We start from the raw sequence: 72,089 nt of genomic DNA, 5'->3' as shown, positions 1-72,089 counted from the left end.
GAATTCAGGGGGGTCGGGTTTCCATGGGAAAAAATTTCCCATTTGTATTTGTTTTAATTTATTCATTTTTTAAAATTTCATTCTCAATCTTATAAATTTTTATGTTAAATTGGTCATTTTCAATACATTTAAATAAACACTATAAAATTTCTTAATAAAATAATAATATTTTATATGCAAAGCTATGATTAAAATATCTAATCCTATACTTTAAAAAATATATATATTATAAGTTTAAACTTTTCACTTAAATATTACAATGTTTAGGTCTTAAGAGTAATAAAGTCTTGAGTATTAAAAAATATATACATGAAGTATAAAAATATTGAGATAAAAATTTAAAAATAATTGTTGAAGCATTTTAAAACAAACTGATTAAAACTAATTAAAATAAATTCACAATGAGTTTATATAAACTCACTGTGAACTCACATAAATGTGAGTTCATATATATATATCTGTCTCTTATACACATCTAGATGTGTATAAGAGACAGCATATATACGTACGTATGTACATACATACATACATATATACATAAACACATACATTCACATGCATACATATATACGTACGTATGTACATACATACATACATATATACATAAACACATACATTCACATGCATACATATATACGTACGTATGTACATACATACATACATATATACATAAACACATACATTCACATGCATATATATATATATATATATATATATATATATTGTGTGTGTGGCTAAGGTTTAAATTGTAAATAGTCACTGACGTTAGTAGAAAAATAAAGTCCAATCAACCTTTTTTGTATAAAAAAAAAGTGAATGTTCAAGACATTAATGTAATATAGCCTAAGGCCTTTTATGTAGAAAGCCCTATAAATAGTATTAGAAAGAGTAGAGAGAGATAATCTCCCTAGTTTGACTTGAGGTGTACATGGGTTGGGGTGGGTTGATTTTTTGGACCAACAAAAAAATTCGTATTGGTTGGGTTGGCTAATCGAATGACCCAAATAAGGTCCCCAATTCAACCACTAAAATTCATGTTGGATTGAGTTGTCGGGTTATTTTTTTTATTTTTTTTATTACATTTTTTTTATTGACATAAAATACTTAATGTTGTGTAAACATATACTCATAATTAAAATTTCATAAAACTTAAATATTAAATATCAAAATCTAAGATATCTATTAAAACTTTATACAAACATCATAAAAATATACGATTTATAATATCTATAAGTTATATATATATATACATACATACATACATACATACATACATATACATACATACATACATGTATCTATTTAATAATATTAGATTGAACACCCCCTAAGTTTGACAATGGTTATGGCAGCCCAATATAAAATGACATCATCATACAGAAACGATTCGTTGCTTACCAGGCCCAATAAGCCCATAATTTGCTCTCCTCTCTCTTTTGAAGAGACTTTTCTCTGCCTTTTTTTATTTATTTATTTATTTAACAACTTTTCTCTACTTCTTTTTCTTACTTGTAAATATATATAATGTCTTAATTTGATATTTTTCATAAACTTTCTTTATCTTTTTCACTTTCGTTCATTCATTTTCAAATATTGTACATTAATTCCTAAATTTTACACTTTTTATATATATATATATATTTTTTTTTTTTCTTTAGAACTTTTACATGTTATGTTTTGATATCTAAATTTTACATAAAGATCCATTTTTGTATTCAATCTTTGATTAGTCATTTAAGTTGAAAGAGAAAAGGAGAGTGAGACTACTTGAATGAATGTCTGTAATTGAAATGTATTAAATAATTTAGGAAAGAAAAGAACAGATTAGGAACGGGGTAGACGAAATTAAATACATAGACAAAAGGAATAGAGTTTGAAGGCCCCCAAATGCTCAAAGGTCAAAACTTTTGTAGAAGGGAAAAAAACAAAAGAAAAACAAAAACAAAAACAAAAACCTTGGACTCCACACAACAACAAAAGCTACAAAAGCAAACAAAAGGGACAAAAGAGAGGCTATGGTCAAATACAAAGCTTGCCGCTCTTCCCTATTTATTTCTCACTTTTTCAGATTTCCCTTTAGCCCTTAAAAGCAAAATTCCCTCTTTCTCAAATACATATGTTGATATCAATGCGGAAAAAAAGAAAAACCTTAATACTATCACCAAAATACAAATAATAAACCAACTCAACTCAAATGATATAAAATATGTACCATCAACCTTGAAATTAGAAGTTGATTTTATTCTCTTCTTATACCGTAAAAAAACGAACAAGTTAGAAAATGACATATTTCACTAAATATTTCATATCGTCGAGGGTTGTCCTAAGTAGACCTACAATCTGTGAGTGGGACCAAGTTAAGAAAAACTAAGAGGCGACATGGAAAATCGTGCATCCCAAAAGTGAAAAGTCAAACTCTCAAAAGGAATTACACAAATAAAAAAATAATCGAGCCAAAGCACGATTGACACTCTACAACCTCAAGGGTCGCAACTACCCTGACGTCATCGGCATTACACGTAACCACAAACGGGTGTTAGGAGAATGATATTATAAATAGCCCCGTTTGACTACCACAAAAGGGGAAGAATGTAAACACCAAATGGGAACTCTAACTTTACTCTCTATTTTTTTACGTGGAACTATACATTCCATGTACTAACATAAACATCGTTGGTACCACGTTGGTGCGAGTACTCTCATGCAAGTTAGAGCGAAAGACAAGACTAGACCAGAGAAGTATACGGATAGCATATGGAGGCCCGCATGTAATGCAAGTTTCCCACCCCGACAATTATAATAATATCAAGACATTCAAATAAATATAAATGAAAGTTTTAATATGCAATTTTAATCCTGTTCTAATCTTAGTTGCGTTTAGATTTGAGTTTCACTATGAACTTTGAAATTTTAAGTTTATTTTGCTTTATCTTTTAAACATTTTATTTTACATTATTGTAAGCTTTACATACAAAAATATTTTTGTCTTGCCTCCGTTTTTTTAATGAAATATAAACAAGAAAATGTGATGTAGAGTCGTAGACACACCTTTTGATCATTTACCTGATAAACGAAAATATTTGAATAAACAAGTGTATAAAGTCACAACATATTAAGTTATCACATATATTAAGTTAAATGTTAGGTTTCAAGGTAAATTTTGGTTATAGTAAACTATTGAGAAATTTTGGGAACAAGTTAGTGATTAAAAAAAAAACTAAGTTAAAACACCAATTTTCTCTTTGCAGAATAAAATTTTCAATCTTAGCCTTTATGCTCAATTTTAATCAATGTATTTTGAATAAATCTTAAATCTAGTTTCTATTGCTAGTTGATTTCTCCAAAAAGCTTTCGATACAAAATATTATTATTATTTTTTAACATATTTCAATAAAAAATAATAATAATAATTTCAATGGACTAAATTCAAGATTTATTGAAGCTTTCTCTATTAAACTGTTCTCGAAAAGTGATGAGGACACTAAGAATGTGTCAACCTTGTTGAAATGTTCCGATGAGTCTATTGATCCCTCTTTTTGTTAAAAAAAAAAAAAAAAGATTTATTGAAGGTACAATTTTCATAATTGGAAATTTAAAAATAGATAAACAAAATTGAAAAAAATTAAAGTACATAAACCAAATTGATAATTTGACCAAGAAAAAAAATATTTAAAAGTCAGAAAATTTAAAACATAATCTACGAAAATGTCGAGATAGAAATGAACTAAATTAAATGAAACAATCCTAGTCTTAAAAATCAATGAAAACTAATAATAATATTCTATTGACATCACAAAGCACTCAACCGTCTGAAACTCCTTCTCACGCTAGAAACATCTCTTCCATCGCGAAATAGTCAAAAACCCTAATGCGAAGTTCATTTCAATGGATTATTTCAAAATCGCAGCAAGAGTCATTATAATATCGTAGTACTGGAAGGGCACAACACGACATCCATTAGACAATTGTTGACTTTAAAAAACAGCAATTGAAGTGAATATTGCGTCAGAGCTCTAACTATTTTACGATGGAAGGGACGTCCCTAACGTGATAGCCTTCTATGACGTCAACAAAAGATTAATTTTCGTTAGTTTTAAAAAAGTTGGATTCATTCTTTAGTAGCATCTTCTAAATTAAATCATCGCTACAAAAATCACATTAGTAAACGCACTAAAATTAGTTTTTTTTTTTTTTTTTTTTTTTTAAGAATAAAAAACTTTTACCTGCCCTCCTTTCATTATTCATCCATAATCTCAAAGCCTATAATTTCTTTACTAGGCTTTTTTTCACATTCATTTCAAATTCTTTTTTCCTTTTACTCTTTTCTCTCTCTCCTCTTTTTGGAAGTTTCTCTTTTAACAGTTCTCAACGCTTTGGTTTTCAAAGACGTCCCTTTAACTCTATATCAACAACCATATAAGTATAGCTTCAACTTTTTCTTTTTCTTTTTCTTTTTCTTTTTTATTTCTTCTTTTTTTTTTTCTTTTTTTTTTTTCCCTTCCTTTTCACTTTGCCCTCATTCTCTTTCCTTTAAATGCTCTTTTTCTTTTTCTTTTTCTTTTTTCTCCCTCTTTTTCACCACCTTCAAATACTATGCCCACATGTATGCCTTTTTTTTCACTACCTTTGAATATTATACTTTCATTGCATACTTTTTTTAAAAGAAAAAGAAAAAGACAAGGCTTTCTCTATAAATAAATAAAACTTTGTTCTACTTTTGCGTTAATTGAGTTAAGATTTTGAGATAAAAGTGCATTAGAATAATGTCCTTTTGCGTTTACCCTATTTGAAAAATAAGAAAATTTGGTATACGGTTTCTTTCTTAAATCTGACATAATAAATACTAATAAATAATGATTTTGATTGACTCCCATAGTTGGTTAGAATGCGAGAATTTCATATTGACTAAAAAAATAGAAAATTGACTAAGAATCCAAGAACGGAAAAAATGTATGTGTTATAACATTGTGATAATATATATTTTTCCACATAAGGCGATTGAATTAGAATTTATTCACTCAAAAGTGAGAGATAAATTTATTGCTTTTAATTCAAAAATTATAGTTTCAATAAATGATACAATAATTACACATCGTTGTCAATTTAAGATATGTTCCTATTTCAATTTTAATTATTTGAAGTGGTATTAGTTTATATATATTGAAATAAGAATTATTGTTTATTGTTTGTGGTTGTTTTCTAGAAAAAAAATAAAGATATTTTTTTAGTATAATAGTTTTTTTTTAAAAAAAAAAAAATCTTTTTTAGTACAATAATCTAAATATAGAGAAATTGTGGATAAATGAATTATATTAGGTTAAAGGGTAAAAGCGACATAATAAGGAAAAATAGGCCACTGGGCCAAAAGAGCTATAACAAACGGACAAAACGCTATACCCTGGAAAAGAGAGAAGCTGACAAATAAGGGAAAATCAAGTCTAGAGGTAATTAGACTTGGTCGGTCTTGGCCCAATCGAGGTTGAGCCCTCTAGGTGGTGCACTCCGGTCACAGGCTAGGCCCACTAAGCCTTCAAGAGTACAGCCAATGTTGCCCAAAGTCAGCCCGAGCCGCTTGGCCTTAGTTAATGTCTAGCTCACTTTCTTCACTCGAGTCAAAATCCTAAAGAGAAGGAAATCGAAGAAGATTCGGGAGAGAAATCCTAAAGAGAAAAGGGATACACCACAGCCTAAAGAGGAAGGAGACAAGTAAAGCAAGTGAATTATCCGCTTGGAACACTAATTAACTATGAATCTCTAAACCTTCTAATTTAGGCATCAGAATATGTGTAATCTACATCGGAATAGTATGCAGTTTTTTTTTTTTTTTTTTTTTTATACACAAGTGAGCTCTCTTTCTTGAAATACAAATTTATCATTATATCTACGGTGAAGTCAGTCAAATCTTCCTAGCCAAATTTTGGTATCAACCAATCATTTTAGTCAAATAGAGTACATTAGAAGTTGTAAAATTTATATTAAAGAAGGTGGTAAGGTCTAAGCTTTAATTATTCAAAAAGTTTATTTTGTTTCCATCTTTATTTCCTTTTAATTTATTTTCCACTTATCTGGTGCCACATGTCAACTGTATCATCTAGGGTCACGTGAGTAGGGAGCGCGTGAAGGGTTATTTTTACAAATGAAGAAATACGGAATATTGCAAAAAAAGACTTGGGCTAAGTTGGCCAAGTCCTATTTTTGCAGTCTGACCACCAAAGCTTTCCCAGCTTTTGCATTTTTCCCTATGTCCATATGATAGTCAAGTCAAATTCATATCTAAAGAAAAGAAATGTATATTTATTTCCTATTACTTTTATAACATATGTAGGGTGCAAGTACCAATTTAATGTATTTATACAAAGCATACAGAATTATAACTTATGAATGAAAAAAAAAAAAAAAAAAAAAAAAAACTAGAAATTTGGATTGAGCAAAGTTCAATAATCTACTGCCAAAATGACTTATAACTCAACAAACATCAAGCATGTATTATGGATCTCAAGGTCAGATATTCAATCCCTCACTCCACATATTGTATATATATATACATGCAAGTAACAAACACATTGTCATCTCCTGACGATTAAAAGATTTGTGACTCGAATCTACTATCCCAAATTCTAACTTTATTAATAAAAAAAATATATGTTGTCTTCAAAAATATGATAGATGGAGAGTAGATACATGTTTTCTAAATTACTTTTCATATATCAATTTATGTTCCTAAATTTTAGGAGTTGTATCACGATAATGATGATATCAATTTAAACATTCAACTTTTGTAAATATTTCTATTTAGATAAACGTTGTATGAGACTTAAAGAAAACTTTGCTTAGATTAACTTTTTAAGTGTTTAAACACTTTTTTTTTAATTAAAAAATTATTATTTTTAAGTACAGTTAGAAAGCCAATCTAAACACATCTTTAATTTTATAAATTAAATTCTTAAATTTTCATAAACAAATCAATTTAGACGTTCATTTAAAATTCCTTTGAAAATCCAACGTGCATAAACTTTGGTTGTAAATATTGTTACTTCGAAAATTGAAGAAATCAATGTATATGAAATGATGGCTTGACAATTTATAAAGGCAATATAATAAATAGTCTACTAAATTAACTCATCTTTGAGAATTTAAAATTTTGATTGATATAATTATATATCAATCATAATATTTTTCTGAACAAAATGTGAGGAGAGTGTAAATTGATATCTTTGTAAAACTTCAAAATTGAGGCTGCATTTACCAATTCATGATGAAAATTGGCGTAATCGAAATGGAATTCTATTGATAGATCAATGTAATTGATCGTATTCGCAAACGTAATTGAATTATTTTTTATCGCGTTTATCCAAAATTATGGATTTGATTAAATTTACTGTTACTGTTATGGTTACCTTTACTTCTAAGGGTTAAATCGTAACCGTAACGGTAATGGTAATAGTAGATGCGTCAAAATTCATATTTTTTTTTCTTTGAAACAATAACAATAATGTAACCATAATCATAACTATAATGGTAATGAAAGTTGATATGATGTAATTTTCGGACTAATCAGATTGATCATCCTCTGCTCGTCAATCGATTTGCGTTTTTTGTTCAGATTTGGACGTGAGCCCCCTATATAAATACACAAGTAAATAATACCAAATATAATTAAATGGAGCTCATTTTTTAAACTACCAATAATTTATTACCATTCGGGGTAAAGGTGACCTTAAATAAATTAAATTATTAGATGATATTTTAATTGATATAATTTCTAAATTGATGTTAAAACCTCGAAAAAAAAAAAAAAAAAAAAAAAAAACACGTTCTGTCGAGTCAAAAGAGAGGCATGGTGAGGAATCCAAATTCAGCGTTAACAGCTGAGAGAGTCAGAAGTACACTTTCATCGAGGTTTTTCCTTTGTTCTCCTTTTATCATTGAAGCAAAAATAATATGAAATTTCATATTTGTACTTTTCTTGTTATATTTCCATATAAAATTACTTTATATATATATATATATAAATTCTGTACTATTCAGTAGTGAAAAAGTAACCTCTTATGGCTAAACTAAGCATTTTTTTTTCAATAAATCATAAATTTAATCATTCAAATTGGCCATAATAATAGTATTTACTAAAAGTAATTGTAGAAAAAAATTCCAAATTTATATACAGCGGAAATTTGAAAATATGCATCTCAAACAATTATTTGATATAAAATCCACAGCTAAAGTTCTGATTTTTTTTCCAATAATTTTTCGAATAAATGTAATACTTTCATTTAAAAGAAATACGATACCAAAGAATTGTATTGCAATTTACAATTAAATCAAATAGATGAAAATTTGGGGGAAAAAAAAAGAGTTTTGTGTTATGTTATTTTCAGGGTCTGGCACGTGTTGGCCCGGCCCCCCTTCCTCCACACGCAGCAGCTCTATAAAACCCTCTCTAAACCCCAACCTGCTCATTTGTCTTTCTCCCGATCCTCTCTCCGCCATGGAAGCTCTCGACTTCGTGAAGCTCCATAATCTCTACTCTCATTTCTCTTCCATTGTCGAAACTGCATATCCTCTCATTCGTTCTCATTTCTATGGCGACGATCAAGATGAGGATTCATTCTTCGATTTGGATTTCATCTCTCCTCCTCCTTCAGAAACCTGTAAATCTCCCGACGAGAACAATCTCACACACTCAGGCCAAAACGAACTCTGTTTTTCTCAACGGAATCTTCTTCTCTCCCAATCCGATCTAATCTCCAAACTGAAAATCCTTCCGATTGAACTCAGTTCCAAGCCAGAGTCTCCGGTTTCAGTTTCGATTCTCAAATCCGCTCCTAGACTCTCGATTTCATTGTTCAAGAAGCCAAAGTTAATGGCGAAACAGAAGACGGAGGAAAAAGAACCGCCGTCTCTCAAATTACACAGCACAGAAAGCAAACGATTCGCCTTCAAACTGAACAGAGTTAACAGTTCAAGAAATAATAATCGGATTGACGCATCTGAGCGTCAATCGAAGAGATTCTCCGGAGAAGGAATGCAGAAGTATTTAAAATTAATCAAACCTTTGTATGTGAAAGTTTCGAGGAAACAAAACTACAGATCGTCGCCAGTATCTTCGCCGTCGACAACAACGACGGCGACTTCGATTGATGAGAAACAGAGGAATATTGCGATAGGGATTCGAGTGGTTTGTAGGCGTTTAGGGAAGAGTAAATCGTCATCATCAGCAACTGGAATGGCTGTATCACCAACGAATCGACGAGACGATTCGCTTTTGCAGCAAGACGACGGGATTGAGAGCGCCATTTTGCATTGCAAAAGATCGTTCAGCGCAACCAGAGGCAAGATCCAAATCCAAAAGCAAAATAATCTTAACGTTAACGTTTATTTTCTCTGTTAATGCCCTAATTTGATTTTGAAAATCTCTAGCATCTAACAATCATTTCAATGGAAATTTCAGATGATATTGATGGAACTTGTGACGATAATCTATTCGGTGCTGGCGATTTGCAGAATCAGAAAACGGGAAAAGATTCTTTCTCGGAAGCCAAACAAGACGAACAACATTGAAGAAAGCGAGAGCGAGAGAGACTTTTTGGGTTTTGATGTAAAAAGATGGAAAAAAAAAAAGAAAAAAAAGAAAAAGCAAACTGAATTAGGCAGTGCAGGACAGTTTTCGTTTTTTTTTTTTTCCCTTAGAAAATGATAAACAGTAACTCGGTGAGTTTGGTAGTGGCTGACTCGCTCGGAGGTGTATTTAGTAAATAATAGTTAAATGATGATTGTTTGTAACGTATGTGATGAAACATTTCCATTATTTTCTTTTTATGTTCCATATGATTTCCTCATCATTTCCAAATTCCAATATATTTACATTTCATTAAGCCACTATGCCACTTTTTTAATATAATATATACATACATATGCTTATATACTAATCATCTAAAAAAATAACATGACTCTAATAGTCAAAGTATTATAACTTTGGTTAAAGGATTTATAGCTTCAATCACCGCTATGTTACCCCACGTTCCACCCATAAAAAGTACCACAAGAAATCAATCAATAGTTGTCCTCTCTCTAAAATGAGGGATAAAAAAGAAACAGGAAAGAAATCTTTCCAAATTCAAGAAAGCCTCGAAAAAGATGACAAATATGTTAAATTATGAGTAATTTTGTTTTCTTCTATAAATTTTACAAAATTGATAATATGATCAAAATTAGCAAGGAGAAGAGCTACATGGAAAAATCACCTCACCAAAATTCTCAAAGGTTAGACAACTTCGCTCGAATCCACTCTTGCTGTTGAATTATATGTATATGTAATAGTTATATTGTACTAACCTCTTTGAGTAATTATTTATTCAACATCTCTATTTTTTTTTTCCTTCTTTTCAAATATCTCATTTTAAAAAATTTGCAAATTCTCAAATAGTCTCAACATGAAAGAAGAGTTAATAAAGTTTTAAGGTTAAATCAAATATAGTTTGATTGACATACGAGTGTTAGTAACTATAAAGTTTGTAGTTTAAATTTCTATATCCCTAATTGTATTAAAAAACTAATAATGTTTTAAATTTTATGTGTTAGTTGATATATGAATTTTTTAAAAAATATATGTGGAATAATTTAATAGCCCTATAAGTTACAAAATTTAGAAATTTATTATCACAATTTAAAATGTAATAGTCTATTAAATACTATTTATATTAGTTCAAGAACATAACTAACATAATTTATTGATAAAGTTCAAAGGAATATTTTAAAATTTCAGACATCTAATAAATTAAAAAATCTAAAGACTTAAGTTTATGATTTAATTTAAGCAATTAAAAAAAGAAGAAGTAGAAGAAATACAATCCCTTATAGTAGAGAATAAAAGGAAAATAAGTTGGTCAAAAAATCAAATGATTTTTTTGTGCATTAATTGTTTTGTGGATAATCTTTTGGACTTTTCCTCACAAATGTAATAATTAATGAGGTCAAAATAGGAGGAATCTTTAAATATTAATTTAGTATTTGGGTTTTCTTTTTTGAAAAATGACACCTATTCTATTCGTCTAGCTCTCTTCATTTTCATTCCCCTTCTTTAAAAGTAAAGTTTTGAAACTTTCACAGAACTTTGACCAGCTTTGGCTAATGCTACCATTTATGAAAAGAATAATATAAATCACAAATAAATAAATAATTTTTTTGGCTCCATGCTACTTACTACTCTTTCTTTTTTAAATTTAGTTTAAATCATAGACTTCCAATATATGAGCTAATATCTTAATTTAAATCATAGACTTTTAATATAATTCAAATTTACTATCCTTACTTCTTCTTCTTCTTCTTCTTCTTCTTCTTTTTTTTTTTTTTTTTTTTTTTTTTTTTTTTTATGAATTTGACACTCATATAATTAATTTAGGTGAATTTAGTTTAACTTTCTAAACATTTAATTTTGAAAATAAATCATTTTAGAAAAAAAATTGAATGTTATGTTTAACAACCACTCACTATAGCTTTTGAAACACTTTTAAATTACATTTTAGCCGTTTTTATCAAAAGAGTTGAAATAAAAACGATTTTTTTGAAAAAATATTTTTTTTCTCTAGTCAATTCAAATATATCCTTAAATCAAATAAGTTGGTTAAATTATAAAGAATAATGGTTATTTTTTTTAATCATTATTTATGGATTTCGAACAAGATAAATAAAATGAGACACTTAAATTACAATGAGTATTTTTATTTTTTTAAAAAAGAATAATAGTAAAAAAAAAGTTGAAGGAACTTTACCAAATTTAAAAGCCAATTGAACAAATTTCAACAAGAAAGAAGAAGCATTTTTATTATTATTATTATTATTTTTTTACTTTGGAAACATGTATTGAGAATTTTACTTTTGGTTGGGACATCAAAAGCAGCATTTTTATATACTTTCATTGAAAAAAAGGCTTAGCTAATTAGTTCAAAGTGAAAAAGTATATAAATGCTTTCTGTCTCTTAATTGAACACTTTGCATTCTTTCTTTGATTTAATTAGTATGAATTTGAAAAACATTGAATTAAATGCAATTTACACCTTTTTTTTTCTAGGAGAATGTAAGAAACTCAAAAGTTCTCTTAGATCCCTGAAAATGATTTTTCCACTAAGTTTTCATATTTTGAAAAAAAGTAAAGCCATTTTCTTAAAATATATTTATGTGTTTTTCTTTTCCTTCATAAAAAGCTTTTAAAATTTCAGTTACAACTTTTTTTATGGGCTTAAATTTTAATAATGATTATAATTTATATATATATATATATATATATATATATAAAGGTAGATTTTGAAACAAAATAAATTTAGTAAACCAGTTTAAGTTTTTAAAATAAATTTGTTTTCGGACAAGCTTTTATTTTTCGAAAAAATATATCCGTGTCAAAAACCACATAAAGTTGTTTCCGTCTTTCAATTCAAAAAGCTTTACATTCATTTAAAAAAAGAATTATTCTTTAAACTTTTAATATGAATGTTGACATTTGGATCTTATCAGCGTTGGATGATGTTGCAGATTTCTTGTAGACCTGAGCTTAGGCTCGTTTCTCCTTAGTCTAATCTCGAATTATTTCGAACTCGTGATTTGCATAAAAAATCCTCGCATCAGTATGATACCATACCTATCACACTCATGCCTAAGTTTGTTCAAAAAGTGTAGAGTTCAACTAAACACATAAGGAATAAGGTTAGAGTTTTTCTTCGAAGATTACTTCCTCTTCCACATGAGAGTCGTCGAATGAAACTATTTATAAACTCTTCATCTGATACTCGCCTAGTAACGTTGGTAGTATTAGAGTTGTTTTCAATACTACTCAAGGTTGCAAGATGTGAAAGTAGGTGTAACTTTCGGTTATTTTCCAATTGATATATATTCACCGATTCGGGTGGTCGGTCCGAACTCTGAAGCATTGATATTGTCCTTTTAGGATGTGCGTCCTCTCATGTTTTCTCAGGTCCCTATGAACTTTAGACCTTGCCTTGGACAATCTTTAACAATGGATATAGCTTAATTATCATTTCAAAACTCGATGCTTCAGTTCTTGATCTTAATATTTATTGAACTCGAGAAACAAAACTTACATATGGTTGAAATCATAGGGGAAAAAAACCCTACAAACTTGTATTATCTATGAGAATATTGTTCCAAGCATCAAAAAGTTCAGTTAGGACAAGACAAGAGGAACCAAAGCAAGAGTTCAACTCTCTCCACCTTGCATTGTTTTTATCAAAAAGGGAACAAAACCCTAAAAGCTCTCTCTCTCTCTCTCTCTCTCCCTCCCTCCTTGTAGGAAGGGTAAAAAAAACAATGGTGTTTGAAAGAAGAGATGGGGACCTTGAAATATGGTTCACTGTACCAATGAGGAAAAGCCCCTTTGTAAATTATATTAGAAGAATAGAGAGAATTAAAGAGAGAGCAATAGAATTGATTTAATCTTGGGAAATTTCAAGGCAATGTATATACATACAATACACTGAATGTCCCTAGAGAACATTTTAAGACATATAAGAGAATACCCAACACCATATTTTTCTCCAAGGGTTTTGGATTTGCTTTGTCCCCTTTCATATATCCTTCCTTGTCTTTGGCCAAAATGAATGTCCAATAATTATAAGCCAATCTCTTTGCTCTTCAATGTTTTTTTTAATGGCTTTGGGATCACAAAAGCTGGGTAGGTTATTCCCCTTCTTCTTCATTATATATTAAATGATAGAATTAATTAGTATAGCTTTTTTTTTTTAATATTTTTTTATCATTGGATCTCTAGTTTCATTGCTTGATCACATGCATTTGTGTTATGATATGTATATAGTTTTCAAGATGTTTGAGGTTTCACATTCCACAGTAAGGTTTTCTATTCTCTCTTTGGGAAAATATCTTTGAATTTTCAAAGTAATAAATATAGTTTAATATATATATATATATATATATATATATAGTTTTCTTTTTTTCCTCTATTCTCAATTAAGCTGTATTCAAAGTAGCAAAAGAAAATTGGTTCACTTTATGGAATTATTATTCCAACATATCAGACCATTTTTGGATGTTCAACCAGTAAAAAAAATGTGGAGAATTGGAACCTTTAAACTTTTAGTATTGAATATAAATATCTTAATAATTTTGAAATGTATGTTGAGTTTTGGCAAAATATTGAAAGTGCAATATCTCACATCTGAAAGGTAAGGAAGTGATCAACTTCAAATATTATTAGAAAATGTTTGTGTCTTTGGTTTCTAATAATCCCAATTTGAAGTACTTTAAATTTGGTATACTAACTCACTCAGTTGTGTATGTAATATAATGCTTTAAGAGAATGTTCTTATAATTGAGAGGTCGGAGAAAGACTTATGTGTACTTGTGATAATTTTTTATGGTTTGTGGTTTTTTTCCAATTTGAAGTTTTTCTATGTTAATTGTTGTGTTTCTAGTTTTGTTTTTTTGTTGTTTTTTTTTTTTTAAATTTATCTGTTAGTTTCCTTCTTATTATTGTAATAGTAGTAGAAGGTTTTTGGCGATATTTATATCTGCTGGTTAGAGGTGGATTTAGTATAGGCCCAGGAGGGGCTTGAGTCCCCTCAACTTTATGCTTTTTATATATGTGTATATATATAAATGATACAATATGAAAACTATTAGTTAGTCTAATGGTAAATTTATTTTTTAGTCCCCTTTAGATCTAAGTTCAAGCTTCACTCATTACATTTATTTTTATTAAATTATATAAAGTCTCTGTCAATAAAATTTATGGATCTGTCAGATATGGGTATGTTTCAATAGGTTAATACATTATTAAAGTTGAAAATTTAAATTCGATCTCGTGTAGAACTTGAGAATGAAAGAAGACGACGCCAGTGTTTTTGTGTACTTGTTTCTTGCTCAGGAAATTAATTTGCAACATTATTTTTCATCGAGTGGACTGTGAAGAGAGAGTGGTTAATTTAATTGGGCTTTAAGTGGGGAAGATTAATTTAATTGGGCTTTTCACGGCCCATGATTACCCAAAGTTGACTCATGTTAGGCCCAAACCATATTACCTACTATTTTTCGTGGCCCAATAACGATACTTTGTTGGCCTTTCTAGCCTAAACAAATAAGTTTAAACGATTTCTACATAAAATGGTTGGCCTCTCTATTTTCGCGGCTATTTACAATTTAATCTCTCTCTATATATGTGTTTATTTATTCATTCATGTATTTCTCTCTCCTCATGCATATATTTTCTCTCTCTCAATAATATATTCATATATTCTTTCTTTTCCCTCCCTTTTCTCCTTTCCCTGACTTTCTTTTCTCCTTTCAACGATGTGAGTTGTAGGTGATAGGCGACAGTGTGGGACGAATTGATGGTTCAACACGAGGTGACATGAACAACATGGGACAAATTGATGGCGCAGGCGGTGTGGGACGAATCGACGGTGACAAGGTTGAGCAGATTCGGTTGACGACACGACGAGACGAGCAAATTTGGTTGACGATGATGGGGGGAGAGATCTGTGGCGGCCATGACTGAAGAAGAGATGAAAATGGAGGGTTATGTATTATAAACTCCCATATGAAGATGAACTTTATTTTTTTTTCTCATTTTTTATATATATTGGGATATATATGTACTTTTTTTAGCTTTTATAGGAAATTTAATATATACTGTGGTATATGTATCTGTTTATTTGAAATAAATGAGTGTTCTTTTTATATTTATTTATTTAGACTCATTGTATTATGATATATATATTGTGGTGTAGATGAAATTTATGAAGATTTATATATAGTATATTTCATGTATTGGTTTATACTGTGATTTATTTCAAGCATCCATTCAATCTCTAATTTATAAACTATAATATATTTCATATATTTGTTGGAATATTTTTAAATACCTGATAAAATATTATAAGGTATATTTAAAATAATCATGAATGCGTCAAAATGTTCTAAAGTATATTTAAAATAATCATTAATCCATAAAAAAATCCAATAAATTGATATGTACAAATAAACAACGGAATATATTACATGTACAAGTGAAACAAGTAATGGAATAATTTACATAATAACAAAAATCAACATGAAAAACGAAATGGAAAATAAAATTATATTAAATGTCATTTTCTCTTTCCGAATGAAAATATAAAAAATATTTCAAATGCATTTTATCTCAACAGTTGAAAAAAAGGGAAAATCACAATAAATTCATTTTCTCTCCATATAATAAATGCATTATATGATTATTTATATCAAGCATTGAATTTATATACTGTGATATATTTCATATATTGGTTAGAATATTTTCAAAATTATAATAAAATATTCTGAAGTATATTTTAAATAACAATGAATCTGCAGAAAAAAATGTGAAACCAATGAAAATAGAAAAAAAATCATTAAATATATTTTCGCTCTCCAGTTAAATTAAATAAAGGAAAATATCTCAACAAATAAATGCATTTTTTCTCTCCATTTGAAAATATGAAAAAAAAATCATATCAAATGAATTTTCTCTCTATAATAAATATAATTTCTCTCCACGTCATTAAGAAAAATTTGAAAATAGGGAAATATATATATAATGGAAATAAAAACAATAAAAAAGGGTAAATTTATCCAAAAATAATATTAAAAATATTTTTTGAAAAAATTCACATTTAAATACATTTTCGAAATATAGGACCTGAAGATGGTTTTTATGTAAAAATTTCTAAGTTTCTAGCTTTTATATGAATAGCGAAATAGACTATTATTTTACATTAAAATCTTGTCCGGTTTTCGTCAAATAAAGCAGATTTCATTATTTACTATTTTTAACTATTTTAGTTCTAGAAAATAAAATTTACCACACGCGTTAATTTTTTTTTCATGCACTTTGAAATTCACAATTAGGCACAATTTTTAAATTTTGAGTTCAAATTTAAAGTTTTTAAATTTAAATCAAGCGTATTGTCAAGTAGAGTGAAAACAGGAAATTTCCTTTTGTTTTTCTAACAAATTCTGCTTTCAAAATAAAATTTTTGGAAAAAGAACAAAAGGAGGCCTTATTCTTTTATTTATTTTGAGAACCGAAAATCAGTACATCGAAAAGAGTATCCATACAAAATTTACAAGTTTAATCTCTACAATTTTTACCTCCAAAATTTAAAAATGTCTAGTAAATTTCTAAGTTTTCATTTTATTTTATTTTTTCTTGACTTAGTTTCTACTCAGGTCTTTCAATTTTGTACTAAATAAGTTTTATCTTCTAAAGCTCATGACTCTGTTTGAAAATAATTAGAACTTTATTTCTAATATCACCTTGTTTGTGTTTGAGAAGTCTTGAACTTTTAAAAATAATAATGTTTAACAAAAGAAAAAAATTGTCTCATTTAATAATATTTTGTTTTTGAAAATTAAGTTTATATCATCCACATTTCTCACTATGATTTACATATTTCCTAAGCACAATAGTTTAATTCTTAGCCAAATTAAAAAAAAAAAAAAACAAAAACAACTTTTTGGAAATACTTTTTTTTTGTTTTCAAAATTTGGCCTGATTTTTTAAATTTTGGTGAAAAATAGATAAAAAAAAATTGAAGAAATTTGGATATGGAAGTAATATACATAGACTTAATTTTTAAAAATAAAAACAAAAAATAAAATGATTACCGAATGAGATACGAAGAATTATGATTAAATAAATTCAGGATGCAACTAAGCGTTTTTCATCTGATTATTCCCACGTAGGTTGGGAGAAATAGAACTGATTTTAAAAGTGTTGAGAAGCTCTTTCAAGTTTGATATATATCACCAAAAAGAAAGCAGCAGAAGTTTTGTCATTGTGTTGCAACAAGTGCGTTTTAAATTAATATTGCAGAGCATAAAACGACGACGTACGTCCACTGGTTTACAATAAAATGGAGGGAGATGTCACGGGCTGCCTCCCCTATTCTGAATATACCTTTTTTTAATTAACCAAAATAAAATAAAATAAAATAATAAAAGAAAAGAGGGAAAAAAAAAAGAAAAAAAAAAAGAGAAAACCCCACATTTTGGTTCTTCCAAAGTTGAGACTGAGAGAGGGAGAGAGAATCTGTGACGCTGCTACAGTGAGCTCGTGAACTTTGAACTTCTACAAACCAACCAACTATAAAATGATGAGTTGGTTTCTACAAATTCCAAAATCATTCCCATTTTTAAATTTTTAAGTAGCTTTTCAAAATACATCTTCTAAAATATATAGTTGTAATCAATAATATTCTTTTAGTATACCTCTCACGAGCTATTCTAATATGTAAGATTTATTTTATGACGGTCACATAATTCATTAATTGTGAATTTGTCATACTTCTTAAATCGTTACTAATTAAGTTATGATTAAATTTTATGGAAAATATCAATTTATATCCCTAAATTTTATAAATGGTATCAATTTGAACCTGAACTTTTGTTGGTATATCAATTTACACAGTTCATTACATTTCATTTAAAAAAATATCGTGTACCATTTAGTAATTTTATCAATTGAACTCTTCTATTTGAATTTTCTTTGAGAACGCCAACAAATCATTTATAATCGTCCATTTGTCATATCAACAACAATTGAAAGTGTACACACGTTTGACAATCGATACAATGATGATTTTCAAATTTAATTGTTAGGAAATGTCTTGAATGATTTGCTTATGAAAATTTTAGAGTTTAATTGATGTAATTTATAAGTTTCATACAAAATTTGTTGAATGGAATAGAGTAAGATTGTAAATTGATTCGTTTATGAAAGTTTAAAGTATAAAATACCATTAATAGTTTAAGGTCTTAATTTGATACATTCTCAGAATTTAAGAGTTTGAATTACTTTTTTTTGTTCTAGTTTTTAAAAATAAACTTGAATTTTTAAGGGTAATTTTTTAAACGGTTAAGCGACGATAAATCGTGATAGACTTCTATTATTAATATCTATAAATGTGTATCACGATTTATTATTAATTGATAGTAATATTTTGATATATCTATAAATAAGTTGACTTTGTTTTGTTTTATTTAAAAACAGTCAAATTTCTAAAAGCTAGGCAATAAAGTTTTATAGGGAAAAAAAATGTAAATTTAAAATGTTGACCTTTTTCTTGCTTTTATGTTTTTGAACAAGAGGTTGACTCCGTTATTACACAATCCATAGAATGTAAAATTCAAGAGAAAATGGACTGTCCACTTGGAAATCATATTCTAATTTCATCTGCATGCTTCTATGTCTGACAACTGTTATATGAGCCCAGAAAATATATGCTCCACACCTGTTATATATCATTTGTTTTCAAAATATGTATTAAATTATCACTGCATCTTAAAATTTAATTTTGTCAGTAAATTTTCACGTCAGTCATTTTAACCCCCATATTTACATATTATTTTGATTTATTATTTTAAATAATGATTTCAACACTTTTCAATGAGCAATACACAAATAATAATAAAAATAAAAATGAAAATGAAAATAATGTTTTAATAATTTTTTTAAAAATAAATTGTCACGAGACAATTTTTAATGGATATAATCTAATATGCAGTCTCTCTGTTTTTTTTTTTTTTTTTTTAAACTTAAAAAAACTAATTTCTCTTTTTTATTAAAAAAAAATAATTTCTCTTCCACTTATATAGTTTTTTATTTAGTACCTCCAAATTTTTTTATTACGATCCAAATTTTGAAAAGAAGGGTGGTATAAAATTTTATTTGTGTTAGTCTCTTGCTCTCGCTCTTTTTCTTTTCAATTTGTGTTTCTACTTGCATTTAACTAATTTAATACGATAATGCTCTCATACTGATACTCTTTTCCCTATCTCACTCACTGTACTCATACTAGCCACTCTAGAGGGGAAAAAAGCAAGTAATTTGTTACAATAGTAAAACAGTATTCTTCATTAGTTTCAAATTTGGGATCAAACGATATTTGGGGTGAAATTTGGATCATCGATATAAAAAATTATATATTTCATTTAAGATTTTGATATTCCTCTTTCTCATTCTGATCAGTACACTCCCTACGCTCTTCATCACAGTGATACTTCCAATCTTGTTCTTGTTTCCGAACTTTTCACCGACGAAAACTACATTTCTTGGAGCAGATCGATGGTTCTTGCCCTCTCCATTCGAAACAAACTTGGTTTCATTGATGGTTCTCTCCTTCGACCCACAGGTGATCTTCTTCCCTTATGGATTCACAACAATAATGTTGTTGTTGCTTGGATCCTCAACTCTGTTTCTAAGAGTATTTCTTCAAGTATTCTCTTCACCGAATCGGCTCGAGCAATCTGGCTTACCTTCAAGATCGTTTCCAAAGACGCAACGGACCTCACATTTTTCATCTCAAACGCGAGTTATCCAGCCTCAAGCAAGATCAAGACTTTGTCACTATGTATTTTACTAAAATGAAGAGTTTCTAGAATGAGAAAGAGGAAGCTCAGTAGTCGGAAAATCGGCTGAGGAAGATGGATCGGCCAAAGAACGAAGAGGTGTCTCGGGAAAAACCAATTTGACTTCGCGTGGGAAGGGGAAAGGGGGAAAAATTTAGGGATTTGGGAATTTTCTTGCTCTGATACCATATTGGAAGTGGAAAAGCCAAAAGTAAATAATACTTTTCTCTCTAATTTATTTAATAACAGTAAAGATACATTATATAGATGTACAATAAAGAAAAAGGAGCAGTTAACTATATTAACAAAAATAACAAAAACTTGATACAACTAATAACAACTAACAAAAAATAGCAAAAGCTTATTAGAACTAATAACAACTAATAAGTCCCACTTCAATTCTGACTTTTGACTTCACTAAGAATATTTCGTAAAAAAGAAGAAAAAAGAGACATGCAATATTTGAGAACCACAAGTTTTTCCTTCCCTTTCTCAGGTACGTAATGTCAATTCACTGTCAACAAGTTCGAAAATGAAATTCAACCTCTAGACAAAATAAAATCCTTCAAAATAAAATCTATGGATAACTATTTTTTTCCGACAATTTAAAAAATCACTATTTTTTAAAAATAAGAAAGTAAATCAAAATATTTATAAATATAACAAAACTAGATGAAAATAATTAATATTTGTCTCTATCATAGAGAAATTATGATATTTTATTATTATTTATAAATATTTTTTTTTTTATCATTTAAAATAATTTTCTTTTAAAAATTTTAATTCTGCTCTACCGATATTTTTTCAAACTATACTATTAGTTATATAATTCCATAAAAAAAAATTGAATTTTGTTAATAATTTTTATTCGCACAATTTTGAATGTTCTTACAAAAATACTTAGTGCAATTCAGACGTCATCTATCTTTATGCATCTTATTAAATTGTTTAAATCAAAACTTGTCAGTGCCAAATTTTAGTTTTAATAAATATTTTAATTATTTTTTAGATGTGAATAATGAGAAGGGATACACAAAGATTAATGATATCCGAGATGCACAAGTATTATCTATATTCTTATATCATGTCAATTCCCTTCTCCAATTCTACGTGTCTCTCTCGCTTCTCTCTCCATCAGAAAAATCTCTCCCAATGGAAAAAGACCAACCACCACCACTGCCACCGTCGTCCGCCACCCAAGAAGCTACACATTAACAGATCATCAATCTCCTACGCCAAATCCACCGCCGCGGCCGCCTCCATCTCGCCGTACAACTGGTTCAAATCCTGCACACCGCCGAACCCCAACCTACATTCTCCGAAACATTTCCTTCACAGCTCACCCTTCTCAAATCCTCGCCATCGTCGGCCCAAGCGGCGCCGGAAAATCAACTCTCCTCGACATTCTCGCCGCCCGAACCTCACCGACACACGGCGCCCTCCTCCTCAACTCCGCCCCTCTCAACCCTTCCACTTTCCGTAAACTCTCCGCCTACGTCCCTCAACACGACGCCTCTCTCCCTCTCTTAACCGTCTCCGAAACCTTCGCCTTCACCGCCCGCCTCCTCCTCCCTAAAAAATCCCAAATCCTGACCACCGTCAACTCCCTCCTAGCCGACCTCCGCCTCACCCACGTCGCCAACACCCGCCTCATCTCCGGCCTCTCCGGCGGCGAAAGGCGGCGCGTCTCAATCGGCTTAAGCCTCCTCCACGGCCCAGCCGTTCTACTACTTGACGAACCCACCTCCGGGCTCGACAGTGGGTCGGCATTTAACGTGATCTCGACCCTTAAATCGATCTGCGAATCGCGTAATAGGACGGTGGTGGTTTCGATTCACCAGCCGAGTTATCGGATATTGTCAGCCATTGATGGGATTCTTTTGCTATGTAAAGGATGTGTGATTCACCATGGGAGTGTTTCGAGCTTGGAGAGTTATTTAGTTTCGAAGGAATTTTGCATTCCGCCGCAGCTTAATCCTTTGGAATTTGCTATGGAAATTCTCAATAACCTTACGCCTTCTTCTTCTAATTGTAGTTCGGATTGTGATGATTCTTCGGGCGTAATTATTGGTAATGAAGGTATTAATTGTTCGAATTATGAAGATAATGATGAGATTAAATACAGGAGCTCCAGATTGCATGAAATCTTGACCCTTCATTGGCGATTTTGGATTATTATTTTTCGAACGAGGCAGCTGCTTTTGACTAATACTTTGGAAGCTCTCATTGTTGGAATTGTCTTAGGTATGTAATCACTTTCTTACAAATTGCTCTCCCATTAATTACTTCTACAATCTTAAGTTTTTTTTTCCATCTATTCTTTTTAATGGTAATAGGAAATAAAGCTTTATGTTTTATAATATTTTGTTATTTAATTTTAAATTAGAGAAACACGTGAAAACAAAAAAATCTAAGTGCGTTTGTGAGTGATTTTTGAAATTGCAACATGTCATTTAATCATTTGAAATTGAAAACAATTTAAGGTGGGTTTAAAATACATTTTCAAATATTTAATTTAAAAAATAAGTTATTTTGAAAGAAAATAAAGTATTTGGTAACTACTCAAAATAATTTTTCAAATCAATTTTTATCTAAAGTATTTAAATAAAAATGAATTTTTTGAAAAACTTTCTTTTTAAAAATCAATCTAAATGGATCCTTAGCATGAATTATGCAACACCTATTATATCTAACTAAAATTGTCACGTAGCGATTCATTATTAAAAAAGTTATTTTTACCGTGGGTAGAAAAGGGAGTGTGGACTTAGTTGTAGCTTAGCTACACCTAAATATTGCTCTTTAAAATTAATATGAAGTTTAATTTATAATTTTAAACAAGATTTTCATACCTTCAAAATTTATTTTGATTTATTAGGACATGTTTGAATTAAATGACTTTTAAAGTTTGTTTCCAATATTAGTATTTGTCAACTACTGAAATTGATTTTTAAGAATGAGTTGAAAGGTGATTCTTGGTAGATGATTGACCGAGAATTATCTCAACAAAAAAAAAAAAAAAATCTTTTTATTCCCTTATTGAACTTGCCACTTTTGAAATTGAATTTAATAAGAATAAATTGTATTAAAATTAGTTTAAATTTTGGAAAATTTTCACATATAGAAAAAATGTCAAATTATTTACAGAAATAGCAAGAAGAAAAAAAACTACTGATAGACACTAATAGACTTTAAAAGTTGTCAAATATTAATATTGAAAACAAACTTTAAAAGGCATTTAATTGAAACATGTTCTAATAAATCAAAATGAATTTTGAAGGTATGAAAATATTGTTTAAAATTATAAAATTAAACTTCAAATTAATTTTAAAGAGCAATGTTTAAGTGTAGCTAAGCTACCAGTCCATACTCTCCTTTATCTTCTACCTTTTAATAAACTTCTATTACATAGTATTAATGATAGAATTTATCAGTTTCTATAACTGATAAACTTCTATTAACCTTTATAAAAAAAAATTAAAATTTGTTATTTTGTGTAAATAATTTTTTTTATTTTTCTATTTTTTTTTTTTAAAATCTCACTTTTATTTTTCCATAAATTTATAAGAAAATTCTTATAAATAAAAAAATCTCAAAAATATCTAAACTCAAGTTGCACAAGTATAGTACTTTTGGAACTTTTTGCTATAAAATTTAAATATTTTTTATATTTAAAAGGACCCCAAATTTATATTTAGTTTATTACTTATGATAAATTTTGTATTTGATTAGTAGAGAAATTTCAACAATTTTCTTTTATTGTCGACACATTCGTATATTAATTAAACTATTCTCACGTAATAATTTTATATTTGATTAGACTCACATGCCCACATATTTTTTTAAAATATAATTATTCAAACCAAAGGAGTCAGAAGGTAAAAATTACCAACACATATACATGTATTCAAGTTGGTGCAAATCTAGGAAATTGAAATTCTAAGGTAAAACTTGGTGAAAGAGTAATTAATATTTATTTGAAAAAATATATATATATATATTTTTATAATTAATCAAATCTATTATTTTATTTAATTTTTAGATATTTATCTAGAATGTTACAGGTACAAATGATGAACAACAATGCTTAATAAATTTATGTTTATGAAAAACAATTTTTTAAGAAAAATAAAAATTATGAAATAATATTTTTTAAAAAAGAAAAAAATCATCTAACAAACTTTAATTCAACTATTAGGTGGATTGCACACAAATGAATGCAGCCTGGATGAACTTAAATAATTTTCTATGTAATAATTATCAAGTATTCATCTAAAATCATACAAACTTGAAAAAAAAAAAAAGTGACGGGTTTTCTTTTTCATAATTATTATGAGATATGAACTATGAAGATTCATAAATTTGATAAAAAAATACATTTGTGTAATTGTAAACAGGAACAATTTACATAAACATTGGAATGGACAAAGCCGGCATAGAGAAAAGATTGGGTCTATTCGCCTTCACGCTTACATTCCTCCTCTCTTCCACAACCGAAACTCTCCCCATTTTCCTCAACGAACGCCCCATTCTCCTCCGTGAAACCTCCGCCGGCGTCTACCGTCTCTCCTCTTACATAATCGCCAACACCCTCGTTTTCCTCCCTTACCTCCTCGCCGTTGCCGTCATCTACTCCGCCTCCGTCTACTTCCTCGTCGGACTCTGCGCCACGTGGCAAGCTTTCGCCTACTTCGTCCTCGTCATCTGGATCATCATTCTCATGGCCAATTCCTTCGTTCTTTTCTTGAGCTCCCTCGCCCCGAATTTCATCGCGGGGACGTCGCTCGTTACCGTTCTCCTCGCTGCGTTTTTCCTTTTCTCCGGCTACTTCATCTCCCAAGAAAGCTTGCCTAAGTTCTGGATGTTTATGAACTTCATGTCAATGTACAAGTATGCTCTTGACGCATTGCTAATCAACGAATATTCGTGCTTGGTTTCTAGATGCTTCATTTGGTTTGAAGAGAATGAAAGGGAATGTTTGGTTACGGGAGGAGATGTGTTGGTTAAAAGAGGCCTTCATGAGAATCAACGGTGGACGAATGTTTATGCTTTGGTGGCGTTTTTTGTGTTATATCGACTTCTTTGTTTGCTTGTTTTGATTAGAAGGGTTTCTACATCTAAGAAATAATAATAATAATAATTATTATTATTATGCTCACTTCAAAGCATATATTTGGAAGAAAAATAACACTCTCTTTATTATTATTTGCATTTGTTGAAATTTGTTTTTTTTTTTTTAAAAAAATAAAATTATAGAAAACTTGGTTCAATTTTAGTTTTTATACTTCTAGTCGTCTAATTTTAGTTCATATACTTTCCACAAATCTTAAATTTAGTCCATAATTTATTTATTGAAAAATTCTTATAAATAAAAAAAAAATCTAAAAAAATATTAACCTTATAGTAAAAAAGTTTCAAAAGTGATTTGCTATAAAGTGTAAATATTTTTAAATATTTTTTTATATTTAAAAAGGCCCTTAATTTATTTTTGATTTTTATTAGCATTTTTTACTATCAATTTATTATTATCATTTAAGAAATTTTGATAACAATTAACTTTGAAGATCTAAATTTAAGATTTATTGAAAGTATAAAGGTTAAAATTAGACAATTAAAAGTATAAGGACTGAGATGAGAAAAAACATTGAGGAATAGATATTTGTATTATATCGTAAAAAAGTTCATGAAACATTAAAAAAAAAGTAACAAAATGTTGCTAATATGTATAATATAAATAATAAACATGTTAACTCGATGGGAATGACAAATAATTCATTAATCATTATTGAAGGATAAAATGAGTGAATGATAAGTTAAAAGCAAATTAGTAAGCATCTTTCTTGTTTTCATTTTGTCAATTAGTTTATGATTCTTGTTTGGCCTTTAGAAAGAATAAAACTATGATAATAACATTGGAGAGAGATGGATGTTAGGACTAGACAGCCCCTTGATGTGAAGGTGAGGCTTCAATCATTTGGGCAAATGGGCCAAATTGTCCAAAAGACCCCACATGCAAACTTTCTATAATACTTTCTTATTATAGGATTTAAATTTTCTTTGAGCTACAAAATCTTTTTGAATCTTATATTTTTATGGAAACTTCAAATTCATTTATTAAAGATAGAAAAGATATGGGCTACTATTATCTTCCATCATATCTTCAATAAAATAATGTTATTATACTTGGCCAAAATTTTGTGTGTTTGTATTTTTTGCAAAAAAAAAAACTGAATGTCAATTTTTTTCTTCTAATTTGAACTTTAGCAATTTATAAAAATAAATTATTGGTACATAATAGATAGTAGCGGGGTTTGAAATTAATTTTCTCTACCCTTATAATTATTGAAGTATTAAAAAAGTTTTGAATGGTTAATTCAAATATGTTGGTGAGGGTTGTGAGACAGAAAGCCTATGAGTAGGTCCAAATCCAAGAAAAATTGAGAGACATCATGGAGAACCGCGTACCCAAAAGGAAAAATCAGATTCTTCAGTTTTGAACCGAAAGAATTATACCAATCAAAAAATAATTGAACCGGTTTGACTCTAGTATTCTGCAATTTTGGGGGCCACAATCATTCTAACACCACCAGTATTACACGTAACCACAAATAGGTGTTAGAAGAAGAATCTTATAAATAACCTCATTTGACAATTGCAAGAAAAGAATAAGTAAACTTTAAGGAGAAATTTGAAACCCTCTTTTCTTACTTATCTAAACTAAATATTCTTGCACTAACTTAAGTATCGAAATGTATTTGACTTGATATTATACTGGTGCGAGTATTCTCACGTAAGTTAACTTGGACAATGAGACCGTACCGGGAGAACAGACCAACAGAGCATCCAAGACATTGGCATAAGTTAAAAAATTCAAAATAAAATAAAATAAGTGAGGTTTTTAAATCCTTCAAATAATAACATGTCACGGGTGCTTTAGCTATTGTGATTTGCAGATATAAAAGTAAGAGGAAAAAAAAATATAGTTTTGTTTTGTTTGATGGTGAAGCCTCCCTGATTGAATCAGTGCCAAAATATTCACTCACGGGTTACTCTTGTGTTGCTATTGCACGTGAACCTTTTTTTCTTCTTTTTGGTCGTTTGTCTTCTTTTATAACTATATTTCACTCTACCCAAAATTCTCCTATAATAATTTTGATCAATCGACAACCAAGTCTATCCATATGTACTAAAAAGGGGATTTTTTTTTATTTTTTTATTTTTTTATTATTATTTTTTTAATGTTGGATTTTGATAATATAATTAATTTTAACGATACACTTAGTTTAATCATTAAAGTTTGAGGTTTATGTTTATTGGGTCAACTTTTATAAATATCTACTAAATATAAATTTTGTGTCTCATAGATCTCTCATAAATTTGAATTGTTTAAAGATTAATCGATTATATAATAATTTGAATAATATGTATAATGGATTCCAAAATCCCTTTCGTAACTATTTGTTTTTTGTTTTTGTTTTTTTTTAAATTAAACCTATGGACATTACTCACACTTTCAAATTTCTTTATTTGTTATCTACTTTTTACTAATAATTTAAAAATCAAGCCAAATTTTGAAAACTAAAAAAAAGCAGCTTTTAAAATCCTGTTATTATCTTTTAAATTTGACCTTAAAAAAGATGCAAATCATGGTAAAAAATAGAAAAAAAATAGACCTAATTTTCAAAAATAAAAAAAGACTTAAATTTTTAATTTTGTGTTTAAACAATCTATGAGTTTTTAAAATAATATCAAAGTTTAAGGACCATCTCTCCGATAATTTGAATATATACCAACCACAACCATAACATTATGGATTTAATACACAAATTCATTATGTGAGTTTGAATAGGATGGAATTGATGAAATTTTGTCGATATCCCACGAGAATTAATGGGTCGAAAAAAAGCAACGTGCTTATCTAAGGTACGAGATTGTGTAAGGAAAAGAGTAGAGAAAAAGATCGCACAATCGACACGTGGTTGACTTTCAACCTTGCTTTTGGTGTCCATTTTATTTATTTACTTTTGGAAAACTTTTTACTATGTTGCATTTGACGATCTTATTTATTTATTTGATGGAAGACCATATATATATATATATATATATATTGGTACTATGCTACGATTATATAGAATTACACTAGTTTTGTGAACTCATCTTTCAGAATGTGTATTGGGCTTAATAATCCTCAAATATTTCACAAAGATTAAATACAAATCACACTCATTAACATTTAATTTCATCAAATCTCATATTCAACTTCGATAGATATTGCAATTTTTACTTTATAAGGTTAGAAAAACATTGAGAATATTCTTATAAAACAATGTTTTTTAAGAGATTGATAGAATTTTAGACAAAAAGAGAAATATACTGGAGCTGGGTTTTTTTTTTTTTTTTTTTTTGGGTGGGGGGATTAGAATTTGAAAGTTTTAGCTGAGTTATTTACTGTAATTGGACCAGCCCAACGTCATTTGTCCTATCGAGGTTGGACCGATCATCCATTACGATCCATTAAAGTTGCAGCACGGCCCATTATGAAGCCCATCAGTCTAGTTATCAAATTATTTATTTATACATTACATAATTAAAAAGAACCAATATCCCTTCTTGGGAGAAGAGAGTTATTCCGAGAGAGAGAGAGGGCGTATTTACTATTTAGTTATGATAATTCTCTTTTTTAATTGAAAAATAAAAGAAAAAATTAAGGTTGTTTGTCGCCCTTCAAAATTTCACTTTTCTGTAGAACATAGGACAAGAAAAGGATAAGCAACTAATTAAGTCAAAATAGCAACCTCAAAACGGGTGGATGGTTGGAAAATCCAACCTCCAACTTTTAAGAAGAAAGGCCATACTAATTGTCGTTAGCTAAACTCATTGACAAAAAAATAACTAATTTGAATATAACTTGGCTATGTGTACGAGAAGGGAGGGGGGAAAAGAAAAGGGCAAAGAATAAAAGCAACAAATCTAAAACATGCAGAAACTTCTAATAAATAAGAAGATATTAACTACAATAATACAAAACCATTTTGAACAACATTTGGTTTTAACTTCTCTAAGGATTCAATTTTGAAAATAAGTTTAACAAATCACCTAAAATAGTTTTTGAAACACTCAAAAATATTTTACATAGTTTTTATAAAAGGTTTAAATAAAAATATCTAAAAAAGACAATATTGTTTTTCTAGTTAATCCAATTGACCCTTCATTGCTATAAACACATAATATTAAAAATTCTCTAACGATCGCCCAAGACTCGGTTCGAGGAAGAGAACAAATAATAATCACAGAGTTCAGAACAGAAGAATAAGCAAACAACTGGTTTTACAGAAATCGTTGAAAAATCAAGCACAAACAAAAGGAGACCGTTGACTCGGCTGCCTACAAACTGACGCCAAAATAGAAATAACTCCATCAAAAATTTCAACTCCTTCACAAACTTACTAAATCCAACCAAAGGAAAAAACTCAGATCAGATCTCCCATTTCTTCAACTCCATACCATCGGGAGGGCTACCTTCGACCTTCTTTGATCCCACCTCCTTCCAGTTCGTTGACAGGACTGTGCCGTTCGATTCCACCTAAACAACAGAGAAAATTAACCAATCGAACAAATAGTTTCCGAAAATTACAATACCTGGCAGGACGATTAAACATCTAAAAATACTTCAAGAAGCCTTACAAATGATTTTTGCATGGCTCTTCTTGTATCCTCATCAGCATCCTTGTATATGTCTCGGAAAAACTTGTTCAACGCTGCATCCCCATCTAGTTTCTCGTCTTTCTCCTAAAATATAACAAATACTGGTAAATTCACTCCCCCACAAGGAATAATAAGGAAAAAAAATACCAGAAAATAATCAGACCTCCTTTTTCACTTGAGCTTCAAGCTTATCCCAATCTCTTCTTGGCTTAGAGGAGGGGTAAGCGAGAGCTTGAGATCCACTAGCTGCAAAAAATCACAAGTTTTGATCAACTTCAGCAAACATAAAACATAGGACACCAGACGAGCTCGATTATGAAACCATCATTGACATTCGATATACCTATCTCCTGACACAATAACCATATGTCGATAGTTCTACTTCTACCATTGCACAAGAATGAAACCAAAAGCAGGACAGTTTACTGCAGCATAGAATAAGGTAACCAAGACTGCACATTTTAAAGCATAAATGAGAGCTACACTCTGCAAACATACTCCGCAAACCCATTAACTGATCTGCATGTTCAGGATTGATCTCTAATAATGAGTCTGATAACCTTTTACCCATGGTATAAACCAAAATTATTGGTTACTTTCATTTGGATATGGTCAATATTTGGCATATTGAACAGATCACAGGTTTTTTTTCACAATTTTTAGATGTTAAATTCTTGCATCTAAAGCATTGAGCGATCAGCCCATGGTACAGTGACCCTAGAAGCAGTAAAATGAAGAGTGTATAGGGAACAAGTTCACCTACAGGGGACATTAATGCTCTGGATAATTCTATTCTCCTTGCAGAATTCAAGAGACGTCCAGTGTATTTGCTCAGCCTTTGCAAGACGAATTTCAATTTTTGTTGATAAAACAAAAAATTTGCACTTCTCACGTATTATCTGTTTGGGACAATCAAAAACCAAGCATAAGATTCCTAATAAAAGCTAGAGGCATAACTAGGCATAATATCCATGTTGCTGGAGGAAACAAATGCTCAAATAAGAAGAAAAGAAATGTAAGGAAACCAATCCATTGCAACAGAAAGAACAAAAATATGAGTGAAGAATACTACATTAAGCAAAGATGATTCTTCTCCACATTTACAAAATTCCATATTGTTTTGGATATATTTGCTGGATAAGAAGTAGAACCCCTCTTTGTTTCTTAAAAATTAGATTCTAAAAATCTGGAATACCTTCCCAAATAAACGAGGCTGGAAACAATATGCATCTTCGCCAGGAAGATCAATAGTCACACTTAGCTGCAAACAAGCCATTAAATTTTCAGCAAAACTTTCCAAATATATGTGATTTTGAAAAATATTCGAAAAATGAACATTCAATTGTAGACGTACAATTTGTTCACCAAATTCAACAGCGACATTTTCAGCTGGTATTCCCTTAGCAAATATGGACACAACTACTTCTTCCGGTTTCTGATAAAATTCATGCCTGCATGAGTATTTGACAGAAACTATGATTAGTTAGGTTACCATCTATCTTGTGATGCATCCCTACAATGGAATACCTTATAATTAAAGTACCAAAAGCATTTATGCAATTCAAGCTGGGAGTTAAACCAAAAAGAAAAGCAGTGCAGAAAATAAAGAGAGAAAATATTTACTACAACAAGAACCGACAAAGAGCAGCAACCTGAATTTCGGTTTGACTTCTATTGTCGCCTGATGCAGTTGATTACTCACAGGTACAACGTCATTACTTGGTAAAACAGTTTCCTGAACAGTACTTTCCACAGATTCCTGTGGAAGGTCGCCCATTTCCTCTGTTATGAAAATGGGGGCATCCATGAATTGGAAAAAATGTAAATACTTCTTCCACATAATAGTCAGTGATGTCAACTACCAGCAAAAGAAACGTGTTCAGACATAACAAAAACTTTGCAAAGAAGATCTATCATCCTTATCCACAAATTTAAACTGGTAAATTATCAACTATCAAGCAGCCCATACCAGCAATGAGTTTTTCACATTCTTTTATTAAATTCGTGAATCTTGAATCTCCTGAGGCCAAAGCAGAGCCTGTCTCCAAAGCAACCTTTGCTGTTTGATACTCCTCAAGTTTCAGACATGCAGTGCTGAAACAAAGACAGACACAATAAAAATAAAAACTATATAGATACGCATATTTCAAAACTTAGAACGTGATTCAATAAAGATATAAAGAACCCACCACGTTTTAAATATCCATATGATTTCACACAAAGCTGCACTATCTCTTAAAAACATTATACTCTTTGACTCTCGAGAATTACATGGAACATCAGAAGCTACGCAAGTAAGAAAAAGGCTTACCCTTTGCGCAAGTATGCTTTTGAATTTGAAGGGTCAAGTTCAATTGCTTTGTTAGCATCAGCAACAGCTTCTGCAAACATAAGCCCGAATCATTAAAAAAAAAAAAAAAAAAAAAATCTAATTAATTGTCCACTGCACTCAGCTTCTTTTAACTTCCGTTTAAAATGACTTTCTAAGTGCTCAAAAACATTGATTTTACACTTAAAAAACACTTATTTAACTTAAAAAGTCATGTAGTCCTAAATTAATCCCAGAACGAATACTCGAGAAAGTGGGGAGAAAAACTTCATATCAAAAACATAAACCAATCGACCCATCCAAACAATTCACGAATCATTTCTTAATATTAACTTCTTAAAAAAAACAGAAAATTAGCAGTGAGTAAAGTTTTTAGTACAAATCATAACCAAAAGAAGTAGAAATCCGATCGAAGACTCTGATTCGCGCAATCCTATTCTTTACAGAATCAATTGAAGGGAGCATTTCATAGTAAGAAACATGAAATTGAATGGACAGAGAGAGAAAGTACCAGTGTAATGGCCGAGTTTGATGTTGGCCTGAGCACGGTCAACATAAAGCTCGGATTTCTTCGGACTAAGAGCGATGGCTTGAGTGTAAAGGTCGACGGAAAGTTCGAAGTGGTCGTCGATAAAGGCTTCCTTAGCCTTGGCTTCGAGATCGGACGCCATGAAAGAGGAACTTGAAGCGTCGGAAGAATGTAGAGGGTTCTGGAGGGGAGGGAGAAAGATCGGGCTTTTCGAAAGAATTTGATTGACTCGAAGTCGTGATAAATGATAAAAGGCTCTAAGAGCAATGACAATCGACAGAATAAAGTAAGGTATTTAATTAGTAGACAACGTTAAATTATACGAGAAGTCAAGAACCTTCAGCTTGAACTTTAGGGTAAATGAAAGCTTTTTTTTTCCTTCCAACTTTTAAAAAATATTGATATGAATATTTAAACCTTGGCTTAGAAGTTGAACACGGATGCTACTTAGAGTATTGATCATCACACTGGTGGTTTGGACTAGTGCTTCGTGATCACCTTGGTTGAGTCTATCTTATTGGGTCGAAGTTCATTCTTAGATGGTATGAGATTAAGTTTCTTGAAGCGATGACTATTTATGAGACGCTTAACTCTCGTAATATCATTGTGAAATGTGACTATTTAGAGATTGTTAATCTTTTGAATAATATATTTACCAACTTCTCTTTTTAGTATGTATGCCTTTAATTACAATACCTTTGTAAAAAAAAAACTCCCGAACTTTTCATTTGATTCAAGATCAATATTTCTGTTAAAATGAAAATGAAAAAAAAAATGATATGAAAATGACTTGTAAAATATTGGTATAGGTGCCATAAATATAGATTTTAATCATGCACTTAAAACTTTAAGGTAGATTTCAACTATATTAGACAGATAATAAAAATATTTCTATGTTAATTTATCATGAGTATAACATAACTAACATATTGGCTATTACAAGAGTAAAATAGAACTAAAAGATTGGCTAAGACTAACTATAGTTAAGTATAACAAACTCTACTACTCCCCCTCAAGATGGAGTTAGAAAATTGATAACACCCACCTTGGACAAAAGAGGACTAAAAACAGAAGAAGGAAGAGCTTTAGTGAATATATTAGCAAGCTGTAAATGAGAACGAATAGGCATTAGCTTGACCAACCTTTAACAACATGATCTCGAATAAAATGACAATCTAATTCAATGTGTTTCATATGTTCATGAAACACTGGATTAGATGCTTTATGAACCGCAGTAGTGTTGTCACAAAAAATGAGGGAAGGATGCTCAGCAGTAATATGAAAATCACCAAGCAACTGTTTTAACCAAACAAGCTCACTAGTTGTGGCAGCCAGGACTCTATATTTTGCTTCAGTTGAAGATCTGGACACGGTAGTCTATTTCTTTGCTTTTTATGATATAAGGGAATCCCCTAAGATTACACAAAAACCAATCACAAATTTCTTGGAATCAGGGCAAGAGGCCCAATCGGCATCAGAAAATACCTTCAGCTGAAAAAAAGATGAAGCTAGTAGAAAAAGACCTTGGCCTAGAGAAGACTTCAAATACCGCAATAATGTGTGAACAACTTGCAAATGAGGTTGTCTTGGCTTAGCAACAAATTGACTAAGTTTGTGAACAACAAAGGTTACATATGGCTGAGAAATGGTTTAGTATAGAAGTTTCCCAATTAACCTTCGATGGAAAGATGGATCAGTCAACAAAAAACCTTCATCATTATGCAATTTAACATTAGGATCCATAGGATATGAACAAGGATTAGAAGCTAAGAACCATGTTCTCTTGAGTAATTGTAAAGTATAGTGTCTTTGGGAAAGAAAAATACCCTTGGCAGATCGAGCAATTTCTAATCCAAAAAAGTATTTCAAGGATCCCAAATCTTTAAGCTTAAACATATCGTTCAAATGATATTTCAATTGATCAATCTCCTTAGAAGAAGCATTAGTAATGATAATGTTATCCACGTAAACAAGTAAAGCAATAAAAGATGTACCAAATCCCTGAACAAACAATGAATACACTTAGACTGTTTGAAACCAAGACAAAACAAAGCTCAAGAAAACTTATCAAATCATTGATGAGAAGCTTACTTCAACACATAAATGGACTTATGAAGTTTGTGTTGAGGTTGATGCCCTAAATCTTGTAGTGTCCTATAGTTTTTAATTGTATTGTACAAACATTTTATTTATATAATAAAATATGTGATGTTCTATTTCAAAATTAGTTGCATTAACCACAAACCAATAAACGAACATCCAAAGCTATCTTGTAGCTTGAACATGTATGTAGAGACATACGAGTGGATCATATTTAAGTGATAACCTGAATGGTTTTGTAGTAGATGGATAAAGATGGATACCTTATGTAACGACCCGACTCCCTAGGACTTAAGTTAGGCCGTTACTAAACACATGCATGCGTGGAACTTAAAATGACACTCTGTTGTGGTGAAATAAATGCTAATTAAATAAGGTAAATTTAAAAGACTTATGCATTTAATTTCAAATATTAAAAACAACGATAGGGTACCCATAAGTCATAAATGGTAATACATAAATCTGGAAGCGTTTCTAAATAGTAAGTTTAAACATCAACACTAAAAGCTAAGAAAAACATGAAAAGAAGTTTAAATCTCATGAGCGAAAGGATAAAACTAGTCCCGGTGGCTTGATCACGAATTCCGTTTGTCATTCGCCGGCGCGTCCCTACTCTTACCTGAAACATAAACATAAAAAAAAAGGTGAATATAAAATACTCAGTAAGTAACCCACTACTGGGGTCAGACTAGGCATCTATGTCCTCTAAATGCCTACCTCTAATGGAATATATAAACTGCTCTAGTCCTCATGGGATACATATATACATGAAAAAACTTATTTCTATCCTACTGTAGTTGAGTATGTTCACTAACTCTAATAAGCCCCGTAGGACCCACAACCTCTGGTGAATCCCGAAGGAAACACAATCTCTTACATACGCATGGTTATGCATACACCTCTTTCGTATACACATAAACCCATTTAATGTGTACCTCTTTCGTACACATTGCTACGTATACACATCTTTCGTATACACATAACCCACCGAAGGTGTACCTCTTTCGTACACCTAGTTAAGTATACACCTCTTTCGTATACACATAACCTACTAAGTATGTACCTCTTTCGTACATCTAGTTATGTATACACCTCTTTCATATACACATAACCCACTGAGTATGTACCTCTTTCGTACACCCCAGATTCTCTCTATAAATGCAGGGATGCGTACCTCTTTCGTACACCCCAGTACCCTCTAGGTATGTATCACTTTCATACACACCAACCCTAGTACATCTCTTTCATGTACTAGCGCCCTTGGACGTACATTACTTTCATGCAGTCACATAGTCTGGAAAGGAAAGAAGATTGCATCTAACTTCATATTACATATAATATTCACCTAATCATGAATCCTCTAAAATCTCCTCATCGTCAACCTCATGCTAATTAACCCCAACATACATATTTAACCTAGTTTTAAATGAATCAACTGTAGCACATCACTTTCATGCACTAGGTCATGTAAACAATGCAGTATTCAGAATTTCGTAATATATCATACAGTCTACATATTCTCATAATAAATCGCATAACTATATAAATCAGAAAATGTCTAAGGCTCATCTAGCTTTAAGGCACCCCAATATGCATGCTACTTAACTCATAATTTAAGGGTCATGCTCAATCATCATTTCATATAACTCATAAAATTCCAAATCGAGTTCATACGTAATCATATTCCGATATATTACCACATGCTCATATATACTTCATAAGCAGTCCATCCAACCTCAAAACAATCAAAATTATTCAAAGAAAAACTGTTGTAGGGTTCTAAATGTTAAAATCTACAGTGTATCGCCTGGCACAAAAGCGATTCCAGTAGTAAGATTACTTACCTTAGAGTTTGAGCTCAATCAAACAAATTTATTTCCTTCCTTGCTTAAAAAGAATCTTAAATCGAACCTTGAAGTGTTTGTTCAAGTCGAACTACAGTCGAGTTTCAGACACGAAATTGACTGTAGATACACGCCAAAATGAAGGGTGTTAAGAACCCAATTAAACTCACCAATTGCTCACAATCCTTGCTTGATGGCGACTCGGAACGACCCAATCTCCAAACCAAACTCCGATCACATTGAATCGTCAACAAAAAAATATCAAAACTTAATGTGCATCCAAGATATCCAAAACCCATTGTAAAAAATCAACGAATAACTTACCACTAACTCTAACGTTCTGGCACTATCGACGACTGGGAACTTGGCGACTGCAAAACTCGAGGCTGGGCATCGATGGCTTCACGGTGGCTAGGGACTCAAGTTCGTTGTCGCCGATTTGAGCAGTGGCGACCCACGGGCGAATGAGCAGCACCCCGACAGCGACCACGAACGATTGGGGAGAGATCTTGTGCGTGTGGCTCAGACCGTCGACGCGAGGAGGCAGGGGCGACAGCTAACCTGGGGGTGGGTTTTTGGCGGCAGGCGGCGGTGATTGGGGGTCGACGAGTGACTGCTTCAAACTGCAAACACCGAGCGACCGAGGCGTTCCGCGAGCGACTAGCGAAACTGACGTCTGGCTGGAGGTGCGGATGGCCGGTGGCGGACTCAAGGGCGGCTGCTGGTTTCGACGGCTAGGGTTTTCCCAGAAAAAGGGGGGCACACGGTGAGGAGGAAGAAGGAGAAGGAAGTTTTGTTTTTATATAAAAAAGAAAATAATAATAATAATAATAATAACTTAAAAAGGAAATAAATTAAACTTTATTTTATTACTTTCCTTATTCCACTTTATTTTATTAACTTCTTTTATTTCCCAAAAAGTGAGATTAATTCCTGCCATAAATTTCTAAATCGAATAATTTTGTAAGGTCAAAAACTAAATTCTCGCATTTACACTTGAACTCCAAAATTCCAAAAATTCCATCCACTAGCAAAATTATTGAAATTATATAAAAATGAAAATTCAGGGTGTTACACCTTATCCTGGTAACACTACGAATATGAACCGCTTTGTAGATGTTGTAATTGTTGTAAAGTGCTACAAATGATATGATCCTAATCATTCATGTAAAGAATGTGAGCGAGGATATTCTATACAAAGAAGTTGGTATAAGATCGGATCACAAAATATTTAGTCTCATTATATAACGTCATTCATAATAGAGACTTACATTTCCCCATAATGACCATAGGTAACATGACCTGAATCCTAAATGAGTTGTGAACTCATGCCCATAAGGCGGTCCTTTGATTTGTATGGGTGAGAGTGGCCAGATCACTGAGGCTATCATTTTGGGGATTCTCTGATTGGGGAGCTGAGAACACAACTACACAAGAAGGAATTCATTCCTTCCCCTATAGCGAGGCAAGTAGATAAATTGTTCCGTTAAAGTTTGATTCCGAGGCTTGAACAATGTGGTGCTATACCCTCTCCTGGCCTGAGAGGGGTTTGGTCATAGTTGGATTATGATTTATTGTTCATTAGAGGAATCGGTGGTACTTAAGGAGTTAGATGTAACTACAGAGGCAAAACAGTAATTTTGATCCAATTGTACTTACTAGCAATTTATGAAGGGCCATTATACTGTTGATTGGTTATATTCAATGGACACAAAAATATATCTGTAGTGCAAAGAGTGCAACTGTCAGTCTTTAATGGAGTGTCCAACAGTTAACAGATGGTGAATAATTTAATTAAAGAGTTTAATTAATTATTCACGTACCATTGGAGCTTCAAGCTACGGGTGCATGAGGTCCTCTCGATAGCTCAATGGGAATTAATGAGAATCAGTTTTTAGATTAATTTGAATTGTTCAAATTAATTGAGGGAATTAATTAATTATATGTGATATAATTAATTCTAATTATATATGATATAGTTACTATAATGTATTTGATACATTATAATATAAAGTTTATTTGAGAGGAAATAAACATTTGAATATAATTCAAATATTAATTATATGAATTTGATTCACATAATTAAATTTAATATAAATGAGATTTATATTAAATGCCTTTGATGAGAGAATTAAAACTATAGGTTATATTATATATGATGCAATATTGAACTATAGGTTGCATGTTATATATGATATAACATATGCTTAAATATATATTTTTTGTTTTTTATTTTTTTGATGGGAGAAAAATAACTTCCTTCCCCTATTCTTTCTCAAATAACACGATGGTGGGCAGTTTCAAAAAGGTGGTTGTTTTTTCCTTTTTGTGTGTGTGTGTGAAAATATAAAGAAATTACAGAGAGCTCTTAGCTTGAAAGATCTTCTTTTTCCTCTCCTCTCCCCCAATTCACTCTCATCCAAAATAGCTAGAGCCCCATTCCTCTTGGATTCTCATCCAGACAATACCAAGGTAGCTAGTGGTGGTGGTGTCATTAGTTCGAGGGATTACATTGAAGACTGTTCTTCAAAGGTAAGAGTTCTGAACCCTTCTATTTTCTTCTCTTTAATTAAGTCTATGCATGTTGCGAATTTTAGATGCATAATGTATATTTACGATAAAAATTTTGTATTCTTTGAAATTTTGAGAATTGAGACGATCCGCTTTCACTGCATACCCTTCATAGGGATCCTTCAATTGGTATTAGAGCGGCGTTTATGACCCAATTTTTTTTTTCAAAATTTTAGAATAATTTTTACCGTAATGGTGGGTTAATCATTCAGTATAATCCATGTGATGAATTATGTGTTGAATGTGGTATGCATTAATGGGTGTTTTTGGGATTGGGTATAGATTCATCGTTTTTTTATGAAATTGTTTTGTAAGAGCCCATATTTTAGGACATTTGCAATAGAGTCTGTAATTTTTGTTTGTTGAGTCGTTTGTGATGTCCCTGACCAATTTCTGGAGAATTCGAGGCGTTTTCCATGGAGTTTTGAAGTTGTTCGAAATTGTACAGTGGTGACTGTATAGCAGCGTTGTGACGTTGCAATGCGGTGAACGAAGGAAAATTTCTTAGTGTCACGACGTTAGAGCATGGCGTCGCGATGCTTTGAGATGGAGTTTTCACGCGATTCAGCTCCGGTTCGCACGTGGTTCGTGGTCTTCTAGTCCGGTTTGGTTCATGGGTTCTCCGATTCGAGTTGTTTGGGTTCATCTGAACCGATTCCTGGTCTGGTTCGAGCGATTCAAGGCCCAATTCACCTATTTCGAACCGGATGGATAAATATCTTGTGATAGATAATTCTCTTAATAGGTGTCCAATCCCTGCCCATTAATTGCTTTTATATTATGCATGTGATGTATGATCTAATTTTATTATTATATGCCATAATGTATGACATATAGTATAAAATCCCACTATAGGTTATGCACTTAATTTCATGCATCATATTATAAATGTAATAATTTTAGATGCATGATTTAATTTTATAGCATGCTCATGCATCATATAATATAAATGTTATAATATATGCATGCATGCATAAATAGCATATTCATGCATCATTTATATTATAATTGTTATAATATATAGTGCAATGTATGTATGGTTGTATGCTATAGTTTGTTTCATTAACTATTTATATAAATGTTATATATGTTAGTAATGAAATGAAATTGCATGAAGCATGACACTACCTTAGATATTTTATAAATGTTATAATTTACTAAAGTATGTCAAAGCATTCAATGTATGTTTTAATTTGTTTCATTTGTTTATAATTGCTATAACAAAATGAAATTAGAAATTAAAATCAATAATTCAGAGTTGCATGCAAACCAAATCAACTTTTAAAATTGATTTAAAACATGAATCAGATAGACCTAAGATCACATTTCTAATGAGATTAGAAATTGAAGTTTAATATTTTAATCGGTTTAATAGAATTAAATTGATCTTAATAAAAAAAATTAACTTTGTAACAAATATATCTATAAGGGCCTTTTGTCCAAGGCTAGTTTTGTCTAGGCTGGGGTATTTAAATTAATGAAAACGTAACACCTCTACCAAGAAATTTAAGTGTCCCCATATAGGATGATATTTTCGTGCATGGCTTTGTGGTACCTTAAGTGTCCCCATATAGGATGATATTTTTACATGATGTTTTATTCAAACTCCAGCAATGGATAGGGTTACTTTAGTTTCATGTCCTAATCGATTTTTCCCTACAGTTGGCTTATTGGGGCAGAACTCTAGGACCTAAAATGAGGGGTTACACTTACAAGAATTATTGAGCGAGTTTAACAAATTATGGACCCAACAATGGTGACTAATAATGACAGTAACAAGGAGTTGTTCTGTTTATTAGTTGAGATTGTCTCATTTCAGTGAAAGGGCACCTAATCACCTGTAAACCCCGAACCCTACTTTCCTTACCTAAGTATATTAACTATGTGGTTACAATGTTAAGTAGGTTTACTTATGAGGAATGTTACATTGTAGGGAAAAGTTGAAGAATGAAGGAAAAAAAGAAAGGAAAACTCTAAATGTTGTGTTGAAATGCCTCAGGTAGGCTTGTGAATTTAGCCGAGAGTGCTTTTGGTAAGCCAAATTCTAAATTTTTATGAGATATATTGAGTTTGGGATTTATGTTGAACAAGGGTGGAAGAATACTATTAACCATAATATGATTATTATTATTATTATCATTATTATTATTATTATTATTTTGTTACTAAAGGCTGAATGGAAGTATGGAATAAAATAATTTTGTGATTATTTGAAAAAAAAAAGAAAGGAAAAGAGAAAAAGGTGCAAGTCGGTGGAGAGGTTTAAGTGGGATGAGGGATCACTCTTTCCCCATTTTTACTGCCGACATACCTCCCCCTCCAAACCGAAACAAGTGAGGGTACTTCAACTAGGCATCAAATTGGAGAAGAAGTAGAAGAAGGTTTAGGGTTGAGTGGTGTAGAATTTAAAGAAAAACTTGGGGAAATTCAAAGAAGAATTGAATCTGGTCTGGAATTCAAGTAATTTGGGCAGGGTATCATGTTCGAAGGATAACAAGCCGTGGAGATGAATATTTGAGGTTAGTAAGTCAACTCATTTCTTAACAACTTTTGTAAAGGATTCCTGAGCTAAATGTGAAGGGAAACAGATGAAATTCGAAGAAGAATTAAAGCTAGTCTGGAATTTGAGTAATCTAGACAGGGTAGGATGTTCTAAGGATAACAAGCTGTGGAGACCGAGTTTGGAGCTGAGTATTTAAGGTTAGTAATTTAACTCATTTCTTAACAACTTTTGTGAAGGATGCCTGAGCTAAATGTGAAGGAAAACAGGTGAAATTCGAAGAAGAACTGGAGCTGGTCTGGAATTCGAGTAATCTAGACAGGATATGATTTTCGAAGGATAAAAAATTGTAGAGATCAATTCCGGAGCTAAACTTTTAAGATAAGATAGATAACTCAATTATAAACATGTTTGTAGAAGGAAGTTTCATTAATTGAGTTATGGATTTCGAGTTATAAATTTTTTAAATTGAAACAGAAATTTGTTACGTAAGCAAATAGCTAGTTGGGAAGATCAAGTAAGTAGCTCACCCAAGGGAGCGAGAGCGAGATAAGGATTGTATAAATCTCGATGGTCATTCAAATCTCGTTGATTTTCTACCTAGTCTTGCTAAAATTTATGCTAAGTCTCTCTAATAATGGTAAGTCTCGCTAAGAATGAAAAATCTTGCTAGTTTTGTGCCTAGTCTCGCTGATTTTCATGCTAAGTCTCACTCATAAGAGGATCTCACTAGTGATGATCTCGTCGGTGAAGATCTCGCTAGTGATGATCTCCTTGGTGATGATCTCGCTAGTGTTAGTTTCGCTAGTGATGAACCTGCTAGTAAAGGTCCCACTAATAAGCAAATTATTTGAAGCATCTTGATGAGAATTCTAAGGAATCTAACAAGGAATTTTGTTACTTCAGGCCAAGAGGAGCTAGGAGAGGCCTACAAATCGTTAAGAGCCTAGACGAGTAGTGAGTGACTAAAATAAACTTAATGTTTTCAATGTTTTGTGCATAAAAGACCATGCAATTTCAATGATGTTTGATGATAAGTTTATACGTTTTCAAGCAACCAAGTTTTATGAATTGCATAGCATTTCTTCTCCAGCATGTGTATGTTTTATCGCATGTCAAGGTTATATGTTAATTCATTATAAAAACTAAGTATCTATGATGAAGCATGCATTTTTAAGATAAAAGCTATGTTTCTACAAATGCTATGCTAAGAGCTATGATTGAATGATTATTAATGTATATGTTTATTTATTTATTTATTTATTTTTTTAATTTTTTTTTTCTGAAGCATGATATGTTTAGTAAGCCGGATATTGAAGGTATAGAAGGTATCCAAAAAGTACCTCCACGTGCACGTAGGTAGTTCTGAATGAGAGGATGAAGTGTGGGTCTCCTAGGCCATATACCAGCAACCTGAGGCCGAAGTATAGGTCTCTTGACCGGATATAGATGTTGAGCTAGAGCGATGTATGCTCGTTCTCAACTAAGGTTTAATGATGTTTATTGATGTTTAATGAGTTTTCTTCTTAAAAGCTTGATGTTATGACTATGTTCATGTTTTAAAGGAAATTGCTTGAAATGTTTTCCAGTATGTTTACATGTTTTATATTAATGAAAAGCATGTTTTATCCTGATTTCTAGTAGTCACTCACTGGGCGAATAGCTCACGGTTTTTAAATATTTTTTTTCTTTCCCCAGATACTAGTCAGATTCCTCGAGATTGATCCTGCTGCTGCTTGCCACACAAGACCTGCTAGTTGAAGAGAAACTAGGTTAACTATTGTATATATGTACACTTGTTGTGAGAAGTGTCAGGGACATGTTAGTGAGAAAATGTCAGGGACTTGTTAATATCATTTTGGGCCCAACTGTAAATATTTTATCTGTAGACGTTGTGTTTATGGTTTGTTAAGCATGTGATTGTATGGAAGTTAATGTTGAGCTTTCTTGATGTGGGTTAATTGTATAAGTCAATAATGTTTATCAGGTTGGCACTAAAGGAGTTAAGTAAGTAAGTAAAGGGAGTAAGTGCTGGCGATAAGGCTAGTAATTACTACCGTCACATCTTCTTCCAGTTAAGAGGGAAATCTGAGAGAGGATGTGACATCACCCTATGATGACTTTTGTCCTGCCTTACTGAAACATCATTGCAAAATATATGACACTGAGGGTACATTAGAATATTTTACTAAAAAAATTGATTGGTTATTTTGATGATTTGATGTAAATAGACTAATATAAATAATTTGTATGGTTTCAGCAAACTTATTTCAATATGACTTTTGCAATGTTTAATTTACTCGCCACTGACAAATTAACGGGCAAAAATTACACTTTTTGAAAAAACACGATCAACATAATCGTAATCATCGATGACCTCCGTTTTGTCCTAATGAAGGATCGTCCTCCTATTCCAGATCTCAATGTTGCTCGAAATATTCGAGAAACATATAACAAGAAGGCCCAAGCATACATCTTGGCAAGTCTTTCCGAAGTCTTGGCCAAGAAACAGGAGCCTATACTCATGACCCATGAGATTATAGAGTCCCTGAGGAGAATGTTTAGACAACCGTCTGTACAACTCAGGCATGACGCTTTTAAACACATCTTTAATACACGTATGCAAGAAGGGGGCATCTCAACATGATGGTTCAATTCAACATGGTAGAGATGAATGAGTCTATCATTGATGAAGTCGGTCAAGTTAGCTTCATTCTAGAATTACCTGAAAGTTCCGACAGTTTCGTAGCAATGTTATTATGAATAGGATTGACTATAATCTAACCACCTTACTCAACAAGTTACAAACCTTCCAGTTCTTGATGAAAACCAAGGAACAGAAGGGTTAAGCAAATGTTGCTTCATCCTCTAAAAAGTTCTACAAAGATTCGACCTCTGGGACGAAGTCTGTACCTTCTTCTTCTGGCATCAAAAAGTGGAAGAAGAAGAAAGATGGAAAGGGGAAAGCTAACCACCAGGCACTTTCTTCTTTAATTCCCTCGTAAGCTGATCTATCTGCTCTTCTAATTCTTTAAAGGAGTCAGCTTTCGATTGTCTCATTGCCTCGCTCTTTTCAATGTAATGTTTTAACGATGTCTCCAGAGTCGAGGTGCTGCAAGAGGTAACATATAAGAACGGTTGGTCATAGGGTGGTATACCTTGAGAATTACCTGGGTTACAATCCGGAGTAATGAAGACCGGAGGGTTGCCTCTATCCCCTTGATAACTGTTCTGATAGTAACTATAGCTCCCCTGGTTGTGATTCTCGTCCCAACTTGAAGTTGGGTGATCCCACCAACCAGGGTTATAGATGTTGCCAAACGATTCATCATAGACAAAATATACGGGTTGTTGATTCCATGGGTAGACTTCTACTGGATGTCCCTCTCCACATTGAACGTAATTCATTGCGCCTACGTGAGTCACCGCATTAACTTGCGCTGATCCTTGAGAGAAAGTTCTCTGTTGGTTAGCCACCGTCTGGAGAAGTGAGGCATTGTGGTCATTTGATCGATCAGTGCGCTCATCGCATCAGTTGACACATCGGTACTTTCTACTCTTTCTTGCTCTAGACCTCGTACCTCAAGCCCAGTATCAATCCACTCATCAGAATTTCACGAGATGCGATCCAAGATATTCTTTGCTTCCGTATATGATCTGTTCATTAATCCTCTTTCTGCGGAGGCATCGACAACTGCTTGCGTTGATTGGTATAAGCCATTATAAAAGGTTTCCATCAGAAAACTATCAGGAATCCCTATATGCGGACAGCTCTTCACTAGCTGTCGGAATCGCACCCATGTGGTGCTTAAGGTTTCATAACCCTTTTGCTCAAAATTCAGCACATCCCTCCGTCTTCTTGCGTTGAGGGCTGGAGGGAAGAATCTGTTCATGAACCTATCAACCAACTGTTCCCATGCTTTAATCTCATTCCGCTCTAATGACTGAGCCCACCTCTTTGCTTCATCCTGCAGTATGTACGGGAAAAGATATAACCTAAGTCTTTCTTGATTCACATCAGGCATGGAGAATGCGCTGCACATGTCTACAAAATTAGTCAAATGCGTGTGTGGGTCTTCTCCTTGTAATCCTCCAAATTGACCCATATTTTGAATCATCTGCAGCATAATTGGTTTTAATTCAACACTTACACCATATTTGGATACGATACGTATACGTCCAGATACGTAGTAGATACGTGTCTGATACGTGATTTGAAGTATCTGATTTCTTTATTTTTATTTTAAATTTTCAGATATGAGCATCTACTTCCAGATACGTGAAGGGGATACGTGGGTCAATTTTTTGTTTCAAATTTAAGCCCAACCATTTAAAAACCCAACCTACAACCCTTTTATTTTAGTGCATGTTTAGGAGTGATTTTAAAATCATTAAAAATAAGTTTTTTTCATTTTTAAAATCACTCGAAAACACAATTTTAATAACTCAAAATTAATTTAATTTTCAATTTTACACTTTTAAATGCAATTTTCATATCATCAAAATTAGTTTTGAAGAATTTAACATGTTTCACGGTGATTTTGAAAATGACAAAAGTGATCTCAACCCTTTAAAATTACTTCCAAACATAAAAGTTCACTTAAATTGAGCAATCCAAAACAAAATAAATTAAAAATGATAAAACATAATTTTTTTTAAAGAAAAAAAACCGAAACGTAATTAAATCTCCATTCTTCCCTTCTCTCTCAATATTTAAATCATGATTCACACCTCCTTCATCTTCAACTTCATTATTCAATCTTCATCTTTTACTTCTTTCCTACCGTCTTCTCTAGTCACTCAACAATCACTCGACGTTACTGGATTTTTTTTTAAGTTTTCACTCTCTTCTCAAATCTATTCTAATCTAACTTAAAATATGTATTATAGAAATTAATTAGACGTTATATATATATATGTATGTATGTATATGTATGTATAATACGTATTTTCAACGTATCCGCATCTTAGTTTTTTAGAAATAAAAGTATCGTCGTATCGTATCGTATACATATCATGTATCCGTATCTGTGTCTGTGCTTTTTAGAAGGTAGTTTTATAAGATAACAACCTATTTTTAACTATTAAAATAAGTGGTTAACCTACGTGAGTATGCAGCTTATCTTTGTTATGATTTTAATGTCTAACTTAATTTTATAACAACTTATAAAACTTTAGACATGCTTTGCATCCATAACATATATCAAATATCTCATGATTTAATATATCACATATATTAAAACAATTGAAACCCTAAACATACACCTTATAACATACTTTCAATGCATGTAACATGCTTCCTATGGTGGGATTTTAAATTTACATGGCATACTATATGCACATTCAAAATTTATTTAATTATAACATACATCACATGCATAAATAATTAAACACAATCTAATATGGTTTAGTTTTGACATTTTTAAGCAAACAGATGCCTAAAAAACATAAAAGAACAAAATTTAGCTCAAGAACACTTTTGAACTGCTCGAGTCTCCCCGAATCAAACCTGAACCTCTCGAATCGGACCTCCAATGCTAAAAAAAGGGGCTAAATCAGGCTTAACCAGGTCGAACCAGACCACCTTGACCTGAACCGGCTGGACCGGTTCACTTGGACCATCAGTTTGGGCTCGTGCGTGCATGCTAGATTGGGATGAACAGTGTCGCAACGCTGCATCCCTGTTGGGGTTGATGTCCTAAATCTTGTAGGGTCCTATGGTTTGTAAATGTTTTGTACAAAATCATTGTTTTTTTTTTTTTATACAATATATGATATTTTATTCCTTTTTCAGTTGCATTAACCACAAACCAATAAACTAACATCCAGGTTATCTTGTAGTTTAAACATGTATGTAAAGACATACGAGTGGATCATGTTTAAGTGATAACCTAAATGGTTTGTAGTAGATGGATAAGATTGGGTATATTATCCTGGTGACAATACGAGTATGAACCGCTTTGTAGGTGTTACAATTGTTGTAAAGTGCTACAAATGATCTAATCCTGATCATTCATGTATAGACATGTGAGTGGGGATATTCAATACAAAGAAGTTTGTATAAGACCGGACCACGAAATGTCTAGTTTCATTATATAATGCCGTTCATACTAGAGACTTACATTTCACTAGGATGACCATAGGTAACATGACCTGAATTCTGAGTGAGTTGTGAACTCCTGCCCATGAGGGCGGTCCTTTGATTTGTATAGTTGTAACGCGTATGTTTAAGCATGATGCAAGTCCATGCCATAAGCTTGATGACATAGATTTTATGCGATGATACATGATACTACTTCTAGATATGCGTTATTAATGAATGATTTTGTAGTATGTTGTGCGTTGTCACAAGTTTCCTTGCGTTGAAACCAAGTATAATTTCACCACAAGTTTCTCGGTGTGATCCGAGGTCGAACACAGGGACTGTTTGAGGTTATTGTGTTATGTTTGTGATATATGCGACCAAGGGTTTTTCAATTTATAAAAGAATTTGTATACAAGTAATTAAACAAGCGATAAAGTAAAGTAAAGTAGTAAAAATGCGATAATAACATAAATTGCGTTAAAGTAAATCTAAGTTAAGATGATACAAGATACAGGTTTCATGATACAAGTTACTGAGGTCAAGGCTGGCTGTGAAGATTATGCAAAGATCGTGTAATGCGGTGGCAAGTCTTATGTGTGAAGTAGAAACAGAGAAGATAATTAATACAAACATCGCAAGTTTCTTAATTGCGTTCAAGCTATAAGTACGGTTCTGCTTTTCCCTTGGCGTACATCTCTCGGTGATCGACTGCATTCTCACATCTCTGTGGTGAAACAGGGACGAACGTAATGAACGCAAGGTTGCTTCCATCTCTGGAAGTACTACTTGCTTTATTTAACACATTCTTCTAACCTTCTCTCGACAGATCAGAATGACATCTTTACTTCTGCTCTCACAGGTGAAGATGCCGTCTAGCATGCCTTAACTAAACGCATTTATCTCTTTAGCACAAATTAAGTTACTCGTTTAATCCATATTAATTACCAAGGTATTAAGAAAACTTCATGGAGAAATCGATTAATGGAGGAGCGAAAATAGACAGAAAAGTGGAAATGAAAGTGATCGAGACATTCAATAACACTATTTAACGTCTGATACATGATTTGTGAATGAAGAGATTAAGAGAATGCAATACAATGGATGAAATAGAGTTAGAAAGAAATAAAAATAAATGCCAACGTCTTAGCGCCGATTTAGATGGAGATTTGCTTGCCGGCGTGGATGGATCGTGCGGAAGGCTGAGTTTCCCTCTCAAGAAGCACAGAGCTTCACAGTGGGGATCTAGTAGAATCGCACTGAGACTCACCTCTTGACTTTGTCTCTTCTCTTCCCAGATTACTTCCGATCAGTACTCAACTCAGTCTCTCTCTCAATGATCTAGCATCAATTAGCCCTCGTATCAAGTATATCTTCTCTGAATTCTAGGGGGGTATTTATAGGTGAAAAACTTTAACTCTTGGCTTGTGAACCCCACTTCTTGTTATGGAAATTCCGAAGATGGAGGAATAAATATTCCTTCTGTTATGCAATCAGACCGTCAAATCTGCACAACAGTTAGTTGTACAGGTGTCACGATTCTCTGCATTTGCGTTGCTCATCTGCATCTTTCGATCGGTTGCTCGCATGCGGTGTTGTTTTTATTACTGCATGCGGTTGAAATTCAGCTTGAGATCGACTGTCATATTGTGCCGTCATTGCGTTAATCGTCTCTTTATTGTTGATTGACGGGTGCAAGGTAACAGAGATGCGTTGTTCAGTTTCTCGTTGTGCTTTGATTGCAAGCAGTGACTTGGTTTCCTGCAAAACAGTAGTAGAAATATCCTCTTCTACCATCTTAATGATGTTAGTGGGCGTAATTGCGATAATTTATATTTATTGTATTCCTGAGCTAATTTTCATACAATCGACGCATATTCCTTCTCTTTTGGCCGCAATATCTGAATAAGGCAGCGTAAATAACTTGTATTTCTACAAGTTATCAATGGTGAGAGTGGCCAGATCACCGACTTAATAAGCCTAGTAGCCTACCATTTTGGGGATTCGTCTGATTGAGGAACTGGGAACCTATTATACAAGAAGGAATTCACTCCTTCCCCAAGGTCGAGATAAGTAGATAAATTACTTCTTTGAGGGCTGATTCTGGGGCTTGAAGAATATGGTGTCACACCCTCTCCTGGCTCGAGAGCGATTTAGTCATAGTTTGACTATGATCTATTGTTCATTAGAGGAATAGTGGTACTTAAGGAATTAGATGTAACTATAGGGGCAAAATGGTAATTTTGGTCCAACTGTACTTACAAGCAATTTGTGAAGGGTCATCTTATTGTTGATTGGTTATATCCAATGGACACAGAAATATATTTGTGGTTTGAAGAGTGCAATTGTCGGTCTTTAGTGGAGTTCCCGACAGTTAACGGATGGTGAGTAATTTAATTAAAGAGTTTGATTAATTATTCACTTACTGTTGGAGCTTCAAGCTACAGGTCCATGAGATCCCCTTAATAGCCCAAAAAGACTAAATAATAATAATTTTTTGGATTAGTTTGAACTGTTCAAATTAATTGAGAAAATTATGATGTTATGATGTATTTGATACATTATATTATTTATGAGAGGAAATAAATATTTGAATATGATTCAAAGATTAATTGTGTGAATTGGATTCATATAATTGAATTTAATGTAAATGTGATTTATATTAAATACCATTTATGAGAGGAAATAAATATTTGAATATGATTCAAATATTAATTATGAGAATTGGATTCATATAATTGAATTTAACGTGAATGTGATTTATATTAAATAGCATTTGTGAGAGAAAAGAAACTATAGGTTATATTGTATATGATACAATATTGAAACTATAGGTTATATGTTATATATGATATAACATATAATTATATATATAATAAATTAATTATTATATATATAATTATATTATATTAATTTAAATTATTTTTCTTATTAATTTGAATTAATGAGAGGGAATTAACTTCCTTCCTCACTTTTCTCTCCATCCACGTAGAATTGTGGAGGTTGGCAGATGTTGATGATATCTTCTTCATCATCCTGATAGAACATATAACAATTATTTGACTTCTCTGAGAAAAAGAAAAATTTGATTGCTCTCATCTCTTCCTTCCTCTCAATCTCCTTAATTCCTTCACCAAAATCACCAGAGATCACATCTCCTGGGTTCTCAGCCTGAGAATACCAAGGACTCCTTCATGGTAGTGCCCAATTCCAGTTCGAAGGTTTTCAATCGAAGATAATCTTCAAAGGTAAGGGTTTTCTGAAACCCTAAGTTTTTTTGTTAATGAGCATGTTGTAATTTTGTAAACGCATAAACTGTTTTTCTTTTCTGTAAAATTTAGTTTGGTGTAAAAATGGGATTTGGGATGATCCCGCTTCCGTTTAAGGTTTCCCTTCACAGGGATTCCTTGAATCCCAGCATAACAACACCAGAGGATGTTATTCACGATTCTGGTTGGAACATGAACAACGTCGTGACACTCCAAGCATAGCATCACAACGCTGTGAGGTAGTGGCTGAAACTTTAGTTTTCTGCTGCTGACCTCTGCTGCTTCTTTCTTCAATTACATCCTAATTTCAACTCTAATGACTCCAATCGAATTACAGACTCTTAAACACACATTAAAGCCCATCAATCAAGAGCCAATTACAAGAAGTACAACATAATTGAAGAGAATTTAATGTCAAAAATCAAAAACACCATATCAGTTCACCATTTTCATACAACTTATGAAAAACACTCACCAAGCCAAAGTTAACTCGAATTGAATGCTTCAATGATGCTCTGATATCAATTGTTAGTTTTAAAAAAATACACAACGAAAGAAAATAGGATCATAAAGCATTCTAGTTCATTAATTTTGGCTAAAAAATAAGCATGCTCATTAAATAACAATGGGGTTTCAAACATACCTTTGAAAATCTACTTCAAACTCGAAATACAACTGCAATTCTCCCTTCTTCTGGATGTGAACTGCCACTAGAGCTTCCCTTCTATCCTCTAGGAGCCTTAGATTGAGTTGTAGGACTCAAAACAAGCTGGAATTTAGGGGAAAAGAGGAGAAGTTCACTGGTGCATCACAGTTGAAGACCTTCTTCAACCTTCAACCATCTTCAGCAATATACTATCAATTGTATGACCATTTCCACTTAAATCTGAGTGATTTATACTCAAACTTCATGCAAGAACTCATTGCCTGAAGTAATTCCAGCTCCAACTTCAATTTGAGCTGTAATTTAGGAGTGGAATCATGAGTAAAGTAATTGCTTATTAGTGGAAAAATCCCACATTTGAGATTTTCCAAAAATTGAATTAAATTTCAATTTTTAATCAAATTTAAATTGAAATTCTAAAATGACAAATCAATTTAATTTGAATTTTGTCAAAATTCAATTTTAATTTAATTTTCCAAAAATTAAATTTAAAAATTGATCTTAATTAATTCTATTAATTCCACGACCACAAATCTCTATTCATGAAATTAATATTGAAATCATATTTAAATATTAATTGATTCTCTAATTTCGTTTAATTCCATAATTAAACGTGTAATTATATCACATATAATTACTAATTCCCTTAATTCGAATTTAACGATTCAAATTAACTTATCACGCTATTCTAAGGCTTATTCCGTTTGTGAGTTAGTAGGGGGACCTAATGGACCTATAGATCATGGGCTCTAACGATCTGAGATCAATTGGCTAAACTCTTTAAACCGAATTAACCCTCAGTCATTACCTACCGGGTCACTTCACTAAAGCCCAGTCGTTGCACTTCCCTTACTGTAGATATATTGTGTCTACTCGATATAACCACAATTAGTAAGTTAACCCTTCACAGGTTATTCGTAATAACGACTGGGTCAAATGGCTGTTTTACCCCCGAGATTACCTCTTGTTTCTTAAATTCCACTAATCCTCTAATGAATAATTGGTTTGTAATCCGACCATCAAACCAAGCCCCTTTTAAGCCAATGAAAGGGTGGGGCCCCTTGTTCAAGACCTGGAGTCAGCACTTAAGAGAACAACCTCTCTACTATCCCTGAAAACGGGTAGGAGTGAATTCCTTCTTGTACCCTATGTTCCCACCTATCTACCATGTTTTACTCTGAAATGGGAGGCTTATTGAGCCCGCGTTATTGAGCCAACCCTCACCTATGCAAATTTAAGGATAATCCGAATAAACAGGAGTTTATAGTTAGTTCAGAAATAAGGTTAAGTTACCTAGGTCATCGTTATGAAATAGTCAGTTTTAAACAGTAAATAACGTTATAAAGTAAGAATGACTTTATTTTTTTAGTTTGATCTTATGAAAGCTCATTGCACGGGATGCCCTCACTCCTCATGTCACCACATAAACGAATCAGAATCACTTTGTTTGTAATACTTTATAACTTCTTGTAACAACTACAGAGTGAGCCGCATCCGATAGTGTTACTAGAATAAAGTATCAAACCTTATTCATATACTATAGATCATTTCGACTATTTACTCGAACCTGATCCACTCTTATGTCTCCACATAAAGTCCAAGTACTCATGTAATGTCATAGATCTTTTAGTTTATTGGATTTATTTCTGAAACGAAATAAGTAATTCATATATTCAATAACAACTTTATTGAATCCACACTTCTATAACAACTTTATTGATTTACAGAATAAGTTTATTATTTTACAAAACCACGAATTTTAGAACATAAAATCCAACAGCTTCCTCACTTGATTCGTTTTGGGGTTTTGCAGTATAGACTGCAGCGTATATTTTTAATTGTGTTCCATCCAAAAGCATTACGAGAACACCTTTCGAGTTATGAAATGGTCGTCAAACTAGTTTACGTCATTTCAAAATTTGTGGTTACCCAACACATGTGCTTGAGGCAATAAGAAACTAGAATCGTTCAAAATTGTGCATATTTGTAGGCTACCCCAAAGGAATGAGAGGTGGTTATTTCTTCGACCCTAAATAAAATAAAGTATTTGTGTCGACAACGCTACTTTTCTAGAAGAAGACCACATAAGGGAGCACAAGCCCCACAGTAAGGTTGTGTTAAATGAACTTTCCGAGGAATCTACTGAACCTTTAATAAGAATTGTTGAAGAATCCAACACCTCAACAAGAGTTGTTGAAGTTGAATCATCTATTAGGTCAAATCCACCTTAAGTGTTGAGGGAGCCTCGTCGCAGTGGAAGGGTTGTGAACCCACCTATCCATTACATGGGTTTAACAAAAATCTTAGCTATGGTAGTTGACAGGGATGTTGAGGATCCATTGTCTTACAAAAAGGCAATGAAAGATGTTGACAAAGATGAATAGATCAAAGCTATGGATCTTGAAATAGAGTCGATGTACTTTAATCCGATTTGAGATCTTGTAAATCTACTTGATGGGGTTAAACCTATAGGTTGCAAATAAATTTACAAGAGAAAACGGGGTGCTAATTGGAAGGTGCAAACCTTCAAGGCTAGACTAGTGGCAAAGGGTTATACCCAAGTTGAAGGAGTCAACTATGAGGAGACTTTCTCACCTGTTGTCATGTTAAAGTCTATCAGCATCCTCCTTTCCATTGCCTCATATTATGACTATGAGATTTGGCAAATGGACGTCAAGATTGCATTTCTGAATGATAATCTTGATGAGACCATTTATATGAAGCAGCCCGAGGGATTCATAACCTAAGGTCAAGAGCAAAAGGTTTGCAGACTTAATCAGTCCATTTATGGACTGAAACAAGTTTCTCGATCTTGGAACATAAGGTTTGATACTACGATCAAATATTATGGTTTTTATCAAAATGTTGAGGAGCCTTGTGTATACAAGAGGATTATCAACAGTTCGGTAGTTTTTCTAGTGTTATATGTAGACAATATCCTACTTATTGGGGATGATGTAGGTCTACTGACTGAAGTTAAGAACTGGCTAGCGACACAATTCCAAATGAAAGATTTGGGAGGGACTCAATTTGTTCTATTCAGATCTTTAGAGATCGAAAGAACAAAACGTCAACTTTGTCTCAAGTATCTTACATTGACAAGATGCTTGTCAAATATTCGATGCAGAACTCCAAGAGAGGCTTACTACCTTTCAGGCATGGAGTAATATTATTTAAGGAACAGTGTCCTAAGATACCTCAAGAGGTTGAGGAAATGAGACGGATCCCTATGCATCGACTGTTGGTAGCCTGATGTATGCAATGTTATGTACGAGACATAATATCTGCTATGCGGTAGGGATAGTCAGCAGATATCAGTCTAATCTACTGGACTGTCGTTAAGAATATCCTCAAGTATCTATAGAGAACAAGGAACTACATGCTCGTGTATGGTTCTAAGGATCTAATCCTTACAGGATACACAAACTCTAATTTTCAGACTGATAAGGATTCTAGGAAATCCATGTCAGGATCAGTGTTCACTCTTAACGGAGGAGCAGTAGTCTAGAGGAGTACCAAGCAAGGGTGCATTACTGACTTCACTATGGAGGTTAAGAATGTTGCGGCTTGTGAAGCTACTAAGGAAGTTGTTTGGTTCGGAATTTTTTTTTACTGATCTAGAAATCGTTCTAGACATGTCAAAGCCCATCACACTTTATTGTGATAATAGTGGTATTGTGGCTAATTCCTGAGAGCCTAGGAGTCACAAGCATGGGAAATACATAAAGCAGAAGTATCATCTCATCTGAGAGATTTGCATCGAGGGGATGTGATCGTCACCCAGATAGCTTCAGAGGACAACGTTGTTGATCTATTTACAAAGGCCCTCACGGTTAAATTGTTTAAGGGTTACCTGCAGAGTATAGGTCTATGGGACAAGCCATGTTTAAACTAGGGTAAGTGGGAGACTTGAATTGGACGTGTTGTGCCATAGTTTATTGATTTGTGTACTTTATATTTTTGTTTTATTTTTACATTGTACACTCCACTAGCTTTAGGTCAAGTGAGAGATTGTTGGGGTTGATGCCCTAAATCTCATAGGGTTCTATAGTTTGTAATTGTATTGTACAAACATTTTATTTATGTAATAAAATATGTGATGTTTTATTTCAAAATTAGTTGCATTAACCACAAACTAATAAACTAATATCCAAGGTTATCTTGTAACTTAAGCATGTATGTAGAGACATACGGGTGGATCATATTTAAGTGATAACCTAAATGGTCTGTAGTAGATGAATAAGGCCGAATACCTTATCCTGGTGACACTACGAGTATGACCCACTTTGTAGATGTTACAATTGTTGTAAAGTGCTACAAATAATCTGATCCTAATTATTCATGTGGAGACTTGTGAGCGGGGATATTCTATACAAAGGAGTTTGTATAAGACCGAACCACGAAATGTTTAGTCTCATTATATAACGTTGTTCATAAAGAGGCATACATTTCACCAGGATGACCATAGTAATATGACCTAAATCCTGAGTAAGTTGTGAACTCTTGCCCACGAGGGCGGTCATTTGATTTGTATGAGTGAAAGTGGCCAGATCGCCGACTCAATAAGCATACCATTTTGGGGATTCGTCTGATTGGGGAGTTGGGAACATAGCTACCCAAGAAGGAATTCATTCCTCCCTCAATGTCGGAGTAAGTAGATAAAATGCTCTCTCAAGGGCTGATTCCATGGCTTGAACAATGTGGCGCCACATTGTCTTCTGGCCGGAGAGGGGTTCGGTCATAGTTGGACCGTGATTTATTGTTCATTAAAGGGATCAGTGGTACTTAAGGAGTTAGATGTAATTATAAGGACAAAACGATAATTTTGGCCCGACTATACTTACGAGCAATTTGTGAAGGGTCAACGTACTGTTGATTGGTTATATTCAATAGACACATAAATATATATGTAGCGCGAAGAGTGCAGTTGTTAATCTTTAGTAGAGTTTTTTATAATTAACGGAATTTAATTAAAGAGTTTAATTAATTATTCACGTATCGTTAGAGCTTCAAGCTACATGTCCATGAGGCCCCCTCTATAGCTTAACAAGAATTAATGAGAATTAGTTTTTGGATTAATTTGAATTAGTCAAATTAATTGAGGGACTTAATTAAATATATGTGATATAATTAATTCTAATTATATATGATATAATTACTATAATGTATTTGGGACATTATAATATTAAAGTTTATTTGAGAGGCAATGAATATTTGAATATGATTCAAATATTAATTATATGAATTTGATTCACATAGTTAAACTTAATGTAAATGGGATTTATATTAAATGTCTTTGATGAGAGAATTAAAACTATAGGTTATATTATATATGATGCAATATTGAACCATATGTTGCATGTTATATATGAGATAACATATGGTTAAATATATATATATATACACACACATATATTGTTTTTTTTTTTTTTGATGGGAGGAAAATAACTTCCTTCCCCTATTTTTTCTCAATAATACGATGGTGGGCATTTTCAAAGAGGTGGTTGTTTTTTCTCTTTTTTTGTGTGTGTGAAAATATACATAAATTATAGAGAGGTCTCAGCTTGAAAGATCTTCTTTTTCCTTTCCTTTCGTCTTTTTCAATTCCCTCTCATCCAAAATAGTCAGAGCTATATTCTTCCTGGATTCTCATCCAAAGAATACAAAGGTTGCCATTCTTGGTGGTGTCATAAGTTCGAGGGATTCCATTGAAGACTGTTCTTCAAAGGTAAAGGTTCTGAACCCTTCTATTTTCTTCTCTTTAATTAAGTCAATTCATGCTGTAAATTTTAGATGCACAATGTATGTTTACTGTAAAAATTCTGTATTATATGAAATTTTAGGAATTGGGACGATCCGCTTCCGCTGCGGACCCTTCACAGGATTCTTCAGTTTGCATACTAATTTCTCCCCATGAGGCATGACATGTTCATGCATGTAACACATACGTAAATCCATGTAAACATCTTCAATGAGATCACCGTGCAAAAATGCGTTATTCACATCTAACTGTACTAGACTCCAATTCAAGGAAGCAACCACTATTAATAACACTTTGACGGTTACAAGTTTGGCAACAGGATAGAAAGTATCTACATAATCAAGACCTTCTTGTTTTGTATATCCCTTAACTACAAATGATCTTTATATCGTTCAATTGTACCATCAACTTTGAACTTCACCTTATAAACCCATTTGCAACCAATGGGATGTTTTCCATGAGGCAATGGAACAATGGACCAAGTATTGTTTGCCTCCGTAGCGTTCAACTCATCCTTCATAGAAAAATGCCAATGTTCACAAGGAGCAACTTAATGGTAAAAATCAGGCTCAAATGTTGAGGAAATAGTTAAAGTAAAGTTTTTACAAGAGGGAGAAAGCTTCATATAATCCAAATATTTGTGTAAAGAGAATTTGGATTTAGAAGGTTGTAAAGACTGAGATTGTAATAGATTGCAAAGGAAATCTTTCAGGTATGAAGGTGGTTTAACTTGCCAGGTACAACGATGAGGTACTACAACATTCTCACTTGGATTAGTAGTGTTAACAACCTCAGCTGGATGTTGTGCTAAAACAGAGGAATTTGTTATATTTTTATCTTGACTATAAATTCCAACATTAGAAGCAGAAACATGTTCATCAGTAGACATAAGAGAATCAGTAGGGACGACAAGAGCTATGGCATCGAGATCCTACATTTCATGAACTTGATTCTCCAAAACAGTAGGAGAACTATCAGCTCAAGTTGTAGAAAACCCAAAAGATGTTCGTAGCACAAGGTCTGGAAACAAATTCACAGTATGATCTTGTTGAATGATCTCATGAAATGGAAACACTGATTCATGAAATACAACATCTCTTGATATAAAGAACTTTTTGTTTTCTATGTCATATAAACGATATGCTTTCATGCCAGGGGGATAGCCAACAAAAACGAATGGAATAGTCCGACGATGAAACTTGGATTGCTGTGAGTGTAAAGTTGAAGCAAAACATAGAGAACCAAAAACCTGAAGTCTAAAGTAATCAAGATGAGAATTATATAACTTATAATAAGGAGTGTGCCAATTCAAAATAGGGGAAGGAGTCTGGTTGATCGAAAAGGCAGCAGTCAACAAACATTCCCCCCAAAACTGAATTGGAACACGAGATTGAAACACCCTTGCAATATTCAAAAGATGCCGATGTTTTTGCTCAACCATAGAATTTTGTTTTGGATGGCCCACACATGAAAACTGATGAGATTTATGCCTAAAGGATTAACTAAAGGACAATTCTAAAACATTATCAGATCTAAATGACTTAATCTTAGTTGCATATTGAGTCTGGACAAGTGCAAAGAATTCAGGAACGATCTTTAAAGTATTAGATTTATGTCTTATAAAAAAATCCATGTATATCTGAAATAATCATCAACAATAGTCAAGAAAGAACGATAGCTAACATGAGTAGAGGTAGGATATGGTCCCCAAGTGTCACAATGTACTAAATCAAACATGTTATTGGCTAAATGATGATTACATTGAAAGGATAATCATTTTTATTTTGCTAAAGAACATACTAAACATGTATTAAGAGAATGTCTAAAAGATATAATATGTAACAATTCTTTTAAAGTATTCAGATGTTTAGAAGAAAGGTGACCATACCTGTCATGTCAAGCAAAAATCAAGCAAGAAGCTATAGACAAATAACAATATCTTCCTTAACCACAGAATGAATTTGTTGATCAACTGAGAGCAAATAAAGTCCTTGTGAAAGATTGGCCTTGCCAATCGTCTTCAAAGACAATTTGTCCTGGAGAATGCACAAATTCTCAATAAATTTCATAACAATAGGCAAATGTTAGTAAGAGCACTCATAAAGACCAGATTGAAGTAAAAATCAGGAATAAAAAGAACATTATGAAGGGATCAGGAGACAACTAAATAGTTCTATAGAATGAACCTTGACCTTAGACTGATTTGGTAAAGAGACAATAGCACCATCCACATTAGTAAATGAAACAAACATATTCCGTGTAGAACAAATATGAGCAGCAGCTCTCGAGTCCAAAATCCAAGAATCATATTTGAAATCAGAAGTGGCGAGAATTGGGAAAATACCCACAACATGAGAAGTGTTGGTAAAAGTATCAGAATCAATCTTAGCTTTAGCGAGATGATTTTGAAGTAAAGATAAGAGTCCCTGACATTGTTCAGTAGTTAACATAGATAGAGAATCAACAGGAGATTCATATTTGGTCACAGACTTTTGATGAAGGCGATGACTAGGTGGATATTTGTGAAACTTGTAACATCGATCAGTTGTGTGACCATGAATACCGCAATTAGTGCAGATAGGTTTATCTTTCTTCTTCGGAATGTTAAAAGATGAAGTATGAGAAGAATTACCAGAAGAATTACCAAAATAATTTTTAACAAGCAAGGTCGTGATGGAAGAAACAGGGGATGTCAACTATGAAGGCGGAATGATACATTATTCAACTTCTTGAACAACAAGGGAGAAAGCATGATCGATAGTCGGTTCTAGCTCCATTAACAACAATTGAGCCCTAATTTGACTAAAAGAATTATTGAGACCTATGAGAAAGGTCATGACATATTCTGTCTGAAAATAGTTGGCAAGATCCTTAACACCTACATAAGTGCAGTGTCCACAAGAACACATCGGCCGATAGGAAACCAATTCATTCCATAAGCCTTTCAATTTAGAATAATAAGCAGAAACAGAGGATTGTTCTTGAGATAAATTCGATAGCTCTTTACGAAGTTGAAAAATGCGTGGACGATTGTTATGTTGATATCGTTCTTGAAGATCGATCCAAATTTCTCTGGCAAAATCAGAGAAATTGATGCTCGCCGAAATTTCTTTAGACAACAATTTGAAAATCCACGTTGTGATGCTGCCATTACAAATTATCCAAGAACTTGATAAAGCTCCAGTCAGTCACAGTATGGTTCCATCCACAAATCCGAGCTTGTTCTTGACCATGAGATCAATAATCATAGACTGACTCCAGGAAGTATAATTGGTTTCGATAAGTAGATTCGAGACCAAAACAATATTGGTGTCATCAGAAAGGTGAAGAAAATATGAAATTTTATATTGTTTAAGGACAGGCGACGCAAGCAGTCGAGCATTGACAATAGGATCAGTAGGGTTTAAAGAATTTTCAAAAACCTCCAGAAGTGGATCCATGAAGAAGAACACGAGAAGAAGAAAATAAGTACAAAATCGAAAGTTTACATCTCATACCATATTAGACTTGAGATAATAAAAATACTTATGTGTTAATTTATCATGTACAGAAAATGACATGGCTATATATATAGCCATTAGTACAAGAGCAAAACAGAACTAACAGATTGGCCAAGACTAACTATAGTAACTAACTATAGTTAAGTATAACAAACTCTAATAATATTTCTAAAATTTAGGCTAATTTTGATTTAACCTTAATATGAAAATCAAAACAACCATCTCTCTAGCTAACTACGGGTTAAAATGGATATAGAAATATGATGAGGTGGTGAGCTATAAAAAAAATCAACAATCTTCGTCACATTTGAAATGGTGTTAAAGAGGCTAATTGAAAAGTGTCTACAAAGTTCTAGATCCCTAACGTATTGAATTATTGTTAAGAATTTATTGATATATATGTATATATATTTTGCAAAGGAAAAGTTTCACCGAAGATTAGAACTTAGGGGTGTTCAAAAAATCCGATGACCCGAAAAAATTGATCAACCCAACCCAATGCATGCGGTTTGGGTTGAGTTATCAACTCATTTGGATTGGGTTGGGTTCAAATAAATGAAAATTTTATGGGTTGGGTTAGTTCATGGGTTCATCTAATATAACCAAAACCAATCCGAATTTATTATTAACTTTAAAATATATTTTTTATTACTTATAACACAATTATTTATACATATATTGATTTTAATTTTATTTATTTCTAATATTTTTTTAATAATTTATTCTTCAACAACTCTTAAAAGTAGTTTCTTCGCACTTAGAAAAAAAAATCACTATATAAATTGAAATTGAGTTGTTAATCTTAATTCAATATATGAAAATAATTAAATTAGATTTTTACATATTTATGTTTTGCTACTTTTTAAAACAAAATTTTAAATAAATGATCCGATTAACTCGAACCAACCCAACCCAAATATTTCATGGTTGGCTTGGGTTAAGTTCATTTTTTAATAAGGATTATTTGAGTTGAAAAAATTTACAACTCGAACAATTGGATTGGGTCTAAAAAGTCTTTCAACCCAACCCAACCCATGAACATCTCTATTGGATCTCAAGAACATGAAGCCAAGAAGTGTTTTGGTATGTTTCCTCACCAACTAACCAAGTTTGCACGTTAAAATATATATATATATATATATATATAATAAAAATTTATTGATATTAAATATTATAAAATTGAGTTTTATGTCTAACTTTATATCTTGTTTCTATTATTTACGTGAAGTAAATGTGTGTACATATATATATACAAAATAAGAAAAACATGTCTAATAGACATTTTTAATGTTCAAATACCTATTAAAAACCAAATTAAAAATTCATCGAACAAATGGATACGAGATTAAAAGTTCATAAGTTAAATTTGTAATTTAACATATTTCAAATTACACTAATTTAAGATCAAGACTTGTACTTGGCTAATATGAAAAAAAATATATATGCAAAAAAAAATTTAGCACAACTCAGTTGACACTTGTATTATATCTCGGAGTCAGAGGTTCGATTCCACCACTCCATATATATATTGTCAACAAAATATGAAAAAAATTACTTGAGTTTCTATTAATGTAAAAAAGTGACAACGGATTAAATCACTAATCTCAGAAAATCAACCAATATAAATATATAATGACGGCATGCATTCAGTTCTAATATCAATTTTCTTTTAGTTTCACTAATATATATCTTTATATTATTCAATATATAAGATAGTATATTATATAGATCGTCTTGTACATGAACTTATCAAATATATTTTAGCGTACTTATAGAAATTCAAAAATATCTAAATATATTGTGTTGTATATATCAAATATAGCTTATTTTCTTCTTCAAAACTTCCTACGAAATCTTACTTTTGTCGGTGAGGAAAACAATTTTCAAACTTTGTAAATAACTTTTCTTCGATATGTGGATTTTGAAAGGAATATGGTTTGGAAAGTTTATAACCGTTTTAGTATTAATATTATTATATTAAAAAAAAAAAAAAAAAAAAAAAAAAAAAAAAAAACTTAATAGTAAGAGAGCTTGAAAAGTAAATTGCACCTCGTTAGGCTATTCATCTAAAAAAATTAGAAAAGTTTTAGACAATTGTTAATTGTACCTATGTGTAGAATGCAAGTATTTGCAGGTCATTTCCCAACTGAGCCTCTCAGCCTCTTTCTTTTAAATCCCAAATGCTAAGTTCTATCAAAGCATTACAAGGAAAAACATGCTATGTAGAGCAGTCCCCAAACTTCTCAACAGAAATGAACTCTATCGTCTGGAAGAAAGCTGCTCTCAGCTTATTTCAATTTGCAATTCCAAATCCTTAAAAGAGGGCGTTTGTGTTCATAGCCCGATTATCAAGCTCGGTCTTCATGGTAATCTGTATCTGAGCAATAATTTACTAGCTCTTTATGCTAAACGATTTGGACTCAAACAGGCACGTAACCTGTTCGATGAAATGCCTGATAGAGATGTGGTGTCCTGGACCACGATGCAGGCTGCTTATGTCAGGAACAGAAGCTACATTGAGGCTTTTGAATTGTTTGATTTGATGCTAACATTGGGTCACTGTCCAAATGAGTTTACACTTTCGAATTTGATCCGATCGTGCTCTGAAACGGGAGAACTGGAGCTTGGAAGTTGTGTCCATGGCTATGTTATAAAGGGTGGCTTTGAGACGAAGCCAGTGCTGGGATGCACCTTGATTAATCTTTATGCAAAGTGTGATTTCTCTGAGGAAGCTTATGAAGTTTTCAGAAATATGGACGATGTCGATACTGTTACTTGGACCGTGATGATTTCTTCACTAGTGCAAGCACAGAAATGGGATGAGGCTCTTCAGTTATATATCACTATGATGAATTCTGGGGTCACTCCTAATGAGTTCACTTTTACAAAACTTTTAGCCACAACCAATTTTCTGGGTTTGAAATATGGGAAGTTACTCCATTGTCACATGATAACATTGGGAGTCAATCTGAACGTAGTTCTAAAGACGGCGCTCGTCGATGTGTATTCAAGATACCAAGAGTTAGAAGATGCAATGAAGGTTGCAAATCAAACACCTGAGAAAGACGTGTTTTTGTGGACCTCTATTATCTCCTTCTTCAATCAGAATTTGAAGGTCAAGGAGGCTATTGCTGCATTCCAAGAGATGAGAATGTCTGGAATTTTACCAAACAGTTTCACATATTCCAGTGCGTTAAGTGCCTGCACATCGATCCCGTCGCTTAAATTAGGTAAGCAAATTCACTTGCAGGTAATATTGGCTGGGTTGGAGGCTGACGTTTGTGCTGGGAGTGCACTAATTAATATGTACATGAAATGTTCTAACTTCATAGATGATGCCTTGAGAGTGTTTAGGACAATAACTTCCCCAAGTGTTATTTGTTGGACTTCTTTAATATCTGGTCTTGCCGAGCATGGTTGTGAACAAGATTGTTATAGATATTTTTTGGATATGCAAGCAGCAGGAGTGCAGCCAAATGCCTTTACTCTTTCTAGTATCCTTGGGGCCAGCAGTTCAGCGAAATCACAAAATCAAACATCGATGTTCCATGGATATATACTAAAAATGAGGGCTCACCATGATATTGTTGTTGGAAATGCTCTTGTGGATGCTTATGCTCGATCTGCAAAGGTGGATGATGCTTGCCGAGTGATTAGCACCATGAATCATCGGGATGCCATCACTTATACTAGCTTAGCCACGAGATTGAATCAGATGGGTGATCATGAAATGGCACTAAAAATCATTGATTCCATGCGTGCTGACAATGTTGAGATGGATGAAATTAGCTTGACAAGTTTGGTATCTGCATTGACAGGCCTAGGTATAGTTGAAACCGGGAAACAACTTCATTGCTATTCTTTGAAGTATGGCTTAGACAACACCTGCTCAGTAAAAAATAGTTTGATGGACTTATATGGCAAGGTTGGATGCTTGAAGGATGCCAATAAAGTTTTTGAAGAAATAAGCAAACCAGACGTCGTTTCTTGGAATGGAATGATATCTATATTAGCATTCAACGGGCATATCTCCTCTGCTCTTGCTGCCTTTGACAATATGAGATTAGCTGGCCTAGAGCCCGATTCAATCACATTCCTATCAATACTTTCAGCTTGCAGTCAAGGTGGTTTGGTTGATTTTGGAATGCACTACTTTCATTCTATGAAAGCAACCCATAAAATAGAGCCAGAATTGGATCATTATGCTTGTATAATTGATCTCCTAGGCCGCGTTGGACAACTAGAGAACGCAATGGAAATCGTAGAATCCATGCCATATGAGGCAGATGCTAAAATCTACAAGACATTGTTGAAAGCCTGCAATTTCCATGGGAACATGCTGCTTGGAGAAGATGTGGCAATAAGAGGACTTCAACTTAACCCAAACGATTCATCTTTCTATTTGCTGCTGGCCAACTTGTACGATGGATACAACCGACAAGATTTAAGTGCAAAAACTCGTAAGCTGATGCGAGATCGTGGAGTGAGGAAGAGTCCTGGCCAAAGTTGGATAGAATTACATAGCAAGATTCATCTCTTTGTCACAGGAGAGAGAACACATCCTCAAATCAATGACATCCAAGAAAAGTTAGAATTCCTCAGAGCTGAGTTCAAGAGTAGGGGGTTTATGTATCATGAAGATGAAAATTCATCCCATCATAGTGAAAAATTGGCTCTTGCATTTGGTCTTGTTAATTTGCCACCCACAGCTGTTGTACGAATAATGAAGAACATAAGCATTTGCAGAGAATGCCATGACTTCATATTGCTAGTAACAAAGGTGGTAGAGAGGGAAATAATTGTGAGAGATGGGCGCGGGCTCCATGTGCTAAAAAATGGAAGCTGCTCTTGCAGCCATTACTCATGATAATGTACCATCTTAATTGATTATGATCCTCAAAATCTTCTTCTGCCATTGATTTGATTATCATTTTATCCCCCGACTTGGGACAAAAAATTAAAGAGTTCGTGTCTAGATGGTAAAAGAATTAAAATTAAAATTGCTCATTCTCAAAATCCAATCATGACTGCGTTTGATGGCCAAAGTAAAAATTAAACCAGGCAATGAAACGGTGCATTTATGTAATTCCAGAATTGGGTAAAGATTATTGAAGTACACACTTTGTGAACAATCATTCCTGCATACAGGCACTCTATTGGAGAACAAACATAATTAGATAACATCAAGGCCAAAAACAAAGAACGGCTTTCGATTCCTCAATTCCGAAACTCGAATCCTCCAAATGATAAAAAAGAGGTTATTCTGTCACCTGAGGTGCTTTCTCGGCTGTCTCTACTTTTTTTGCACTATCACTGCCGATGGCCTCCAGCGTTTTGTAAAACTCTTCGGGGAGAGGGCCTGGTCGGTGAAGAGGAACGTGCTTCGGTACCGGAGCATCATTCTCGATTACTTCGCATTCGTAGTCATCAGGAACACCCCAGGGATCCCACTCTGCATATTTGAAGTAAACTAATCACTAAGACGACGACAACAACAAATTGCGCTGACTGACAGAATTCTATAAATGTCCATATCTGAAATAATTCGAGTATTGTTTAAATGCAGCAGGACCAGAGAAGTTAGATAAACTAGTAATTACTCTCAATCAAACTGAAAAACGGGGGCGAGAGAGATTAACAAACAAACCTCCTCAAGGTTGAGAAAAGAAAGAAATAAAGTGTCAGTGAATCTCTACTAATACAATTTCTGTCTACTTCAAACTTCTTGGTTAGATAATAACTCCAGCTTGACTATGTTTTAATGTTTGCAATATGGCACCTTCATCCACCTTAGTGAAAACACAAGATGAATTTCAAAAGTTCAGAGATATTAATGGGTCAAGTTGTGATCCAATTGCTTAAATGGTGGTTAAGGACCAGCGAAGGACCTGAGATTCACAAGTTGAAGAAATTTTTATACCACTCCTACAGTAAAATGAGTAGATACACAGACAATTTTGATAGCCTAATAGCTCAGGTTAAGACGAAAGGACAATCAAAGATTGCTACTGTGCCATAAGCCCCGTCTTTCGACGAGCTAAGAAAAGGGTAGAATTGAAGAACCGAAGAAGGATAAAATACAGTCTAATCTATAGGTATTGCGCAAGTTTTTCATGCAACAAGATGCAAATTCCATTCTTTGACTCTCAATACTTGAAAGTCGCCAATCTCTATCCTCAACGAGATGAGGAAAAATGTTCTTTCTTCATTTCAACGCTAAATATGAGGTACAAATCCTGATGCCCTCCCTTTCCAATTCTTACATCCCCTCCCAACCAGACAGGAAGAGAAAATGAAATGAAAATCAACTGTACATCAAAATTTCACAAATGCATAAACATAGAATTTTGGTGGCAGTAAATTATACACATACCGATCATTTTAGCAATGAGTTTGAGCTCGTCCTGGGCCTCCTCGATTAGCTCCTCCACCTGACCACAGCCTAGCCGCTGCTCGATCTTCTCCCAGTCCTCTTCCTCCTGGCAGACCTTCAACCGGTGGCGGGTGAAGCTCTCGACGGCTTTACGGTATCCTTCGTCCTCGGGAACGGCCTGGATCTCCTTTAGGGTTTTACTGTAAAGGCCGATCAAGACCTCTCGGGCATTGGGGACAACATCCAGACCGACGATCCCCGTCGTCTGCTTAACTTTGGCCAATAATGGCCGTCCGATCACTCGCAGAAACATCGTCGGAAAACTCTGGTCTCTCTCTTGATCACACTTCTCGGACGTGACGAGCCAGTCGCTACGGGAGAGTGAAAAGGGGCTCTCTCGCTGTTGAGATTGATTGGAACGGGATTGCTCTTATTGGGCCTCGAAGCCCAATTTCAAAACGATGACTCTTGCCGGGCCTAAAGCCCATCTTCAAAAGAACGACTCCTGGCGAGGGTTGAAGCTCATGCTTTCCTTGGATCCCAAATTAAGAATGAAAACGATTTTTTTTAAATAATGTTTTTTTAATGTATAATGACAAAAATAGGGTTTGAGGGAAAGTATTTCTAAAAATAGGTTTTTAAATCGTGTACCCGATATACCATTACACCTTAATCGTGTACCGTGTACACCTTAATCGTGTAACGCGTACACGAGTCCCTGTCTATCTGGCATGTGCAGTCTGTCGTGACAGTTATGTAGAGGAAACTGTGTACCCGGTACACGATTACCTTAAGTCGTGTACCGGGTACACGACTTCCTCTCTATTAAATCGTCACTCGCCCCTTCTTCTTCCTCACCGAAATCTTCAAACCAACCTTGCTCCATTTTGCTTTCTACCTTTCGAAAATTCTGAAATCTTGCTTCTTTTGCTCGATTTTCCTCACCGAGTCCTCCATTTCACCGAGTCCTCGATTTTCCTCATCGAAATCTTCCAAAATTTCGATTTTGCTCGATTTTCCTCATCGAGTCCTCCATTTGTTCGTCCGTCCAAAATCGTCTGAATGCTTATGTGGTAAAATTCTTTCTCTAGTTGTTTTTCAATATATAATCGTATGAACCTATATCTTATATATTTTTTTAATTTGTTTCGGCTGATTTAAACTTAGAAATATATGTATGTTAAACTTAGAAATATATGAATTTGTTGGGCTGATCTTATATGTATTTGTTGGGTTGATCTTATATGTATATGTTTGTAGATCTTAAATCTTAGATCTTATATATATTTTTTTATTTGTTTGAACTGATTTAAACTTAGAAATATATGTATGTTAAACTTAAAAATATATGAATTTGTTGGGTTGATATTTGTTGGGATGTATACGTTTATAAATCTTAAATCTTAAATCTTAGATCTTATATATATGTATATTTTTTATTTGTTTGGGCTTATTTAAACTTAGAAAAATATGTATATTAATTTGTTGGGATGATCTTACATGTATATGTTTATAAATCTTAAATCTGATCTTATATTTTTTTTTTATTTGTTTGGGCTAATTTAAACTTAGAAATATATGAATTTGTTAGGCTGATCTTATATGTATTTGTTGGGCTGATCTTATATGTATATGTTTATAAATCTTAGATCATACATTTTTTTTATTTATTTGGGCCAGTTTAAATGTATGTTAAACTTATAAATATATTTGTTGGGTTGATCTTATATGTATTTGTTGGGCTGATCTTATATGTATTTGTTGGGCTGATTTTGTTGGGTTGACATATTAACATTTTTTTTTTTTTTGTCAACTATAACAGTTGAAAAAATCATAATAAATATGTCGATGTGTCCTAAAGATTTAGTTATTCTTGAACTTAGAAATGATGGAGATAGTGACATTGACATTGAAGTTGATGAATTATTTGGAAACAACAGTAGTGGTGAACATGATCTTGAGTTGGTACCGTCGGAAATGTTCACCAAAATAGATTGGGAAATGAAAAATTCAACGTATGAACTAGGGTCTACTTTGGAAGAAAGGAATATAGGTGTAGATCACTGTAGTTTAATACAAAAAGGAATGTTGTTTAATACCAAAGAAGATTTACAGCTTGTTGTAAAAAAATATTGTGTGACAGAACACTACGAAATTGTCGTAGTGGAATCAAATCAGGATCTTTGGTATGTTAAATGTAAATCATGGAGTGACGGTTGTGCTTGAAGGTTACTGGCATGTCGGCGTAAAACTCATGAGATGTTCGAAATCACCAAACTTCAAGGAGAACATTCATGTTTGTTTTTAGAATTGACACGGGATCATTCACAGCTTGATTCAAATTTCATGAGTATTGAAATTCAAAATTTGGTTTCGAGTGATGGTGTCATTCCTGGTTGTTGCTTGTTCGTATGCTGTCATTCGTGTAGACGATCGTGGTGTTGTTAGGCGACTGATTGTTGGGCAATAAGGACTGTAGATGAGTCACTTTCGCTGGATTGAGTTCGAGTGAAGAAAGTCTTCAACTGGTACGTTTACTCAATCTGTTGTATTTTTTTTGTCAAAGCATGCCTATAATTAGTGTTAAAATGCATTCTTGATTGTTAGAATGTGTGTGTGGTAATTCGGTCATAATGAAATAAGAAAGATCCAAACCTGCTCATGGATACTCTTGTTTAGGAGTTCCTTCAATTGATATCAGAGCCAGGTTCTGATATTCCAATTTTTTTTGTTGCAACGAATTGCATAAACATTCGCAGTGGGTGCATATCTGCTTTCTGTTTAATTGTTAAATTGTTTGTGGATGTGCAGATTAATGGAGTTTTATGGGATGTAACCTCAGTTTGATTAATTCTTTTACATTTTCGTTTAATTGTAAAGGCCCCTGGATTTTTTGGCATAATTAATTGTTATCAAGTCTGTAATTCAAAATCAGCTCGAGTCTTGAGTCGTTCGTGAAGAAGTTCGGAGCAAGGGATGTTGTTCTTCGAGGAAGAAGACAATCAAGGGTTGATCGGGTCGTGTAGACGATGGGGTAAGCAATCGTTGACTATCGATGCTCGAGTGTCGTTTAATGCGCGCGCGCACTAGACGATCATTTAGCTTAGCAAGCTTCATCATTTAGTAACTAACTAAATGATCGCAGAGTAACGCACGGTAAATCGTTTACCTTTCTGCATTAAGCAATCGTCTAGACGATTAGACTTCGCAGCCTCGTTCTCAACTAAACAATCGTTTAACTTTTGTGCTATCGTCTAGTGTGCGCTAAGCGATCGTTTACCTGCGGCGTTTCTCCTAGCAGTTCAAGACCTGGTTCGCCTGTGAACCGGTTTGCTTGATGGAAAATGTAATAGATAGAGTTATTTCATTCCATTTTGTAAAGGTTCATCCCAGTCCATTAATCCTTGATTTATTACATGAGATGTATGGTGATTTATATGTCATATGGAATGTACATATAGTAAATCCCACCTTAGGTTATGAATTGGTCATGCATCATCTCTTTATTGTAAATGTTATAATTTAGAGAAACATGATTTAATTATGTAAGAGCATACTCATGCATCATACAATATAAGAGTTGTATTTATGCATGCATAAAAAGCATTGACATGCATCATCTTTATATTATAATTGTTATAGTATAAGGGTGTATGGAAAGCATGTTTGCTTGGTTATTATGTGTATATAAAAGTTATGTGTAGTAATGACCGGACATTACATGAAGCATGACACATAGGTTTCTTTATAAGCATTATAAGCACCTAGTTATGCGCAATGTGTATTAGTTGTTTATTTTTAAAGGTTAAAGAGAAATTAGAACTAAAAGCAATAAGAAAGACATGCAGCTCACTTAGATTTAGTTCATGGTTTTAAAATGTTTAAAACTTGGATGACATAGACTTAAGATCATGGTTCTAATATGATTAGCAACCCTTAGGCTTTAATCTTTTAATCAGTTTAATAGGATTAAATTGACTAATAAAAGGTTAAAGTGTAGCAAATCTATCTATAAAGGACCTTTTGTCTAAGGCGGGTTCTGTCTAGGCTGAGGTATTTAAGTTGACGGAAACATAACACCCCTACCCAGGAACCTACTTGGAAAGGTGAATTAGATAGATTTGATGCATGCATGCAAGTTAAAGATAGTCCATTAAAGTGTTTAAATGTGACTACTTGAACTTGTTCATAATTTATATATAAAAGTTGTTTATGAGCGGACTTAAAAAGATAACTTAGACTAAAATTAGTAGCCGAATTGTCCAGGTTAATGAACCCCTAGGTAAAACATTCAGTGGAGGTACTTGGGGCATATGATACTTCATTTAAACCTTTCATGTTTCTCCTATATAGTCCACACCGTGAGATCTACCCTCGGTCTCGTGGCACCTTGGGAGTGTCCCCCTAAAGGATGATGTTTGGGTAAGTCAATATCAAGGTGGATGAAGAGAATGTTCATAGTAAGTGGAAGCAAGAA

General features: G+C 32.7%; 5 protein-coding genes and 1 long non-coding RNA gene across 8 annotated transcripts; 3 read left to right on the top strand and 3 right to left on the bottom strand.

The window, feature by feature from the left end:
- The first annotated feature begins 8,445 nt into the window (after positions 1-8,445).
- LOC120089703 (probable membrane-associated kinase regulator 5) lies at positions 8,446-9,810 on the top strand. The gene is made up of 2 exons (XM_039047071.1): positions 8,446-9,329; positions 9,449-9,810. Exons 1-2 carry the CDS (start codon positions 8,486-8,488, stop codon positions 9,556-9,558), a joined length of 954 nt encoding a protein of 317 aa, XP_038902999.1. The 5' UTR covers positions 8,446-8,485; the 3' UTR covers positions 9,559-9,810.
- Positions 9,811-21,540: 11,730 nt separating this feature from the next.
- Positions 21,541-25,528, top strand: LOC120073298 (ABC transporter G family member 8). Its single transcript, XM_039026056.1, is given in 4 exon segments — positions 21,541-21,576; positions 21,578-21,682; positions 21,684-22,632; positions 24,783-25,528. Coding segments are annotated over 4 exon segments (1,821 nt in total). The 3' UTR covers positions 25,514-25,528.
- A 4,039-nt stretch (positions 25,529-29,567) lies between these two features.
- Positions 29,568-33,228, bottom strand: LOC120084883 (protein SGT1 homolog). Its single transcript, XM_039040716.1, has 10 exons — positions 32,931-33,228; positions 32,402-32,471; positions 32,060-32,184; positions 31,743-31,872; positions 31,445-31,541; positions 31,286-31,351; positions 30,854-30,989; positions 30,254-30,336; positions 30,070-30,174; positions 29,568-29,968 (listed from the first exon to the last, which is right to left on the bottom strand). Exons 1-10 carry the CDS (start codon positions 33,088-33,090, stop codon positions 29,861-29,863), a joined length of 1,080 nt encoding a protein of 359 aa, XP_038896644.1. The 5' UTR covers positions 33,091-33,228; the 3' UTR covers positions 29,568-29,860.
- A 2,176-nt stretch (positions 33,229-35,404) lies between these two features.
- Positions 35,405-61,256, bottom strand: LOC120073692. 3 transcript variants are annotated; one of them, XR_005480774.1, is made up of 5 exons: positions 59,932-61,256; positions 59,628-59,775; positions 51,958-52,274; positions 37,063-37,572; positions 35,405-35,667 (listed from the first exon to the last, which is right to left on the bottom strand). It is a non-coding gene; the product is annotated as an uncharacterized LOC120073692 (long non-coding RNA). The 3 variants fall into 3 exon arrangements; XR_005480775.1 differs by having other exon boundaries at positions 37,217-37,572; XR_005480773.1 differs by lacking the exon at positions 35,405-35,667 and having other exon boundaries at positions 36,080-37,572.
- A 1,836-nt stretch (positions 61,257-63,092) lies between these two features.
- Positions 63,093-66,219, top strand: LOC120067471 (pentatricopeptide repeat-containing protein At5g52850, chloroplastic). The gene has a single exon (XM_039019030.1). The coding sequence runs from the start codon at positions 63,455-63,457 to the stop codon at positions 66,104-66,106; it is 2,652 nt and encodes an 883-aa protein (XP_038874958.1). The 5' UTR covers positions 63,093-63,454; the 3' UTR covers positions 66,107-66,219.
- A 72-nt stretch (positions 66,220-66,291) lies between these two features.
- LOC120067478 (probable NADH dehydrogenase [ubiquinone] 1 alpha subcomplex subunit 5, mitochondrial) lies at positions 66,292-68,019 on the bottom strand. The gene is made up of 2 exons (XM_039019035.1): positions 67,613-68,019; positions 66,292-66,691 (listed from the first exon to the last, which is right to left on the bottom strand). The coding sequence occupies exons 1-2, from the start codon at positions 67,923-67,925 to the stop codon at positions 66,498-66,500; spliced, it is 507 nt and encodes a 168-aa protein (XP_038874963.1). The 5' UTR covers positions 67,926-68,019; the 3' UTR covers positions 66,292-66,497.
- Positions 68,020-72,089: the final 4,070 nt, after the last annotated feature.

Source organism: Benincasa hispida, chromosome 1 (assembly GCF_009727055.1).
Source record: "Benincasa hispida cultivar B227 chromosome 1, ASM972705v1, whole genome shotgun sequence".
Taxonomy (NCBI): Eukaryota; Viridiplantae; Streptophyta; class Magnoliopsida; order Cucurbitales; family Cucurbitaceae; genus Benincasa; species Benincasa hispida.
Note: the sequence above shows the minus strand (reverse complement) of the source record. Positions and strands in the feature narration are given on the sequence as shown.

Bases quoted from the DNA above. Each gene is read 5' to 3' on its own strand.
- LOC120089703 (XM_039047071.1), top strand. From the start codon at position 8,486: ATGGAAGCTCTCGACTTCGTGAAGCTCCATAATCTCTACTCTCATTTC. The intron at 9,330-9,448 runs GCAAGATCCAAA...TGGAAATTTCAG, and splicing joins ATCGTTCAGCGCAACCAGAG to ATGATATTGATGGAACTTGT.
- LOC120084883 (XM_039040716.1), bottom strand. From the start codon at position 33,090: ATGGCGTCCGATCTCGAAGCCAAGGCTAAGGAAGCCTTTATCGACGAC. The intron at 32,472-32,930 runs GTACTTTCTCTC...TTATGTTTGCAG, and splicing joins CAAACTCGGCCATTACACTG to AAGCTGTTGCTGATGCTAAC. The intron at 30,990-31,285 runs GTATTCCAGATT...TGTCCCAAACAG, and splicing joins AGCCTCGTTTATTTGGGAAG to ATAATACGTGAGAAGTGCAA.
- LOC120067471 (XM_039019030.1), top strand. From the start codon at position 63,455: ATGCTATGTAGAGCAGTCCCCAAACTTCTCAACAGAAATGAACTCTAT.
- LOC120067478 (XM_039019035.1), bottom strand. From the start codon at position 67,925: ATGTTTCTGCGAGTGATCGGACGGCCATTATTGGCCAAAGTTAAGCAG. The intron at 66,692-67,612 runs GTATGTGTATAA...TCAAATATGCAG, and splicing joins ACTCATTGCTAAAATGATCG to AGTGGGATCCCTGGGGTGTT.